Source organism: Vulpes vulpes, chromosome 6 (assembly GCF_048418805.1).
Source record: "Vulpes vulpes isolate BD-2025 chromosome 6, VulVul3, whole genome shotgun sequence".
Classification (NCBI taxonomy): domain Eukaryota; kingdom Metazoa; phylum Chordata; class Mammalia; order Carnivora; family Canidae; genus Vulpes; species Vulpes vulpes.
In genome coordinates this window covers 15,457,216-15,529,304 of record NC_132785.1, presented here as the reverse complement: position 1 = coordinate 15,529,304, position 72,089 = coordinate 15,457,216, and the positions used below count along the sequence as shown (strand labels likewise).

General features: G+C 39.3%; 1 long non-coding RNA gene across 1 annotated transcript; it reads right to left on the bottom strand.

The window, feature by feature from the left end:
* Positions 1 to 32,750: 32,750 nt before the first annotated feature.
* LOC140599212 (uncharacterized) lies at positions 32,751 to 41,004 on the bottom strand. The gene is made up of 2 exons (XR_012001899.1): positions 40,818 to 41,004; positions 32,751 to 36,011 (listed from the first exon to the last, which is right to left on the bottom strand). It is a non-coding gene; the product is annotated as an uncharacterized lncRNA (long non-coding RNA).
* Positions 41,005 to 72,089: the final 31,085 nt, after the last annotated feature.

Genomic DNA, 72,089 nt, shown 5'->3' with positions numbered 1-72,089 from the left:
AAAATCATTTCAAAGATTATTTAAGAACAAGGAGAAATGCTCAGAATAGAAAGTGATTACAAAAGTCAGGATGTAGAATTCTCTGTATTGCCTGACTCCCATATCAAAATAATAGTTGTTAATATATTTGGATAGTGGATTGAAGTGAATTTATTTATTTCATTATTTTTGCAATTCACGATATCAGATTTTTCTCATGTGTTACTTTTGTCATCTTTAAAAAAAATAAGTTTTCCAATCTTTTCTTCATATCTACTTTTTCAGAGAGACTTTTATCTTGATTATAGATATTATTATCTCTTGGTGAGTAAAACGATTACAATTTGATTATTTTACTGTCCAATTTCCAGATGAATTGATAACATTTTTCTCAAGGCCTCAACTTCCCACAATTTATATGTTTAGAAGTCTCCAGGATACCTTTTCCTCTGGGACATTTTGCTGCTTCACACCACTCTCTAGATAAATAAGAGGTGGTAGGGTCATGGAAAGGTCTTCAAAATTATGCATTGCTAACACAAATACACTTTTTCAGTCATCTGCTCTTACGCATGTGCCTTGGCACAACTATGTATGAAAAACATTCACATTTCACCGGTATTAAATGTTATAAATTACATTCTCAAAAGTCCCTGAGGTACACTTAAGAGTCACACTAATACTTTAAAACAGCATGACCAAAGCAGGAAGATGCATCCCTAAATAAGACAAGAGGTTGTGCTTAAAGTCTCACCATGAGACATTTCATTTTTATTTTGAACCTGTGTGCAATGATTTGTTCATTTTTAGGTTTTCAGATTTCAAGCAAGTCTTCTAAATTATAGAGGTAAGAGTAGTAATGTTTTTGTCTAGGTTGTTACTTTTCACAGCTCGAGTGAGAAGTATATCTATAGTCAATTAACTTAAATGTCATGTTGGTTCTTCTTGTTCTCCTCTTCCTCCTCCTCCTTCTCCTTCACTTTCTCTTCTTCTTCCTCCTCCTCCTCCTTTTCAGAGTCTATTGCCCTTTAATGCAAATCCAAGCTTCTTTCCATGTTCTTCAAGGTTCTGTGTTTCAAACTGTAAAGGTAATGTGAGAGGAATGAGCAGGGTGAGTGAGGGTCTTGGTGAGATGGCCAGAGATGGCTTCTTCCATGTGAAAGATAGGAATAATGTGGTAGTGCTTGGCTGGCTCAGTCAGTAGAGCATGAGACTCTCAATCTCAGGGTCATGAGTTCAAGTCCCACTTTGAGTGTGGAGCCTACTGAAAAAAAATAGTGTGGTGAAGAACAAGGGAGCTATGATGTGGTGGAGCTTGGCTTTTCAAGGAAAGGAGAGAAAACCACCGTGGCTGAAGCACAGGTAGTAAGGGAATGAATGGAGAATCATTCAGCCTGTGACTAGAGAGGTTGTAGCTTTTCCACATAACCAAGATCTCTGACTTGGACGTTATTTACTCCTATGTAAAGTGTCAATCCATGCCCTGTGTTCCTAAGAGCCAATGCCACATGCCTCCTCCTGCCAGCTTTGTTCCCAGTAAGTCTGCGCTGAGGCAGGTGAGCAAGAGACACTGGGGTATACTCTGGTTCCAGGACAGAGCTCCCTGTAAAAACCTTATCTGCTGGCTGAAGACAACTTTTGACTCAGAGCTACTTCTAACAAGCCTACAGGATCACCTGCTCCAGACTCTGACAAGGAGAAATTTGGAGATAACTAGAAAAAACCCTTAAGACTCATTTGGTAACTATGCAATCCAATTTGTGAGAAATTCGTGTACTTCACAACACAGGGATAGGATGAATGAGTGTAAGACACGGGGAAAGAAAATTTTAATGTCCATATCATCCACTTAACTGTAAATTCCATTAAGGAAAGGACGATGGCAAGATTTGCTTATCACTATATCAGTGAAGCCTAGAAGAGTTCCTGGTACATGGCAGATACTAAAATAATGTTTGCGAGATGAATGAATAAATAGCTCATTGCAGGGCCGAGAAGGCGCAAGATGAGTCTGGATCATCCTGCTATGCTGGAAAGTAAGGAAGTGATCTGAAAATGCATGGGCATAGTAAAAGCATACAGAAGCCAGCTTGAAGAGGCTTTTGCTGGCCAAATCGCAGACAATTTTAAGCATCAAAATAAGTAAGGTCAGTAACCCAGTGAGTAAAATAGGAACCTATGATTCTATATTGATAATAATTAGATAGTAAAAAAAATTGAGGAAAGGGAGGGTTCTTCCTTAAAGCATAATTCAGACAGATAAATGTGGGTGGAGCAGTAGAATTGGAAATTCACCATTTTTAAATTGTCGTAACAAAGATTGATTTGGGCGAGAATCATCAATGGATGCTAATTAGGGGAAGAGTGTGATGAAGACCAGGATACTTATATGTTCTTAACACGACTACCTTCAGAATGCTTATTAGTTGCAATGATAAGTGCCAACTAATGACATGACTTAGATTAAATGTAATCTAAATTCGATGTGTGATCTTAGACTGGATTCTGCACCGGAGGTAAAAAAAAAAAAAAAAAAAAAAAAGTTTAATTTAAAGGACTTGATTAGCACAATTGACAAAATTGGAATATGAACTGCTTAGATAAAAAGTATAGTGTCAGTGTTAAATTTCCTGAAGTTGATTACTATTCCATGTTTCCATAAAATAATAGCTTTATTCTTAAGAAATACATGCTGAAATGTTAACGGATAAAAGAACATGATAGATGTAACCAACCTATCCTAGGGAAGTTCAGAAGGGAAATATTATACATAAACACATGCATATAGAGAAAGAGATAACAACAAATATGGCAAATGTTAAAATTTGTGTATCCAAGTGAGGGTATTATGCTCTGCATTATTTTTGCAACTTTTCTGTGAGTTTGAAATTATTTCCAAATGAAAGGTTAAGTAATATAGCAAATGCATAATGCAAAACAAAATAATGTCAGAAAGGGTACAAGTCAAGTATTACTGCTGGTCAAATAATGGGAGAAATTTTGACCAGAGGAAATGAGAGAATGAGGAGGTCTTAAAGTCAGGAACAAACAAACAATCAAAAACTCCAAAAACTTCAGAGCAAAGGTAAGGAGAAGGGATAATAAAGGTATAAGGGAGAAAAGAGTCCTGTTTAGCTAAAGGGTATGAAATTATAGAGATAAATCAACAATAGTAATTTGGAGATATTTTGTGAGAGGATATCTTTATCCAAGTGCCTATTATCAACTCAAATTCATGCAATGATATTATTAATAATGCATCCCATCTTAATGTATGACAAATTTCAATAAGAGCCATACAGTAATTTCTGCTAATAAGATTTCAGAGAAGAAAAGATTATTTCTAGCTCTTTCTAAATCAAAATAAACAATAAAATAAAGAAGTCCAAACTGCTGTTTGTGTATTTAGCTATGAAACTAAAACCGAAATAAGCCGCTCAGAAAATAAACCACAACAACAACAACACAGAGACAAAGTATCACAGTGAGTTTGGAATTCAAATTCCCTCCAAAATTTCATTTTCTACAACAGTTTGTTAAATTACTGAAGAATTATTTGGAAGAAGGTCTGCATTTGCTGATCATCGACATCTCTTTTCTTTCCTCAAGTTACTTCAGCCTGCACAATCAATCCTTTATTCGGCTTTTAAATGAAAAATTAATTCTCATCTCAAGCCTCCCCTCTTTTCGCTGAAAGCTCCTTTGCAGCCTGCAAAATACTCTGGGTAGCCAGCTGCATGCTGACTCCTCCACATTCTAGGCAAGGAACACATTCAGCCTGGCCCTTGTGGGAGTTACCAATTGACCCAAGGAGAGAGTGTTTCACAAGATCAAAGGCAGCTGTGAGGTCGAGGGGGCTGAGGCTAGCACAGAGGCCGGGAGGCTTAGCCCCTCAGGAGGACGTAATTGGTAGCTTTGTGTTTCAATGGAGTGAAGTGGGTAAAAGCCGGATTAGAGAAGGTCAAAGAGAGAATTGAAGGAAAGAAACTTGGGGGAACAGGTGTGAACTTTTGCCTAAGAAGAACCACTTAACCAAAAGAACAAGGTTAAGGGGAGAAGTAATCAAAGCCCGCGGAGTCGACAGGGGATATTGTGCTCTCCCAGGATGGAGCTCAGAGTCTGGGCAAGACGAATGTAAGGGAAATGTGGTCCAACCAGATGAGGGGGTTGAAAATGAGGGCTACAGGAAAAGCTACTGATTATGAAACGGAGTTGGGAGAATCAGACCTGGGGAACTTGGACCCCACAGAGTGTAATAAGAAGGGCATTTAAATCCATATGTCAGAGTGGTTAATGGATTAGAAGCTGTGAAAAGTACAAGTGGGACAAGGATAAAAGAGGAAAGAGTGTTACTAAAGAAAAAGGAACAGAGGCTTCCAAGAGGAAATACTTTATGTTAAAAACAGTGGCTAAGCCAAAAAAGGGAGCTCAGCACAGTGTTTAGGTGCCTGGAAGATTTGTTATTCAAAAAAGTGTTAATCATAGAATGTTGGCTTCGTAAAAAGACAACGTTTAACATACATATAAAAACGTAAGGTGTGTGCCCATAAACCTACCCCCTACCTAAGAACTAGAACATTATCAACACCAATGTGAAAGGAAAGCCTAAGCTCTTTCTCCTGACTCCTTGCATGAAGGTAATGCAAATTCATACATATGGGGCTTAACCATTCCCCCCCCTTTTTTAAAGATTTTATTTATTTATTTGAGATAGAGAGCACGAGCAGGGGCAGAGGGAGAGGAAGATGAAGATTCCCACTGAGCCGGGAGCCTGATGGCAGGGGTTGATCCCAGGACTCTGAGGTTATGACCTGAGTTGAAGGCAGACGTTTAGCTGACAGAGCTACCCAGGCGCCCCTAACCATTCCTTTTAAAAATATTTTTTTTCATATATATATACATCTCTCCACATGATAGTGTTTAGTTTTCCTTCTTTTTAAGCTTTATAAGTATGATACTGAAGTAGCACTGTTTGTAGTTTTGTATACTTTATTGCTGATGTTTATGTTTTGTATTAGTCAAGGTTCTCCACGAGGCAGACCCAGTAGGAGATATTATACATATAGATACATAAAATTTAAGGTAAAAACACATTTTTATACATATTTATATTATGTTATATTTATATCAATTGATGTTAATATTAAGAAATAGATACGTTTTAAGGAATTAACTCGTATGACAGTGGGGACTGGCAAGTCGAAAATTTGTAGGCCAGGCTGGAAGGTTGGAAATGGAAACTCAGGCAGGGTTCCTACGTTGCAGTCTTGAGGCAGAATTCTTTCTTTGAGAAACCTCAATCTTTGCTCTTAAGGCCTTCTACTGATTAGATAGGGCTCACCCACATTATAGAGGGTAATCTGCTTACCTTAAAGTCTACTGATTATACATTTTCATCACATCTAAAAGGAACTTCACAGCAACATCTAGACTAGTGTTTACACCAAATAATTGGGCATAGCCCATAGCTTAGCCAAGTTGACATGGAAAATTTACCATCACACATTTCTAAAATTCACCCTTACTGTGCGTAGCATTAGTTCGTGTCCACTCAGTCACTACTTTATCATTTCCACATTCCCTTGTCAATATACCTTGGGTATTTCCATTTCTCTGGTGTTATAAAGAAAGCTGCAATAGACATTTGCATGCACGTCTCTTTGGGCACATATGCAAGAGTTCCTCAAGACTCTAGGAATGCGATTGCTGGATTGTAGGCATAGTACGTAAATTCAACCTCAAAAGACAGTGTTCAAATGTTTGATTGTATCAACCTACATTTCTCTTAATACATCTAAGTAGGCGGAGTTGTGGTTTTCAATATTCAAGTTCCAAGAATGGGTTTTGATACATGAAAATAGTCAAATTCACTTGACAATTTGATCTGTATCCACTTTCTCTGCCCCCCCCTTATACATCCATACTTACCCCTAGACTATTTAGAAGCTGGTGAGGCAAGCTTTATGAGAAGATTTAATGAAGACATTGTAAGCCACTCCTTCCCGCACCAGGTATTTAGTGAGTATATGCTATGTACCCAGCACTGTGCTAGGCATTGGGCAGAGCATATAATAGGTGCCCCATCTATGGCTTCAAAACTAAAAGTCTGGAAGGTAAATGAATGTATTAATAGGCAATTATAACAGTGCGAAGAAGGAGTAATACACAGTAGGGGTTCTTTCTTATGGTCTTGAGGATTGAAGGACATTTTGTAGGATAATTTAACCACTTATGGCAACTTTAATGTACAGGCACGGGTAGATGTGGGTAGTTGGCGGCATTATATCTAATAAATATTGGAATTGCTACATGTGTCCACTGGGGTTTGTACTAAGCCGACTTCCCTTAGATTGTACATTATATAATTTCATACACATACAGAGAAGTTCAGCAAAGCAGCATTTCAGTTATTCACAGTAAGAAATCACTACTGTCAGGGTGAGAGTGATTAGAAATAGAGACCTCAAATGCCCCAGGTTATGCCAGAGCCATGTCAAAACATGCTTTCTGGATGCTTCCCCTTAACTCTTTGAGCAAAGTACCAAGAAAGCTGTGGAAATGAGTTTCACCTTGATCCTGACATAAGCCTAACTTGAACCAAGAGTCCAGAAAGAAGGCAGAAAGAACTTTCTTTGTTCCCTCCTAGTGATGGCACAAGGTAAAGCCCTCATGGGCTAAACACCTTTCATCTGCTCTAGTTGTAGGATGTCATTCACATGCGTTTGCCAAATGATACAGTTTATTTCTAAATGAACCGCTCCTTAGAATAATAAGCATTGATTTCTAGCATAGTGGTTCTCAGCCTGTTGTTTCTTTGCTGCATATTTGTTAACAACTATATTTATTAAGAATGCAAGATCTTTCCTTTGCATAATTTATTTTCTGCAGCTACTCTTCATAATCAGGTCTTTGCAGTCTGTAATAAGCATCTTTATAGGAATGCATGACTATAAAAATAGGCTAAAATTCAATACACAGAAACAGTGAGCTTTAGACCAGCTACCAGGAAGATTTATTTTAGCAATATAGCTCTATGTGAGGCTGCTGCCTGGTACTTTTTATCCAGCTTACAACATTTTATCTCCTTATGTTGGCCAGAGTTAGTCCTGAGAGTAGGATTCATCTTTAGAAAACCTTAAGTGTCAATAAACTACACTGGTCTTACAGAGACTCCAGGCCCACACATTTTGAGGAGTATGGCACACTGTCCCAGTAACATAACAGTTTCTTCAGGCTCTACACTTGACTGTCAATTTGTCTGTCTCCTTTTTGTAGTAACACGAGGTATCATAGGACTTGCAATGGCACCACAGAAGGTAGGAGGAGTGAGTGGGTAGGCCACAGAGCTGAAAGCAGGGCCATTAAAATGCACTAATCTTTGAATCTTCAGAAGGCTTCCCCTGCCCTACTATTCCAGAATACTGATAGCCAGTTGTATGATGTCTTTTCACCAAATACCCTTGCACTCACCAGAGGATTAGACAATTTTTTGAGAAACATAATCCTTCCAGGGAAGAGATCTCATAATGATAGCATTTATTTCTCACCAAAAGCCTTGTTTACTTCACAGCTAAAAATCTTCCAGTTTAGATAATAGGTGGACAAGTCATGCGCATGTGCATCATCCTTCCAACGGTGGGCAAGTCACACTCATGAACGCTGAGCTTCTAATCAGCAGCTTTGGAATTGCCAGCCTTAAATGTAAATGTTCAGCTAAGGATCACTATATTTTTGAGGAACACATCCAACATTAAAGAGAAAAACAAACAAACAAATAAAAAAAAAAAGGACCCATAAAAAAACAGAGGCAATGCAGAAGAAAACAAACAAAAATCTATATTTAATATCTTCAGAGCAATAAAAGATACTACCTCTATAAAACAAACACAAGGAGCTATAAAAAAAAAAATCAAGGCATTAGAAAGAGCCCTTAACATTAGAAATATGGTAGTAGAATAAACAATTCGATAAAAGGATTGGTGGAAGAAATTGAGGAATGCTCAGAAAACAGAACAAAAAGAGACCGTAAATGGAAGAGACTGAAGGAAATTAGAAAATCAACGCAGAACATCTAACATCAAACTAATAAAAGAAAATTAAAAAGGTGAGGAAATTACCTTAAATTATTATGAGAAGTAAGAAATGATTTTCCAGATATCCAGTTAAAAAAAATTCTTTTTTTTCCGTTCTTGGGAGGCTGCTGGAAGATACACTCAAGCAAAATAGGGAATAAACAAAGAAAGAGGAAGATGAAGAAAAAGGAGTGTGTATCAAACATGAGAGAAGCAGGCAAGGGGAGCCCTAGGAAGTTCTTTGAGGAGGAGTTAAACATCTGGAAACTCAGGAGAGTTATATAAAAAAGAAGCAGCAATGATTAACTCTAGGGAATATACTGTACATGAAAGGGAATGTAATAATAGCTCAGTTTTTGACTCAATCTAGTACTTGCATAGTTATACAAATAGAGAATAAAGATTGTGATATGACAAGACTGGAGGAAGAGGGGACAGGAAGTAGGGATGAGTGGGAATGATGACGCAGGAGAGTTGAAGTTTCAGCCACCATAGTAAGATCAACATACATCTAAAACTGATGAACCAAGAAGTAGCAGGATAAGCATAGTATGGAAAAAAGGGGGCACCTGGGTGGCTCAGCCGGTTAAAGCATCTGCCTTCAGCTCAGGTCATGATCCCAGGTCCTCGTATCAAGGCCAGATTCAGGCTCCCTGGTTGGTGGGGAGTCTGCTTCTCCTTCTCCCTTTGTCCCCACCTTGTGCATGTGTGTACATGCACTCTCTCTCTCTAGTGCTCTCTTGCGTGCATGTTCTCTCTCAAATAAAAAAAATAAAATCTTTTTTTAAAAAAGAGAAAAATATGGAGTAACGCATCAGAAGAAACAGATCTAGAGGTGGAATCTGAGGAATGGGCTTAGGGAGATGGGAAATGTTGGAGCGGGGCCTGCTGTATTCACCATAAGCCTTATGACCTACTTCATGTTTAAACTGTGTGCATGTATTCCATTGATAAAAATAAAAATGAATTTTGAAAATAACGTGATAGTTCTTTTATATAAATTGCTTGGCACAGCTGTAATTTTTTTCACAGAAATGGAATTACTGGGTCAAAGGATTTGATCATTTTTGAGACTTTTTATATATATTAATCAGTTTTCTCCACTGCTCACTGGCAATGCAGACTATCCATTTCCTTACATCCCCCTCCATGTGGGGTACCCCCACTCAAAAAATGTATCCCCCCATTGAGTAAAACCATTTAAAAATTATTTTAGGATAAATATATATAGGGAGGTGGATGGGCAGAGGGAGAGGGAGAGAGAGAATTTCAAGCAGGCTCTACGCTTACCATGGAGCCCAACTCAGGGATCAACCTCATGACCCTGAGATCATGACCTGAGCCGAAACCAAGAGTGGGACGCTCAACCGACTGAGCCACCCAGGCGCCTCTAAACTTAATATTTCATTTTGTTTTATTTTAATTATTGGTAGTGCCTTAGACAAACGTAATACATCTGTGATAAATGATTCAAGCCTAACATAGTATGCAGAGTGAAACAAGATGATGACCTTTTTCTATTCTCTATTCCCTTGCCCAGGAGTGAACAGAGTTAACATATTTCAGTTCTTTTCTTAGGTTTTATACACACACACACACACACACACACACACACACATACATATATACAAATTGTGTTTATGTATATAAACATATGCAATACTTATTTTTGTATAAATGGAATCATACAATTCATGCTGTTTTGCAAATTGCTTTGTAAGCTTGACTGTATCTTGGAAATCCCCTCAGGTCAAGTTTTTCAAACACTTGCTCTTATGCATTTTAAACAATGTGCTGTGGTCAAATCATGGAGGTACCATCATGGATACCTCATATTAGGTTGTGATAATTTCACACATGCACCAAGAGGGCGTGGAAGTTTACTGTACACACATTAAGGGTCTCTGGGAGAGAACAAGACAGGCTCCCAAGCTGGTCTGACAATGGCTTGAGAAGGCAAAGAAGTGAGATTTTATGGTGGTCGTGGGGCGTGGCTGGACTAAGGTTTCCCACGCCCAGACTGTGGCTTGTATGGTTTGAATTTGCTGCTGGTGCCAAAAGATGGAGCACTGGGCTTTCGTATTAGCTTGCTCAGCCATGGGGCAGGGAGGAGGGGAGTGGTGGGCCTTGAAAACTGTCAGCAAACATCAAAAATGGAGTTAGACTCTTTATTACACAATGTTTGCTATTCCTCGAGAGCTTAGTTACACAGATCTTCTTTACTCTTGGAAAATGATCTTTACGATTTCAAAAAAGTAACTGGAGCTAAGTGACAGACTAAGGTAATGAATTTGTGTTTTTTGTTGGCTTAGTAACCTTCCATGCATGACGGCCGTGCTCCCGATGGCAAATGAATGGCAGTGATGAGCCACCGTCAAGCCGGCATGCTCAGCAGCATACAGCACCACCGAGAGTCTCCATCTGGAGAGGCCGATGCCCTTGTGCTCCTCTGGCTCTGGTCTCATTTTATTGCTTGTGCAAACCAACCCACCTCATCCCTGAGAGTCCATGTCGCCAGCCTGGTTGTGCCCAGCTTCCTAATGTGGCCAGTGTTGCTTCAAACCTGTTCTCTGTCTCTTTTATGGAAGTGAGTTATACCCTGCTTTGGTCCCAGGAGGAGGACTCATCTTTGGTCTTCCCCCCTCCGAGTTCTGTAGGCAGAGATTAAAGGTGGAAGGAGGCCTTCTATTTTTCCAATCTCAGAACCACAGGACTGACTATTGTCTACTTAGCAAGTGTGAAGGGCTAAGTGAGAGTATCCAGAAGCCATGCCGACTGAGGCCTAATCACTGAATTTTGGGTAAAAGCTTGAAAATGGCCTGTTGATAGTACATAATAGCCAGAACAATTATTCTCTCCCTTGCAAAGAATTGTAATTAACATGGAAACGTAAAAGAAAAGGCTGAGTTATGAACAGAAGGGCTAAGGCATCAAGAGCTTGGCTTTCCTAGCCCCACTAAGAGCCCTAGGAAGTGTTTAGGCCCAATTTGACATTTCAGATCAAGCAGATTAAAGCCCATGGTTTTGTCCACCTGGCATAATCCTAGCCTGTGGAAGCCACAGTTAATAATTATTTCCCTGAGCCTAGAGAGAGTTCCACAATAGAATCTCTTTTATCTTGGCAAACCGAGGATGTATTGTGGCCAGCGCTTTCAAAGCTGGCAGACAAAGGTTGGGCCTGCTCCGGGTGAAAATGTCTTCAGCATGACAAGTGCTGTTGTTCTCTTGTCCTCTACCACTGGCTGACCACCTTTGCATCACTAATCTCTCAGTTCCATTGTGCTCTTTGCACTTTAGGGTGACTTTGTGCTTGGAGGAACCTGTGGCCCTGTGGAGAAGTAAGGAGTTTTATGGCTGAATATGTTTAGGATGTATTGGCCACAGGTCCACGTTTAGCCATGTTTAAACCAAGTGTTTTGGGGACTTGAAGTGCTCATAAACTGAAGGGCAAGCATTTGACCAATCACTAATGACAACAATGCAGGGTCACTCCCCAGTCAAGAAGTTATGATCCAAGCCGACTGACAAATGAACAGAGGGCACCTGCCCTGTCCAGGGTGCTGAGCCAGGTATGAAGGGACATTCAAAGCAAAACTGACAAGATGGCAGATGATGTTCTTAGAGTAAGAAGCTCTAAGACAGAGTTTCTGCGATTGACTCACTCTTATCACACCACAGGCACTGGCTTGGCTTTGTCATCCTTTAATGATAAATCTTTGCTCAGTTATTTTTCCTAGAAGAAAGTCTTTGAAGATAGATACTAATCCACTGATTATTGCAGTTTCTTCCTGGAGTTGCAAAAAAGGTCACAAATACCACCAAAAAAGATAGCGTGTATAAAGCACACACTGTGCTGGGCACACAGTGCTTAGTTAATTGTTGTTATCATTTACTTAAAGATACCTGTCCTATCCCTTCTATTTTATCCATTTACATCTTTCTTTCCCACTCAAGTCTCTTGTTCATTTCCTTCCTCTCCCCTTTCCTCTCATTGACAGATCTTAATCTTAGTGTTGGCTATTACACAGATGCTCTCTCACCTTTACTGAGTCATAAGCTCCTGAGGATAAGGCCTGTGTTCCTTCTCTCTACTCGAATCACCTAGGACACTAGTCTCACTGGTGATTTGATTTAGACACACCAGAAAGTGACCCCAAAAAGGCTTGCCTCTCAGTGGGAAGTGCCTACCCCTTATATTTTTAACCAGTTTAAAGTGGGGCTGGATACTGAGCCCAGAGTCCCTAAGTGTCACCACCTTGCTCCACCCAGCATGTGTAAGATACGGAGATGGAGAAGGGAGGAGGCAGGCCGAGGTGTTCCTAGGCAATCGCTACCACTCTTTTCCTGTATTTTATGGACTTCGAAACTGATCACAGCCTTCTCAAAGAAGCTTGTAGCAAATGGATGGGAGGAGGATGGTTTATTTGGGAGCTTTCTCTCTGCTGCCTGAACTCAGAAAAAGATTTTCTAAAATCATGGACTTTCTGGCTAAAGGATTGACCACCTGCAGATAATACATGCCCAGAGAAAAATCTTGGGCAGGAGTGCTTAAGAAAGATGCAGAAATGTGCTTCCTTTTTCTGAATAAGAAAGAGATGAAAAAGAAAAATGCTGCGTGGATATAGAATTTTCCTTTGGAAAAGAAAATACCAGTCATTGGTCACTATTCCTGGGTTCTGGTATGTGGGTTATCAGTCACTCACTCTACTGCTCTTTTATCAAAGCCTCTTTCCCTCCATTTCCCAACCTATTAGAAACTGCTGCCTCTCTGAAGCTTGTTTCCTATCTAGACCTTCAGATTCCAGGTACCCACCATGGTCCCCCACCGTATCCAATGTCTCTTCCCTCATGCTATCGCATCAGTTACCTCTGTCAAACATTATCTGTCTCTTGTGCCATTTGTTCAGGCCCCGATTGCTGACTTGAAATTCATGCAAAGGATTCCTTGGGCCATTTCAAGGGATAGCCTCTGTAGTATATAATGCATTATTTCTATTTTAACAAGTTTCTCCACAACTCAATGGTTTAAATACAAAAAAACAACATAAAGCCAGACTAGTGGGGGTGGTCTATCTGGGTGGGGAAGGAGACAAGACTTGAGCCTTCAGTGTTCCATTTCTCAGGTTGGGGCAAAGCTTCAGGCTTTACTTTGTACCACTCAGCTACAGTTACTGAGATGTGCTGTAGTGTATGCTGAAAATGATTTCCTAGCTTGAGCATCAGGAAACCTGAGTTCCAGTTCCAGTCTGTCTCTGGAAAGCTGTGATATTAGGAAAGTCTGGGTCTGAGCTTCTCATCTCCAAAATGACTGTGAGAGATTAGGTAATCTGCAAAGTTCCTTTCAGCTATGATTCTATGACTTTCTGATATGGAGCTTCATAGGATTTGATTTAAACATGGCAGTAGGAGATAATCAAATGGTACTTAGAGAGGAAGGATGAGTGAATATGAAATGCCACTGTAAATCTGGTAGTTTTGTCGGCTCTGTGAAAGGCAACTGCGGAGGCAGTCCTTCCCTCAGCAGCTCTAATTTGTATGGAACTTCTGTTGCTGAAGTAGAAGAACTCAGTGCGAGCACTTTCAATTAAGTTAAATGACTTCATGTTCTGTTAAGTTCAGGCTGGCTAGGAATTTCATGACTTTTCCCTGACTTTATTACAATAATGCTTAGCACTAGGTCCACATGGGTGATGTCTACGCAACAGTATTCTCGTAATTGTACAGCTATCATCAAATTATGTTGATTCATGGCTGAATGAAAAATGACAGTGAATAGCATAATTGTGAAATTTCACAAGGCACTGACACTTGTGTTTAAAACACAGAAAATTTAGCAAGAATGACTACTACAATGGAAGTGCAATTGTGAAAACTTCATGGAAAAGTTCACGGATTCAAATGTAATTAAGCATGAATTAAACATGATGAGCTACAGGGCTAATTCCTGCACGGTGAAGCTACATTATGGAAATCTGCTTCAGAAATATGACCAGCTCTTTTTTTTAACATATGTCAGATGCCTAACATATGGTCTCCTAAGGCCTCCAGCATACCTTGGGTGATCCAGGGCAGCCAGCGTATGCTTGGCACTGTTGAAGGTCTAGCTTATTGAGCCAAGAAACTAGGGAACATAATGGGAAACCAACCCATGCTTGTCAGAATCTCTCTTCTCCTTTAGAACAAGTATTATAAATTCAAAGAGAAATTTGAGCCTTTGCAGGATATAGTGCTTTCTTCTGACTTTTCATGCTGGTGAAATAAACAACAAATCATGAATGTAGACTAATGCCTACTTATGATTAATTGTGAGATGATGACGAAGCAAAGGGGTACATTTCCTAAGCCACACCCATAAACAATATAAAGTGTTTGACAGCAATATACTTTGCATAGGCTGAGGAATTCAGACAGCCAGAAAAACAGCTTCCTACACTATCTCTCATTCTCTGACTTTTATTATGTCACAGTCCTGCAACCTCCCCTGCACCGTTCCTTCAACTCCAAAGAGAAAGGGTGAGAAGGTAGGAGTCTGAAAGGCAGAATGGCAGGCTCAAGTCTTTCATTGATGGCTGTGATCTGCTTCTTTTGGTGTCAGTTTCCTTATATATAGCATTAGGATAATTCTATTACCTTTCTTGACAGACAGGGCTCCTTAGTGAATGTGATGTGATGAATGCAGAAGTCTTTCATCTATATCCATCTATCCTTCTATCTCTATCTCTACCCACATCTATTACCTGAATAGAAGATATACATGTGGTTGGCTCTGCTTTCTGGTCATATCCCCAGTGGACTAAGGGAGATGATGATCAGAATAATGAAAATAACAACATCAATGATGACCATTTATTACATTTACTCTGTGCCAGTCACTATACTAAACACCTCATATTTGCTTTGTATGTTTATGTAGAGAGTTTAATTATATGATACGATTCCTCCTGAATCCTAGAAGAGTCAAGAGTCAGAAGATTAAACATGTCTAAAATCTAATATCTCAATCTTCTTTTTATAATAATACTTTTCTGGCCATAATTACTAAAGTAAAATATGTTTCCTGTTATCAGCAGTGGTTTGTGGTCCTTGTGTTAAAAGTTGTGGCTGTATCCTGCCCCAGTGAAAGATCTGGGTAAATAATAAGTCTTTTGTTGTCAGATCTCCTACTACAAAGGAAGTTTCCCCATTCAGCCCCTTTAGGTTTCTCCTCAAACCCAAGTACACCAGAATGACCCCTTTCAATTTGAAAGAGAGAAGTTTGGAGCTTGAGAAGCTCACTACTCACAAATGGTGAAGGAGACTAATAACATAAACAGCTTGTAGGCCTAGTTTAGATAAATAATAATGACAGATCATTAATGGAAGTTCAGGCATGTCTTGGAGGTTAATGTGAATGAGCACAGAGATGTCCTTTTGCAGCATAAATTTCAGTGCCTCTGACAGAGATGGGATCTGCCACCTGTGACCCTGCACAACAACTGTATTTTTAAGTAAAATCTTCCTTAAGGTTATAAGGATTATATGCTTCTTTTGGCAGCTTTATGAAATAGAGGTGGGTGGGAGAGGGGGGTTCTGTTAATTAGTGTCTTCACAGTCATCATTTGAGTGTGTTGTTATCATCATGTGTCCAGAGAACATCAGTTAGAACTTGAGTTTCCACTGTATGCAGTGTAGTTCTTATCATGTATGTGTCTAGGCCCAGAGATTTCAAATAGGTGAAAAAGAAAAAAAAAATGGAGACAAATAATTTCCAATAGAAATAAACATAAGAAATAAAGAAAATAAAGAAGAGATGTTGGATGTTGTAATGTGCTTTTTAATCTCAAATTGTCTTTTGATCCTTATGTGGGTTGCAAAAACCAGAAATAAAGTTTTGAACCAGCGAGGGCCTTAACCTGGCATCATGTTAGCAGTTTTTCCCTATTAGCCTTGAATCTGAAGCCAATTGTGCCCATACTTAGCTTTCTGTGTGCCTGCATAGCACTAGGATACAAATCATGAAATCCTCTGCAGATCATCTCAGTTATCATTTATTTATTGAACATTATTAAGTTCTTGCTAGAATATTATCTAATTTTTCTGAGCATTCTCTTTGTATGAGACACTCTTCTAAGCATTTTATATGTATTAACTCATGTATGCCTCACAAAAATCTTATGAAGTAGGTATTATTAATATCCAAATACTATATTAGAAGAAGCAACTGTGTTCTTGAGATTGTAAATCACTTGTATGGCATACTAGGAAGTTTTACTGTTTTCTTTACAGTATAAATTTTAAGGAATAAAAGCAGAGAAGAGCTCTGGAGGATATATTTAGGAAGGAGAGACAATGAGATAGGAGTCCAGTGCTACATTTCAGGGGAGTAATGATGAGAACATGACCGTAGCGATACAAGTGGAGACAGACAAGAGTAGAGCTGTTAAGTATTTAAGAGGCAGAATCAATAGTGTTTGGGGACCAATTGGGTGTGAAGGGCAAAGGATAGCCAGTTAACTAGGTGGATTCTCAGGCTCCTGCCTTGGGTGACTAGGGGTGACCCAAGGAATGGTCAGGGACAGGTTTATCAAAGTAAGCATTTTTGTGAGGAAGCACATTCATTCAATTTGGGATGGGATGAGTTTGAGATAGTTCTGGGAAATCCAAATAGAAATGTTTACTAGATTCTTGTGCAGAGTGGCCTGGAACTAAAGGAGATCAAGGTTGCTATTCGAAAGTTCTATGTGTATAAATGGTCTGTGCTAGCTGGTGTGGGTGAGATTTTGTAAGTAATAGGTGTACCGTGAGAAGAGAAAGGGGACAGAAGGACAGATGTCAGCAAAGGAGACCACAAGGAAATAAGACTAGGAGAGATTGGTTTCACGGAAGCCAAGAGAAGAGAAAGTGGCTAACATTTTCAATTGCAGTGAGTTAAATAAAGAGAGAAAAGTGTCCATTGGGTTTGATCACAAGCAGGTTGTTGTTGATCTGGTGAGAGCTGGTTCAGTTGTGCCAAGTGAACAGGAGATGACAAAGTAGAAAGCTTTGAATACAGTCATACCTCAATTTATTTATTTATTTATTTTAAAGTTTGACTTTTTTTTAAACTATTTTTTTTTTAAATTTTTTTTTTTATTTATTTATGATAGTCACACAGAGAGAGAGAGAGAGGCAGAGACACAGGCAGAGGGAGAAGCAGGCTCCATGCACCAGGAGCCTGATGTGGGATTCGATCCCGGGTCTCCAGGATCGCGCCCTGGGCCAAAGGCAGGCGCCAAACCGCTGCGCCACCCAGGGATCCCCCTCAATTTATTTTTGCCATACTTTGCCAATACTGCATTTTTTACAAATTGTAGGCTATGGTGACCCTGTACCAAGCAAGTATATGGGCACCATTTTTTCAACAGCATTTGTTCACTTTATGTCTCTGTGTCACACTTTTGTAGTGTTCACAATATTTCAAGGTATTTCATTATTATTATATTTGCTATAGTGATCTGTGATCAGTGATCTTTGATATTACTATTGTAATTGTTTTGGGGCACCACAAACGGCACCCATATAAGATGGTAAACTTAATCGATAAATGTTATGTGTGCCCTGACTACTCCATCCACCAGTCACTCTGCCATCTTTCTCCTTCTCCTCAGACTTTTCTACTCCCTAAGACACAATAATATTGAAATTAGGCCAAATAATAACCCAAATAATAACCCTACAATAATCCAAATAATTGAAATGGCCTCTAAGTGTTCAAGTGAAAGGAAAATTCATGTCTCTCACTTTAAATCAAAGGCTAGATATTATTAAACTTAGTGAGGTAGACATGTTGAAATCCAGAACAGGCCAAACCTAGGCCTTTTGCACCAAACAGCCAAGTTGTGACTGGAAAAAAAGAAAGTTCATGAAGGAAATTGAAAGGACTACTCCAGTGAACACATGAATGGTAGGTGAAACAGCCTTTTTGCTGATATGGAGAAGGTTTGAGTGATCTGGATAGAAGATCAAACCAACCACAATATTCCCTTGAGCCAAAGGCTAATCCAGAGCTGGGCCTCAAATCTCTTCAATTCTAGGAAGGCAGAAAGAGGTGAGGAAGCTGTAAGTGAAAATTTGAAGCTAGCAGGTGTTGGTTTATGAGGTTTAAGGAAAGAATCAATCTCCATAACATAAAAGTGCAAGGTGAAACAGCAAATGTTAAAATAAAAGCTGCAGCAAGTTATCCAGAAGATCTGGCTAAGATAATTAATGAAGGTGGCTACACTAAACAATGGATTTTCAATGTAGACAAAACACCCTTCTATTGTAAGAAGATGCCATCTAGAACTTTCATAGCTAGAAAGGAGAAGTCAATGCCTGGCTTCAAAGGTTCAAGGGACAGGCTGACTCATGTTAGGGGACCAATGCAGCTGGTGATTTAAATTGAAGCTATTATTCATTGACCATTCCAAAAATCTTAGGGCCTTTAAGAATTATGCTAAATCCACTCTGTCTGTGCTCTATAAATGGAACAACAAAGCCTGGATGATAGCACATCTGTTTACAACATGTTTTACTGAACATTTTAAACATGCTGTTGAGACCTACTTTCAGAAAAAAAAAATGGCTTTCAAAATATTACTGCCTCTTGACAATGCACAGATCACCCAAGAAATCTGATGGAGATGCACATAAAATTTATGTTGTTTTCATACCAGTTAATACAACATCCATTCTGCAGCCCATAAACCAAGAAGTAAGTTAGACTTTAGAATCTTTATTTAAGAAATATATTTCATAAAGCTATAGCTGCCACAGATTCCTCTGATGGGTCTGGGCAAAGTAAATTGAAAACCTGGAAAGGATTCACCACCCTAGGTGCCATTAGGAACATTCATGATTCATGGGAGGAGGTCAAAATATTCACAGGAATGTGGAAGAAGTTGATTGCAACCCTCATGGATGACTTTGAGGGGGTTAAGACTTTAGTGGAAGAAGGAATGGCAGATGTGGTACAAATAGCAAGAAAACTAGAATTAGAAGGCGAGTCTGAAGATGTGACCGAATTGCTGCAATCTCATGATAAGACTTTAATAGATGAGAAGTTTCCTCTCATGGAAGAGTAAAGATGGAATCTACTCCTGGTGAAGATGCTGTGAAGATTGTTGAAATACCAGCAGAGGGTTTAGAGTATTACACAAATTTGGTTGATAAATCAGTGGCAGGGTTTGAGAGGATTAACTCCAATTTTGAAGGGAGTTCTTTGGTGGATAAAATGCTATCAAACAGCATTGTGCACTACAGAGAAATCATTTGTGAAAGGAAGAGTCAACTGGTGTGCTAAAGTCACTTGTCTCATTTTAAAAAATTGCCATAGTCACACTACCCTTCAGCAACCATCCCTCTGACCATTCAGCAGTTATCAACATCAAGGCAAGACCCTTCCCCAGCAAAAGCATTGCAATTGCTGAAAGCTCAGATGATGGTTAGCACTTTTTAGCAATAAAGTATTTTTAAATTAAGGTATGTATGTTGTTATTTTAAGACATACTGCTATTGCACACCTATAGTGTAAGCATAACTTTTGTATGCCTAGGAAACCAAAAAATCACTTGATTCACTTTATTGCGATATTTTCTTTATTGCGGCTGTCTAGGACTGAACCTGCAATATCTTCAAGGTGTGCCTGCATAAAAGAGCCTTTTAAGTCACCTGGGAAAGTGGGGAATAAAAAGTTAAAGGGATAACTTAATTCTTTTAAATAGGGAGAGACTTATTTGCTAAGAGTATGTAGTAAGAAAGAAGTTGAAGATAGAGAAAAGGAAGGGAAAACCTTTGATGGAGCAAATTCTCTGAGGACTTGGAAAGAGTGTGATCCTGCCTGCATGTGGGGGGCTTAGCTTTAAGCAGTAGAAGAGCTGCCTCTTCTAAAGTAGAAAAAAGAAAGTAAAGATCTAGGCACCTTTTCAGGTCAAGTTGTAGGGGCAAGAGTTTGAGGTATTTCTTGCTCTATGGCTTTTATTTTCTCCATAAAATAGAAGGTGCAGTTAGCTGAGAGTCGGGGTGAGAATGGGGCCTGATGGGAGCAGAGATGGTTTAAAAGAGTCTACTTAGATATGAACATTTTTGAGTGGGATCTTGAGAAAGATGACTGTGTATACTGGGAGCTCAGATGAGAGGGAGGTCATTAACTAGTAATGGTACCATCTTGCATAGTTAGGAGAATTCTCTCTTGAGGTACATGATCACCAGGCTAGCTATATAAATGGAAAGGTAAAATAAATAAATAAATAAATAAATAAATAAATAAATAAATGGAAAGGTAGGTGGCTGCAATGATCTAATGCTGGGGGTTTTCCCAGTAGTTTCACTGGAGGATCAAAGAACAGAAAATGACCCATTAAGAGCCTGAAATCTTACAGAACCTCAGTAAGATTCAAGGACAAGTGACAAGGAGGGGGAGAGTCTGCCTTGCTGACATTCTAAACTCTGTTTCTCATTCTCCCCTTCCCGCCATTCACAAACATTTGCTTGGCTATGGACCTTGATCCCATTTGCTTAGTTCCTACTATGCTTTGCTTCAACCTTGAATTCTGCTTCTGGCATCTTTCATAGTCCACACCTCAGGAACCACCTGATACACAGACAGAACTTCTACCACTGGGAAATCTCTTGTGATGCTCAGTCAGCTCCCTGGGAACAAATCCCTACATATTGACTCCATTCCAAACCGGGCAAGCATTTACTACACACCCTGTGCGCGGTGTTTGGCCTATTGGATCCTTCCTGGAGGTGGTGTGTCTCCTCTCCAAGGGGGTCATTCTCCTGCCATCCATAGTCCACATGGTCAGGATATGATATTTTCATAGGAACTAGAAAAGAGAGGATCAGAAAGCATTATCCTCATTTTTATCTCACTAAATATGTCATGTGGAAATGGCAGAAAGAAGAAAAATTACTGTTGAAACGTGTAGTCTCCTGCTTTTTGGGATTGAAAAGATTACAGCAAATTATCAGGTAATACTGAGTGGCTGACAAATGGTCATATATTCAAATATTGGTCATATATTCAAATTTTCTGGAATAATTCCAGGAAATTAGCCCATTCCTTCTCTGCATCTTTACCATGTTTTACTGGACCTGAGAGGGTCAAAGCCAGAGCTAGCCTTGTATTTTATGGATGTCAACAGGCTGCTGGCTCTCTGCCTGGAGTGTTCTGCTCTCTGCTTTGTATGCAGGTCATATCTGAGAGCCATTCTGTGAGGATGCTGCAGGGTTTCCATCTGTCTTGAGCTCAGCAGAACTTCAGGGATCGCAATAGGAGATTCACGTGCACTGACAGGATTTTTATTCCACCTGCTGTTGATGGTTGATAAAGAAGACAAAAGTGAAAATTCCATATAGTTAGACTATTCTTTTTCTATTCAGTATTTGGTCAATAAATATTTATTGATCACCTACTAAGTGCCAGGTACTTACTCTCCTTGGTGCTAAGAATGCTATAGAGAACCCAAATAGACATAATTCTTTACAGTCGCTAGAAGGACAAACATTAAACAATTTTTCTAAATAAATGCAGAATTTCAACTATAATGAATGCTATGAAGAAAATGTCCATTGTGCTTTGAGAATATGTGAGAGATAACCTGCCTTATTATGTGGAAGTTAGGGATGATTTCTTAGAGGAGGTGACAGTAGAGTTGAGATATAAATGATCAGTAGGAGCTAACCAGATGCAGCAAAGTGGGAGGGATGGGCAAAGGACCTGAGCAGAAGGAAGCCTTCCAGAAACTGAAGGATGGTTGTGGGTTTGAGTTCAGAGAGTGAGGTGAAGTGTCTCTGGTGACTCATCTTACATAGTCTCTCATCCACAAGGAAAGAGGAGGCATTTAACATTCTTAAAAAAAAAAAAGGAATAAAATGATCAGCTTATATTTGTGAAATATCAGCCACTTGGCCTCAGTACAAAGGATGGATGGATTCAAGGTAGGAAAAATGAATATTGGGGAAAAGGGCAAGGGGCAACTGCAGTGGTCCAGCTAATTAATGATAGTAGGCTGGATAAGGGTTGTGTCAGTAAAGATGAACTCATGCTACATTTTGGAGATAGAACAAATAGGATTTATTGATTGATTAAGGTGCCCCAGGGCAGAGGGAAAGTGAGAAGTAACGGGTGATTTCTAGGCTCTGGCTTGGGTGACTATGTAGATGTTAGTGGCAGTTAGCTAGTTAGTGTTCAATCAGAAGACTAGGGGAGAAGCAACTTTGATTAGTTAGATCCTAAAATTAATAAAATATAGGGTCACCTGGGTGGCTCAGTGGTTGAATGTTTGCCTTTGGCTCAGGTCGTGATCCGGGGTCCTGGCATCGCATCCCACATCAGGCTCCCTATGGGAAGCCTGCTTCTCCCTCTGCCTATGTTTTTGCCTCTTTCTCTGTGTCTCTCATGGATAAATTAATAATTAAAATCTTTAAAAAAATAATAAAATAAAATACAATAATGTGGACCCCCCATTTTGTGTAAAATTCAGAATTCATAAATTATTACTATTAATTTTTAGAATTGGAAAAAAGTTATTTGTGAAAAGTACACTTGTGGGTCATTTGACATCATCTTTGGAAATACTTGTAGTCAGAGACAAAATAACTCCATTTACTGCAAGAGACAATATTTATATGGAAATGGGTAAAAAAAAAAAAAAAGGAAGTGGGAATTTAAGGCTTGCATGAAGGAAGGGTGTGTGTGTGTGAGTTTTTTTTTTCTTCCTGTGTGTAGGGGTCTATGTGGGCAGATTATAGTCAATAGATGAGCTTATTTCTTTAGCTACTACATCCATAAATTTACTATAGTCTTCCCCCACCTTAGTGTGTCATAAATATAGTAGACCTTATCCTCCTGTGTAATGATAAATTGAGACAGATTTTCTCCTTATTGGTTTTATGGATATTTCTTCTCCCTAAAATCTGGAATAATGTTTTTTCTTTAAGTTACTGTAAATAACCATTCAACTTCAATGCTGAGTATTTTGGCTCTTCTTTTTTTCCCTCTAGTTCATTGCTATTGCTATTTCATGTTAGATGGGGCACTGGGTCCAATTATAGCTTTGCATTTAATTACAAACTTTGCATATGTATGCATTAATTAGAAGATTTTATTGCTTTGTATTTTATGGCTGGAGGTTGTGAACTATAGCAATCCAATATACCACTTAAGGGGATAATACAAATTTAGAATAATAAAAAGAAATTTATAATGATCGTCTCAGACATCCAAACTATTGTATAGAAAAATAATAAAGCATAAATACAATATACACAGAAGTCAAGCCCATTCTCCTTCTTTAATTAAGAGGTTTTATCTTGTAAAGAAGACATTTAAAAATTTGGCACAATATATATTTGACACTTACTTAGGCTAAGGATCTTAGCCTAAAAGTGGGACCTTAAAAGTGTGTTTAAATGTGTCTGCCTTTTAGAAAAAAAGGGATCATGATGTTAAAACCCAAAGCTCTACATACATTTGCATAGGATAAAATGGGTCACAGGACTATGAGGAGGACTGCTGGTTGCTTGAAAAAGACTTCAGAGTCAAGAATCCTACTGGTAGCAAAGAATAAAGCTAAGTAACTTTGGAAGACTTTGGAAGACGATGTTTTGACCAAATACTATAAAACTAAATACAAAAAATAACTGTATACAAATGCTGTAATCTAGTTAATAAATGTGTTTCTCACAGGGGAATGGGTTAGAAATTCTAAAGTACTTTACATCTCCTACAGTTGAACAAATGAGATCATAAACTTACTTATATAATAAATAATAAGGCAGATAATAACCCAAGTTGTTCGCTATTGGGGAAAGACATTACAGATAAGAAAAGGGGGAAGGCTAAAATAAAACCTGTAGTGTTGGGCTGGAATTAGAGCTATTTGTTTAATCTCCTAGAGTTTTATATATATATGTATATATATATATATAATTATTATTTGATATATATTATATGTATAATATATATATCAAACTGTCATGTCAGTTACATTGTGTTAGGGGTTTGGAAATTTTATTTACCTAAAACATTGCCTGGCACATACTAAGTTTCTCTCTCTATTTTTAACTAAATGAATAAGTGATATCCCTTGGGCTATATTATATATATTACAAAAATACAAATATGTATGAATGTATGGATTAATATGCACACAGGTACTTCATAGCTCTGTCTGTTATGAGGGCCCAGGAGCAATGATACTACAGTAGCAGTAAGTATGCCTGATGTCCAGGTCTTGGTTCGAAAAAACCATTCTCTGAGAAGAGCAATCAGGGCTTCATAAAGAAATGATTAATTCCTGAGATGGGGCAGGAAAATACAAAATTAATCTGGATTATCTTGTGTTATAGAAAAGTGCTGAAAAAAGGAAGGGCACCTATTGTAAAGACACCAGAGTTGACCTGAAGGAACCCTTATTGACCAAAGCTGAAATAATTTGAGCAAAAAAAAAAAAAAAAAAAAAAAAGTAATGAAAACATTGTATTATAAGTAGGTGTCCTCAGAGAATGCCTAAAAAATGTCAGGCTTCATTGAGAGAAGCTGATTCTAGAGACCATAGGGAATTCCAAAAGAGAGCTTGGGATTCAGGGAAGGAGCTTGGGCAGAAGTTTTCTGTGGTTGCCTGGGAAAAAGGGGACAGAAACAGTCCCTGAAAAGCAGAATCGGAAAGGGACAATGATGACAATGGCTAAATGGGGGAAGAGACTCTTGAAATCTGAGGAAAGCCAGAATTATATAGGCAGAATGGGTTCAAATGGAAGACTCTGGGTTATGTTGGGTCATAGTGGTTGTGGCAAGACTGTCCCCCTCTCAGGATTTGGAATGGGTAGGCCAAATGGTCCCCTTGCATCTTCCCAAGGATAAAGAAGACAAGTTCTTTGGAAGGAGAGTGGGAAGGGGTTTTGGAGACTGGTGTAAACTGGGTGCCTGATCTGTACCTCTCCATGATGAAGGTATTGACTCCTCTCTGAGGGCAGGGCCTCCAGAAAGAGGCCTGAGAGATCTGATGGTCCCCTACCTTGAAGCTCCCAAGAACTCTGAGGGCAGAACATGAGGAGGAATATTATGAATTATGCTAGAGAAGTCTGATGTTAATCAGAGGAATATGGCCACCTGCTGTCTTTCTTCAAGCTCTACTCAGGTTTCCCCAGGTGGGGTAGTTTGAATAGCCAAACATCAGACTAATGGCTTTCCTTAGTTCCTTTTATTGCTTCAACTAATTGCTTTAGATTATCCTGATTATTTCCAGGAAAAAAAAAAAAAAAAAAAGAAACACCTCTTCTTATTACTATGTCAACTTTAGGTAAATTACCTCTTCAGAATTATAAGAGTAACTTATATAAAAATATTATAAATCTCAGAAGAACAAAGGATTAAATAAAGCCATTGGACTTGATAGCATTGGTAACCTCTCTAGATGCCAAATGATGATAGGATGGTTGGATGAATGGATCTGTGATGACAAATTTCTAGAAGCCTGGTTCTTGGATCAAGATTCTTAGCAAGAAGACCTGAGACCAGTAATCCCCTCTAAGACTCCGTATGACCTAGTCTCTGTCTTTTCAAAGTTACCCCAGGCCAATATTAGCGACAGTGGTGGTGGGTAAGGAGGGTTGAGTGAGGATGTTGGTTGCCTATTTAGCATTCACTTCCAAGCCCCCCATTTACTTTTAACATAAACTCAGTTTTGTTCATTAACTGCAGCCATACGGGCAAGTGGATCTTACCTGTAGCTCCAAGGGCTTCATTGGTTCAAGGGGTGTCACTTAGTCACTTACTCAAAAATATTGAGAGAAACTTATTATGTGCCAGGCATTGTTTTAGATAAACAAAAAAGATCCAAATCCCTAATACAATGCAGTTGACATTATAGTGTGTGTGTAAAGAAAATGTACAAATAAAGCAAAGCATATGGCAATAAAAGCTAAGGAGGAAAACAAGGCCTTGGTGAATTCAGAAGACAATGCTGTGCTGGAAGACAAGCATTGGGGAGTGGTTGTGATTTTAAAAGAGTGATCAAGGAAGGGCTTGATGAAGTGACATGTTTTCTTTTCTTGCCTTGCTTTAAAATTAGGTCAATTCTGCTGATGAAACAAGGAGGGAAGCCTACCAGGGAACCTATCGGAAAATGTTTCCTCAAAGATAGAGGCACAGGAAGAGACAATCTCTCTTCTTCCTCCAGATGTAGTTATAATTGGATAACGACGCCAGGAAGAACTGCAGACACCTTGCTACCAGCTTGATGACAACAAGAAAGGCAGGGGAGAGAGAGAGAGAGAGAATGAAATTGGGACCTTGATTATTTTTCTGAGCCACAGAATTAATTAGTCTTGAAGTCTGATCTCTGTGCTCCTTGTGATGTAAAATAGTAATTTTTCATACTGTGTATGCCTGTTTAAATCAGGATTTCTTTTACTTGCAGCTGAAGGCATTCTAACTGATATAGTTAGGAAGGGTGTTGGTAGCTTTAATCAACTACAGTACACTAGTTTGAGAAATTCTAAGTAGATAGGGGTAGGAACTTGTGACATTGATTGTAACACAATTTTTCCTATATTAAGCTGAGCCACCTCAAGCTTAAAGCAGTTGGGCTGAAAAAATGATGACTCATTAGAGCTCATTTGCCTAAGATACTGACAAAAATCTCATGTTGAGGGAATCATGGCCCACGGACCCTAATTTACAACTAAGTATGGAGAAGAGCTGTGAGTTAAAGGGGTACACAGATGTAGGCAGAGACCACTCTGCCAGAAGTAAGACTGGTGATCCCAGATGATTCAGAAGCACCAGGGTGGGTCATGTTGGTTGTGGTGGGAAGTAGCCACATTGAGAGTCGGCATTTAGCTTTTTTAAAATAATTCTCAGTGTAACTGAGAGACACTAGGAACTAATTTTATTGCCAAGTATAGTAGACAGAATAACTGGCCTCCTCCTCACAAGATGTCTATACCCCAAGCCCTGAAACCCATGAATAGACAATGGTATGTGGCAAAATGGACTTTGCAGACATTGTAAAGGTTATGGACCTTGGATGGGGAGATTATCCTAGATTATCAGAGTGAGCCCAATCTAATCACATGAACCCTTAAAGGCAAGAAACTTTTCCTGACTGGAGTCAGAGAAATGTGATAAATGAAGATAAAGGAGAGATTCTAAGTGTGGAAGGGACTTGGCCCACCTTTGCTGGCCTTGAAGATGGAGATAGGGAACCATGAGGCAAGACACATGGGTGCCTCTAAAAGTCGGCAATAGCCCTTTGCTGACAGCCAGCAAGGAAACAGGGATATCAGTCCTTTGGCAACAAGAAACTAAATTCTACTAACCACGTGGATGATCAAGGAAACAAATTATACCCTAGAGGCACTAATAAAGGAACACAGGGCTACTAGCATCTTGATCTGCCCTGGAGACATGTGCCAAACTTCTGATCTACACACTTTTTTAATAGACGTGTCTGTGTGTTGTTGTTGTTGTTGTTTTAATTTTAAGGATTGTATTTATTTATCCATGAGAGACACAGAGAGAGGCAGAGACATAGGCAGAGGGAGAAGCAGGCTCCCTGAAAGGAGCCTGATGTGGCACTTGATCCCGGACCCCAGGATCATGCCCTGAGCTGAAGGCAGATGCTCAGCCACTGAGCCACCCAGGCATCCAAAGTGTGGGTTGTTGTAAGCCACTAAGTTTGCAGTAATTTGTCATCACAGTGTTAGAAAATGAATACACCCACGTAGCAGAGAGTTGTGTTCAGGGTGAATGAAGTGCCTGGTTGAATTACTGGATGGTGTGGAGGGAAGAAAGGCTGGAAAAATGAAACACATCTTCAAAGCAGAAGATGGGGAAACAAAGAGGTTAGTCTGAGTGTTGAGGTGGAGAAGGCATGTAAGTGGTTAGGACACGTATCTGTCGTAAATAACAAACTACCCCAAACTCAGTAGCTTAAAATAACAATTTTCTTGACTCAACAACTTGGACTGTCTCAGCTCTTTGGTCGTTCTGCTGAACTCATTTGGGCCCTTGTGCAATTGTGGTCAGCTGCCAGTCAACTAGGCAGCCAATGCTGGGGTTCACCTCGACAGGTGCAGTGATGAGCTGACTGCTCCTGTGTTTCTTACTATCCAGCAGATGAGTCCGGATTTGTTCACCAGAGGGCTCAAGAGCAGCAAGAGATACTTTTCAAGTTGCTGCTTGTGTCATAATTGCTATTGCCCCATTGGCCAAAGCAAGTTGCATGTTTGGCCCAGAGTCACTGTAAGAGCTTGGTAGGGCCACCATAACAGGATACGACAGTCTGAGTGGCTTAAAGAACAGAAATTTATTTTCTGGGGCCCCTGGGTGGCTCAGTCAGTTAAACATCTGCCTTCCACTCATGTCATGACCCTGGAGTCCTAGGATCAAGCCCTGCATTGGGCTCCCTGCTCAGTGGAGAGCCTGCTTCTCCCTCTCCTTCTGCCCCTCCCCCAGCTCATGCTCCCTCCCACTCTTGCTCACACTCTCTTTCTCTCAAATAAATAAATGAAATCTTTAAAAAGAAAAAAGAAATTTATTTCCTCACAGTTCTGGAGGCTGGAAGTTCAAGATCAAGGAGATGGCAGGCTTGGTTTCTCCTGAAGCCTCGTCTCCTGGGCCTGTAGAGGGCCTCCCTCTTGCTGCCTCTTCATTTGGCCTTTTCTATATGTGCATCCTTGGTGTCTCTTGCTCTTCTTATAAAGACAGCAGTCATAGATGATTAGGGCTTCACCCTAAAGGTCTTATTTTTCTGTAATCACCTCTTTACAGGCCTTATCTCCAAATACAGATATACATTCTGAGGTTAATTGGGACATTAACATATGAATTTTAGAGGGACACAATTCAGTCCCTAGCAGTCCTTATGGGAGGAGACTACCCAAAGCTATTGACAGTGAAAGGCATGAAGGGTGGGGGGAGCATGACTAAGGATGGACCACTGAAGATTATCAAAATATGGAAAAGGAACAGAAAATTCACAGTATTTGCCAGGATTAATTTTGCTTAAGACACAACATCTTACAGAAGGAATCTGCATCTATGGCATTGGACTACATCTGGCCCCCAACCTATTTTTGTAAATAAAGTTTTATTAGAACTCAGATTCCCCACTCAGTTACGCACAGTTTGTGGCTGGCTTCCTACTCTGAGGGCACAGTTAAGGAGTTGTGGCAGAGGCTATATGATCTGCAAACTTTTAGCCTCTTCACTAATCACAGGAAAAAAAAAAAGTGCTGACCCAGCGTTAGAGAATTCTAAGAAGGGCATGCATCCGGGAGAAAAAGAATAAGTAATCAGATAAGCAACAGCAGAAAACATACGGTCCAGGGGAGGGAAGGAAGGTAGCAGGTGCAATTTTCCTTGCTTACTTCAGGTAAACAAATTACCAGATAGACAACAGCTCTGGAATTGTGACAAGGCTGGGTCCTCCAGCACCACTTAGGAAGTGCACTGAAACTCATGGAGCATTGTTTTGCACAAGCCTTGGCCACCCACCCATCTGCTGCCCACACGTCCTCGTCCTTTCAAGTATTATCTAGAGATATCCAATTGTCGTCCGCAGAGAACAAAGCAAGAGTCTCGGCTTTGATAAGGGATTCCCCCTCCTATGCTATTTCCTACTAAGCCTCATTCACACCCAGTACGAGGGCAGCGCTGCTTTTAAAACCCATTTCACATTTTAAAGCCAATTCTGTTAAGCATGACTTCAGCTGTCACTTCTTGTTATTTTTGGAGAAGCTTGACGCTCATAGGTTTGAAACATCCCATCCATTTGTTCAATGGGCTTCTGATAACTATCCCTGCCCATTGGGTATGAAGTCGACACCAATTATGCAGCTGACTGCCTTAACGATAGAGCATTTTAGAGCAGCCAGTGTCTTGTAGCTCTTACCGTGTCTGGGTGCGTGGTGCTTAAAGGCCTCCCAAACCCGTGCAGTTTTACTGGTGCTGCAAGCACAAGGTGCAGGAGACCTGGGGAGTGAATGAAAGTTGATAGTGGGCTCGGGGCTGTCTGCACGGCAGATGTGGTCTATGACCCCACCGGCATCAAGCGAAGCAAGCTTTTCAAACCCTTGCTGCATAAGCCTTGTTATCACTGAAACACCACTTGAGCTGGAAGTACAGACAGATTGCTGCTGCTGACAGCTCACTAGGACCCAGCTCTCTAGGCAGGTGCACTGACATGCATATTCACCTTACTGGAAAAAAAAAAAAAAGTCATCTCCCCTTCTACCCTGGGACACTCCTTCCGTAGGCTCTGGATCTGCTGTCTTACACTCACCTGCTGGTACCATATAAGCAGCCCGCAATAGGCATCAAGCTCTGAAAAGCTCCGAGGAGCACTAGTGCAGTGTGAATTGCTTCCTGGCTCTGTACTGTTCGGTGATTGTAAGATGGATTGCCAGAGTAGCACAGGCACACGGTGTTTGTGTAAGGAGCAGGGAGGGTGATTTTTCGCTGCTTCTCCTACCAGCTATTTCTTACCAGTCTCATCGCTTCCTATAAAAAGCAAGATATTTGTTAGGATCATTTCTTAAGTGGAAATCCAAAGGACAGGACAATGGACTCAACCCCAGAGTGAAACTACTCTGTTTCTTTCTGCCCTCATACTGCCAAATAAGAGCTTCCGAGGCTTCCTGGCTGAACAGGCCACCGGCCTATGCAACTGCTGGCTCGTGGAAGCTTCCAGAAGAGCAATTTGCTGTCCTCTGATGTTCTATATCATGGACTAAATCAACATAGCCACCCTTCCCGAATGCAGAAAGTTGTTTCCGAACACAAAAACAAGTTGATGAAACAGAACTCCAGGCAGCCTGGAGGCTGCCTCCTTCTTCGGAAGACTTCTGCAGTCTGTGTGGGTAATCTATGTTAACATCTTGTCTTTAAGACGTTGACCTCACTTTGATTCAGATATTCTAGAAAAGGATTCATTTCTTCTCCATTTCAAAGCTGTTTATCTGGCTCAGAAAATAGCTGCTTTAAACAGAAGCCTTTACACTTGTCTGGGTAAATTCTGTTCCAATTTTTGTTTTGGCCACAAGTCAAAGATAACAGCTGTGCGCTTGTGGGTTCACTGAACTCTACGTGCTTGTTGGCTGCATCACCAACCAGAGGGAATAACCAATAATTAGAACATTTCGGGTCATCTTGGGAAGAACAGAGTTTTCTCATGTTTGGAAAGGTGATGCGACCTCCCTCTGATTTTCCCAAATGTGAATCTGTCAGTGAGTATGTGTGGCGCTGAATAGACGAACTCGGACTCGTGGCCACCATGTCCCTCTACCCGCAAAATATCACCTGATAAATGGAGTTTTAAAACTATATTTAATGTTTTCCACTTCTCTCTGGCTCTGCAACAGGCCTAAACCATGATAACAAGCCAAAGTACTTGTGTATTCGTAGCACTTCAGCATTTCTGATCATAATGATTTGTGACTCAGACCTTGAAAGCTGTGGGGTTTCTTCCTAGTTGAATCAATACAAGTTTACATAAATATATGTTTCTGTTTTCCTTTTGTTCTTGCTTCAGCATTTATGTTTACTTGCTGGCAACGACAGACTATGGGAGGGTGGGGGAAAAGAGAAATGGTGCAGATAGGGAGATGATTCAGAAGAAATTACTTGGGTGGGTCCTATTTTTTTTTTCCCTGATTATGACTTTTTTTTGTTTGTTACGTTGGAATTTTCATTTTGAAGATATAAATTTTATCCTATGTATTTAAAGAATATAACCATTCATATATTAAATTTGGTTATCAACTAAAGCCATTCCTATAAAGTATAACAAATATTACCACCCATATGTTACATTTGATTATAAACTATAGTCATTCCTACACAAACTGCTCATGTATCAGGGTATTTGGTGTGCTAGAGCTTTTCGTATCAGTGACAGGTATTCTAAAGCATTATTAATCCAACAGCAAAGTAGAGGCTAGTTTGCTGCTGATGCAACGAGCCAAGTGAGCATTCCTTCTGCATTTAAAATCTCTCCCAGTCAAGGAGACAAGATTGGCAGGAGATATGGTGATTATTTTTTGCTTGATTTTATGCCATGGATGGGAAAACCTTTCACTTCTGCTTGAATAACCACAAGGATAAGACAGAGACCACATTTTTAAAGATTTGCCTGTAGGACAATCCCTATTATGAAGCAACAGCCCACTACTGATTTCCTCATTCATTCTGCTATGGAATGTGCCCTGAGCACATGGAGGGCTTTCCGTGGCTGTGCTGTTTGTGAAGCATACAGCACCTGGCTGAGGTCACAGGTGAGGTCTGAAATTCAGACCCTCCCCACTGCTCAACAAACTGGGTCCACAGGGCTGCATCTGCTTAGGGTTGAAGTGAGGACACGTCCACATTTTCTTTTTTCTTTTTTAAAGATTTTATTTATTTATTCATGAGACACACACACACACACACACACACACACACACACACACAGAGGCAGAGACACAGGCAGAGGGAGAAGCAGGCTCCATGCAGGGAGCCTGATGTGGGACTCGATCCTGGGTCTCCAGGATCAGGCCCTGGGCCGAAAGGGCAGGCACTAAACCGCTGAGCCACCCAGGGATCCCCCACATTTTCTTTTGACTAATGGCATCTCCGAGCATGTTTGTGCTTTCAGGCGTCAGTTTGAACCCAAGACCCTCCCCTGACTTGCCTAGCTTGATTTTTTAATTCAATTTTATTTTATGTTTATTTCACTAGCCTTAAATTCTATCCCAATAAGAAAGCAAATGAATGACTGTCATTATTGCCTAACATAGATATCTTTTCTATGTCTGGGTTCATTTAGGTAAAGTCCAGCTACATATAGATATTTGGGTAGAGTATCCACATATTTCCCATTTATTTAAGAATATTTTCAATGACACATTATACTCCGGGGAAAAATTAGACCTAACTTGAAGGCTACGTGCAAATACTGTACTCACTCTGTGCACCAGCATGTGATCATTGAGATAGATTCTTGAAGTGTGACCTAGACCAGGGCTGATAGTCCTGGTTGGTAACAAGGAATCATGCCTAAAAAGCCATGATAAGAAAATAGCAGTAGCATATCCTGATCCTTGAAGATATATATTCAGAGCACAGAGCATTCCACCAAGCAGTTTATTGTCTTTGTGTCTCTGAGGGCTGTTTCCTAAAGTGGTCTTGAGAACAAAGGGCCAGGACTGTTCAAAACTTCCCTCAGAGATGGAATGTGTGAGTTCAACAGCACGAGACTGAGAAACACTCATCTTCCTGAAACAAGACACAAATGTGCTACCACACTTCTGGGTCACATTTCCTGTCTGCTTGGAGCATCCCTCTAGGATTGAAGGAACAAAGGGAGGTGGTAGGGAAAATTTATCGAATCCCAGAGATGCCTGTGCTTGCAAATTACTTCTGTACAAAGATTTAGAATCTCAGGAAAGACAGGAAAGTGTGCAGCGGGGATTTTTTCCCTCCTCAGCATTTCTAGCAACAGACTGATTGGTGTGAGAAATTAGCTGTCTTGCTGAGGGTTAGGTGTAGCATCACAAACAGTACTTCAAGTAAGCCTTTGTTTCTAGCATTTTGGTCTTGAAATGGCAGGTCCTCTCTAGTGGCTTCCCTCAGTATCTCTGTCATGTTGCTACACATGGGATATAATAAACAGATTGTGGGTCTCTCTCTACTAACATGCTTCATCTGATTAATTTTTACGCCAGTGCCTTTTCTCTTTTATTCCTCAAAGCGCCTTTATTTCTTTCACTTCTGGTAACACCACATAGGTGCTCATTTAATGATGAAAAAGGCCCTCCAGAACGTCTCCTTCTGTTGTGTGAGCTTAAATGAATTTAATGACTATGGCAGAGCACATCTCTTCCTAACACGTAGGAATAAATGATGATTTAGTTTTCTAGGGACCAAAAGAGAAAAATATAGATATATCCATTAAAGAAACAGAAGCCAATTTTCTTATATATCTAAAATTAGATATTATTGATGATCATTACTATTATTATCCTCATTTTATTCCTACGTTGAAGGCATTCTTTCATACATTATGAAAAACAAGCATTTGAGGAAGGAATAAATCAGTAGATATGGTATAGGCAGCAGTGTCTTAAGGATAGAACCCATTCCCTGCTTCTCATGGGGTCTTTTACCTTAAATCATTAGTCCCTTAACAGTGTTTAATAAGTGCTATATTTAGCTTAAGGAAAGAAACAAGGAAATATTTTTTTTTTTTATGATTTACTACATCTCAGGCACTGTGCTGGGTGATTTTTATTTGTTAATCTCATTTAATACTCAATGATCCTGTGAGGTGGGTCATGTTTTTATTTTACGCATGTGGGAACTGAGCAAAATAGAAGTGGGGATAGAAGAAAGGGGACCTGGGGTTTTAATTGTTAATCATTTGGGTTCTGCCTTTAACAGACTTTGTGATGCTGGATTTACCGGTACTCATGTGGCGTTTGGAAATGGCAGAAAAGGGTTTTGTAGCAAAGTCAAGACCTGTTCCCACTAGGAAATCACAAGTAAATTGTTGGATCCTTCCAGAATGAATTATTTCTGAGCCTTAACAGGAGGATCTGCTGGTGCAAGCACAGATGTGGGTGCAGGCGTGCACAGACTTCCACTTCGGGTGTATGATAACATAGCTCGACCCAACTCAAGAGCTCTCAAATACTGTATAAATAATAACTAAGTACATCCTCTGGGCCAGATACTGTTCTGATGGCTTAACAGGTATCAGTTCATTTAACTCTCAGAGCCCTATAAGGTAGATACTAACATTATTCCCATTTTACAGAAGAGATATCTGAGGTTGGAGTTGAGAAGCATAGATGTTAAGACACTTTTCAAAGGTCATAAAACTAGGAAGTAGTAGAATTGGGGCTTGATCCAAGGCAAACTGGCTTCAGAGTCACAGTTGTTTCACTTTGGTTGATTGTCTTTCACCCAGGCCCTTTAGAGTTGTCCTTTGGGAAGCTGACTTTTAGAGATGAGGTTCCTGTCCCCATGACCCTTTTCGTATTCACCTCCTCTTCCAAGTCACTTCCTTCTGGCTGACTTTCACTCTGAGGGACTCCTACCTCCCCCCTTAGAGGGACTTCAACTGTCTTAAAACCCCATTTTCCTTTTCTTACAGAGCATATGGCCTATTCTTGGGCTCGGCACCCTTAGCACTCAAATTGTTAGCAACTGATAAGCTGGTTTCCCTTTCTTAGAGGGCAGGGAGGTCTCAATCCTCGAATTACCTAAGAGGTGAGTAAAAATATTTGCATTCCATCCTTTTAATGTACAGAGAAAGAGGGGGCTAACAAAATAGTTGAATTTAGACAAGGCACTACATGACCCACTACAGAGATAATCAAAGAGTAGTCCCCACCACTTTAGTAAAAACTTAGGTTCTGGTATCGGCCTGGATTTACATATCCACTCCTCTACATAACTAGCTGGCTGAGTATATAACCATTCTTAATTCTGGGCTCATCAACTATAGAACAAGTTTAATTTTTAGCTCATTGTGTGGTTGTGAGAATCAATAGATATAGTGTGTATAAAGTGCCCATCACAACGCCTGGCAGGGGTGAGCTTTAAATAAAAGACATTTTCATTAATTATGATTGTTAAAGTCCCGGATGACTAAAGACATGGTTAGGGCTTTTGTATTTTACCTCTACAGATGCCTTGAACACACACACTGTGATTTGGAATATCTGAAGTTGGTACTTCCCAAGCTCTGACAGCCCCTCTCATAGTGAACACTTGGCTGCATGGGAAGCACTGGGCAGAGCGGTGCTTTCCACACACCTTCTAATCTTTGTGAACTTCCTATGGGGCATGTGCCTCTCTAGCTGCATTTCATTCAGTGGTTAAATACTTCTTCCAAAGTGCCACAGCTGGGAAGGAGCAGAGGTGAAATTTGAATCCAGCCTTCAGATCTTGACCATGTATTTCACTTAAGGCTAGAAAAGAGAAACAAGATGGCTCAGTTACTGGAACCCAGGTTTCTTGATGTAGACAGTTTAGATTCCAATTCCTGATAGCTAAGTGAGCTTAACTCCTCTGAACCTTCTGAGTCTCAGTTTCTTCAATGATAAAAAGACAGTAAGATGACCAATCCTGTAGGGCTTTTTTCAAGCAACAAATGAAGTAACAGAGTCAGGCATGGATGTTCAATGGGCCTCGTGTAGAACAAAATTCGTTTCCCAGACTACAAGGCACTTGAAGCTGGAATAGGTTGGGGTATTTTCTGTCGTCCTGCATCAGGGGAACTGAGCAGTGAGTTTACCTGAAAGCTACTAAGAAGTTATCTGCTTGCAAAATAGTAGGGCAGGTAGTATATTTCCACAAAACCCCCTTTTTAATTTACGGAAGATGACTAAGAGACTATTCTAAATACGGCAGACAACCATCAATGACCAATTATCTTCTTGAGGGTAAACCTGATTCTTTTATGATGTGAAACTGTTAATTACTTCTAATTCAGCATATAGAATAATGTGGTCATGAAACTAAGGACAGGCTAGATCCTGAAGGCGTGAGTCTAGGGTTAAAAGATGTCAGTTTAGGGCAAGTGAGAACTTGGATAAATGTATAAAATATTGCCCAAAGAGCCTGCATTTTCTACTTGTTCAGCCTTTCGATGCCATTAAATGCATCATTTTGACAACAGACATAAAAGGGTGAGTTGAGTAGGTGAAAATTTTGCTTCCTCGCAAGGAATTTTACTGGTTTGATTTCAAATATGTAGGGAAGGCTTATTCATACAATATTTAAAATTTTAAAATGTGACTAAGGTAGTAACTGAAAAAAAATCACAATTCTTTAAATGTCGCTTCATTCAGCAGCACACATTGTCTGTGTTTCTCTTCAGCAAGTGGGGAAATGGAAAATGTCATGTACACGCAAGGTTGACAAATTGATTTTTCTTTGTGAGTACACATCTTTGCGTTAAGAATCAGAAAAAAAATTATTTGTACTTTGTAGGTTTAAATGCTGAGTTTATACCATTTGGCCCACTTAAAAATTGCTAAGAAGAGCTTAGAGGTAAAACATCAATATTTCTGTGATGTTTTGATATTTACTGGTGATGCTTTCTTAAGTATCACCTGCTCCACTGAAGCTGAATTCAGAGGGTACATCATAATTTTCAGGTATTATTATTTATTTTCAGTGTTTCTAGATAGAAAATATAAAATGTTAAGAATACTTCAAAAATGACTTGATATGTAATTTTTTGCTCTTTCAAAAATGGCCTGCTATGTAATTTTTGTTCTTCTTCACTCAGAATTCCTAGATCCACATATGATTTTTGCTCTAACCCTGCTCCTGTGAAAGCCCAACAGCCCTCAGGATAAACATAAAATAAATAATTTTCCCCTGAGGCCATCCGTACCATGATTTCCCAAAAGAACAAACAAATTGCTTTTAAACAAAGGATAAACACGGAGTTTGGGAAAGTCTGATTCAACTTCTTTGGAAGTTTTAAGCCAAGGCAAAAGGGGACAAGTGAGACTGTAATAGAATTCATCTTGCCAGCAGCATCATATAGCATTTGCTCTCCTGAACGCTAACTTCAGCTGTGATTTATTAGGGGACCAAGTTCATGTCACTGCACCTGATCTTCAGAGACCTGGCTTCAAATCCTGATTTTACTCACAATTGAAAATGAGGCTGGTGGTCAGGTCCTAGCCCCTTTTGACATGATTGTCAGCCTGCACTCGGGAGAATGGCCCTCTGGAAGAACGGGGAGTGTTAACTTGCAGGTCAGGGACTCTAGAGCCTATCAGTGGAGTGTTCATCTGCTGTGAGGCTGGGAGGGGCTGTGGCTCCTGACCCTCTCTGTGGGACATTTATTAAGCTGCCCGACAAAGGAGTGTAACACAATCCTATTGTCCTCCTAGGAAGCTTCTTTCAGTCTAAGAACGTGACTAATTATTAAAATTTTGAAAAAGAAATAGCTCTGGGACTTGGAATGTCTGCGTAAAATCTTAAAGGCAGCCAATTTTGCTTCCTGGCATTTACTTGCCCTGTGCAGCTTATAAATAGTTTCCCTGTGGCTGCTGCTTCGGTACAGACCTCTGATAAGAGGATGGGGAAATTAGTTTTGTCGAAGTCTGTCAGTCCAGGGGTAATGTGTATGCCTAAGTGTAATTTTTATTTTTATTTTTTAATAAATCGCCTAGAGAAGGAAGGTTGTTTGCTACCATTTGTGGAGAACAATATAAGGAAAGCAAAAGATTTATAAAATACTAGTTTTATGATTGGAGATACGACAAAGCCAATCAATGTAATTAAATTCAATATTGAATTTAAGAGAACGTATAAAACGATATGTCTAGACAATCCGAGAAAGACAATTATTATATGGTTTAACTCATATGTGGAATTTAAGAAACAGAACAGAGGATCACAGGGGAAGGGAGGGAAAAAGAAAATAATATGAAATCTTCTTAGCATAAGAGACTCTTAACTAAAAGAAGATTTTATCTTCTTTTAGCTCTTGGAGGCTTATTAGGAAACAAACTGAGGGTTACTGGAGGGGGAGGGGTGGAAGGATGGGGTAACTGGGTGATGGACATTAAGGAGGGCATGCGATATAAAGAGCACTGGATGTTATATGCAACTGATGAATCACTGAAATCTACATCTGAAACTAATGATACACTATATGTTAACTAATTGAATTTAAATAAATAAAGTTTTTTTTTTTTTAAAGGATATGACGAGAGTTTCATGCTAATTTGTGATCAGACCTTGAGATCTCTATAGCCTTAGTATGGGACTGCCGCTTACTCCTGGTTGAATTTTAAAGAAGAGGGGAGATCATGAGACCCACCATAGCAAGAGTCTCTTGGGAAAAATGTATCCCATTCATTATGCCCTAACTGGGAGAAAGGGGACCAAAGAGCCATTTTATTTGAATATAATATGAGTAGAACTCTTTTGATAGAGAGGGAGGCTGCTTGGAACAGATGGTCCATTTCCCTCATAGAAAGGTCATCTCATCCACAGAAAAAGCAGATGCTATCTGGAGCAAATTATGGTTCAGCTACTCTATCTTGATAGGCATTAAATGGGGGTCATGATATTGACTTTTATTTAACATAACCCCTTCAAAGTACTTTCTAAGGGCCGAGCGCTATCTTAACTCATTTACTCTTCATAACATCAACTCATTCATTCTTCATAACAACCCTATGAAGTAGGTAGTGTTTTTTACCATCCCCATTTCCCAGATGAGGAAACTAGCACAGGGAGGATGGGCTAAGGTCAAATATCTAGTTAACAAGAGAACCAGGATCTAGACCCAGGCAGTCCAAGCTCTGGAGTCTTGCTCATTCTAAGCTGCTTGGTGGTGATGCACCCCTAACTAGCTTTTCCAACTAACCCAGCCACAGACTGCCTGGCACATACTTGCTACATGAGAACTTTCTCCAGTGCTTCAGGGGTCACCCTGACTATAGATTTTAACCCTTTCTGAATTTGGCATGTGATACTGGGATAACTCATCTTCTATATGACCATGACTCTAAACTCTTTAGGTCAAGCTGTCAGAGCTGGTTAACCCTGCCTGAGCATCTACACTACCAAAAACCTCCAGCGGAATGGATTTCAAAGAACAGTTAACTTTTGGAGGGATTTTTTTTTCCCTCCTATAGGTCAGGAAAAGCTGCCCCAAAGCTTTTTATACTGATAAACGTATATTACATATATTTTACATATATTATATTAAACATATACATATTAAATATATTACATATATTTTTTATACTGATAAACATATATTACAATACCCTTTCCTTGATTTTCTTTCTCAAAATATGTAAGTTGTGTGAGACAGGTTTCATGCCTTGTTTGTTTTCTTATAGCCTCTGCCTAGCAAAACCCCTGATCTGTAGTAGGTACCCTTGGAGGCTTATTGACTCCATCAGACCAGTTGAACTTTGCTGCCTGGTTTCTGTGCACTTCCAGGCTGTGCCAATGAACAAAGACGGTCTCGTCTCCACCTCAAGGGATAGAGTTTGTGACTGATTTTTACAAAGTTAGGAAGTAAATTTAACTTGTGGCATTCCTTGCCAGACAAAGTTTAATAATTATTAGAGATCTCGAAGTAGACATGGGGCAAATGGAATTTTTATTTGGGGAAACACCACAAAAGCTATTAAATACCAATTTCACAGAATTAACTAGAGGGACACTTAATTGCCTCTGGACACATTTTTCCAACTCTAAGGTGACTTAAGAAATTAAAATAGTACCAAATGCGAGGTTATCGTGAAAGTAGAAGTCATTTAAGAAGAGAAAAGCTTCCCTCATATCTGTGCTATTTGTGATTTGTGATGTCTAAATTATAGGACGTGGCATAGTAACAAACCTCCCTTGACCTAATGTCCAACATTTCCCAAATAATCTAAGTACTCTAACCTCTTAGCCCTCACCCGACGTGCCTACTCACTCTAATCATCTCTGCTCTCTGCAGTCTTCCAAGTCCTGTCTCCTTTACTGTCATCTGAGGTAATTTTCAATTTTTATGTGGTTGCCCGGCTCCCTCCTACATGACTGACTGTGGGCGCATGCGCGGGCACACACACACACACACACACACTCACAAACACACACACACACACACACAGGAGAAAGAGAGAGATTTTATCTTCTTTTAGCTCTTTCCTCTCCACAGTTTCATAGTAAAGATCAGAAGATAGCAGGGCTGTTTTGTGGATGTGGAGGGAGGAGATAATTGAGGATTAAAATTGGCTACTCACCTTCTGGATGTGTGGCATTTTCTTATCTGCTTGTAGGAGATGGTTAAGGTTTACTCAGCTAGTAAGGAGTTATTTTCGGGAGGCCAGAGGATTTTCCAACAGGAGTGGGTTGGACTGTTTGCTGAAGCAGTGGAGATTACAAGCAACCCAGGGAGGGCATTTGTAGAGCTGACCTCCAAGAAGGGATGCTCATGGTAGCTATGGCCTTGCTCTAAGCTTTCTAAAGCTAAGCTATTTCTACATCTGGTGAGTACATCACTGTTTAAAAAATAAGCTAAAAATTTGAGAATAACCACATCCTTGACAAGATATATCCTTTTCTAAGGAGAAATGCTGCAGCTGTCTAACAAAGAATTGCAACACTCCACAGCTGTCTGGGCAGGAAATGAAGAAAATGATCCTGGCTATCTCAAAATGGGTGTTTGGGGGATGGAGGAGAGTATAAGAGTTGCCATAGACTATTCTGGAATTAGGGCTCTGAGCCTGCCTGATTAATTTTATCTCATATTACAGGATCCTTGGCTATCAGATTTCAAGTAGCATTAAAAAATTTGAACCATCTAAAATCAAGCAGCAGCATGATTACATAGATTCCAGATAAAGAATTAAAGTGAAAAAGAAATCTTTTTTTTTTTTCAAGCAACAACCAGGTTTACCTTCCTCATCTTCCCATCTAATGAATAAGTTACATTAAAAAACTAATATCTGAGTTACTTCAAAGTCATGAAGCTCTGACTACAGAAATATCATTTAATAATCATCATTTTAGAAGACACCTGTTCATCTTTTTGCAAAGAATGTGGTCATTGGGATGCCTGGGTGGCTCAGCAGTTGAGCGTCTGCCTTTGGCTCAGGCTGTGATCCTGGAGTCCCGGGTTCGAGTCCCACATTGGGCTCCCAGCATGGAGCCTACTTCTCTCTCTGCCTACGTCTCTGCCTTTCTCTTTGTGTCTCTCATGAATAAATAAATAAAATCTTAAAAAAAAAATGTGATCATTGAAAACTGTTTATTGAATGGCCCTTTTGTGTGCCCCTCATGCTGCTTTACAGAAGTGCATTTCCCAATCACAGCTAAGGTCAGATTACTCCTCTCCCCTAGAAATCTTCAGTGGCTCCCCATTGTCTTTGGTGGTCTTTCTCAAAACATAACACACTTATGAATCACATAGCGACCAGGTAAAGATGCAGATTGTGATCCTGTTGGCCTAGGGCGAGGTCTGGGCTTTTGCTTGTCTAACAAGTTTCCAGGTGTTCCTGAGGCTGCTTTTCCTTTGACCACAGTCTGAGTAGCACAGGTCTGCAGGATGGGCCTGCCAATGGCAGCAATGCTCGCTTAGCTTCCAGCCATCTTCCCAGGGTGACTGCTCTGTGTTCTCTTGACTTTTCACAGCCTCTCTACTCTCTGGCCTCCTTGGGTCATTATTGTTTTTCCAGATATACACATCTTCTTCTGTGTTTTTGAGATGTTAGTCCTATCAATGTGTTACTTGCCTTTACTAATCCAAAGGTGCTAGCTTCGGCAGCCCATACACTAAAATTGGAATGATACCAATCCAAAGAGCCCACATTTTCCACAAGCCCTTTTCAGACTATCCCTGTGTACTCTTTCGCTATCCTGCTTTCCTCCTGCATTTTATTTATTTTTTAATTTTTTTCCTCCTGCATTTTAGTTGAAAACTGATTTTGCAACATACTACTGTCTGCCAGATTATGGGTAGGGGGTGTGTATCTGTCTCTCTCAATGAACTATGAACCTATGGTGGACATCCTATACATCTTTGCCTCTTCTGCAGTATTTTGCACAATTCCTGCACAGACCAGGTGTCAATAAAAGTTTGGTGGCATGGAAAAAAATTCACATATTGTGTAAAATCACTTCTCTAGAAGGTTTTCTCTTGAATAGCTGAACCTCACTGGCATTCAGACAAACCTCTTCAGTGTTCTTTCCTGAGAGGCTATGTCTTACTCCTTGGTAGTTAGGGACCACTCCTGGGTGTTTTTTGAAAAGGTTTTGATTTAGAGGATCTATGAATGTGACTATGTGGGCTAAGCTTCTTAAAGGGGCAACCCAGCTGAGACTCACAATAGAACGCCAAGGCTGCTTCCTTTGTCGACCATACAAGCTGGATTTTTATTACTGCTAATGAGAGGCACTTGTGTTGACAGTCTAACAGGGAGTATCTTAATCCTTTCTCATTACACTTCTAAAATTAGCCTTATTTTGCCCTGCCTGAAGAATCATGAGATGTGTCACCTTTCTAGTTTTAGTTGGGATGACTGGAGATTTGCCTATGGTCTGGGAGGACATTACTAGCTGGGCATATCAATGTATAAGCTGTCAGAGTGATCTGGGCTCTAATTTTTGTACTGCAGTGTGTTAACATTGTTATCTTGAACACATTATTTAGCCAATTTGAGCCTGAGTTTTCTCAACTCATAATGGGGTAAGTCATTCCACCTGAAGAACTGTTATCAAATGGAAGAATGTGGATCAATTGCTATGTATGTGAGTGTGCAATAAATAGTGGTGGGTGGGTGTTATTATAATTAGCTTTCTGACATCATCAGTGCTTAGGTCCTTCATCCACGTTTACCAAACATATCTCAACTATTAAAAGTTGGGGATGAGACGGGGGTTCCTGACTTAAGCATTCAAATTCTTCTCTTTATAAATCTGTGGACACTGTGTTGTGCCCTATCACTGGCCCTTTCTCATGGCAGAAGCAATATGTCACTGGTGACTTGATTACATTCCAAGTCCATTGAAATTGGGACTTTTTAATCTCCTCTGGATCATGGATTCATTTCAAAATCTCATGAAAGCTATTAACCTTCTCCTAAGGGAAAAAAAATGCATGTATTCATGCAATTTTGCTTTTATCTTCTGGGGGTTGATGAGTTCCAGGATAAAAACCACTGGTTGCTATATCTGCTTATAAACTTCTGGTTTCTCATGAGGCAAAAAGCCAAGAATAACAAAATGAAGTTGAATTGGCACAAGAGAAGACCAGGAAGCTTAGGGAAAAATAACCTAACCATCCCTCAATTCATTTTCCCCGCTCAGGAAAACCTAGAACAAAGATGGCTACTTGAAGTGGGGAAGGGGGTGGTCTGATAACCTTTTTATTATGTCTTGTGTTGAGAATCATCATTAAACATATCTGGGTTTCTGATATAAAAAGGTTTATGATGTAATGATCTCAATAAGGTTTGCAATGAAAGTGAACAATATCCCAAGTTAGAAAATATCTTCTGTTTTAGATGTGGAAGGGAAGTTGCCCAAGCAGCAAGGTATGCTGTTCACCATTTATCTTGGTCCAGGTGGTAGATCTGTGTGCAGGCTGACTTGCATTAATAAACATTAACACAGTGGATGTGGAAACATGTCCAGGCTTTGCTCATCAGTTCCCATTTTCATACTTCCTGAGTAGGTTGGGAAACGTGGAAGGACAGCATGAATTCAATTTAACAGTCCAGTAAGTGCCAAAGAAATGATCACATCTCTGAAACTAAGTGTTTCAAACAAGATTTTTCAGATGGTAAAGAAAAGACAAATCCCTTGTTTAGTAAACAGCAAACACTTTATACATTAATCATCCACCAGACATTAAGTATAATCAAAGGTTCCGTTTTAGTTCAAATACAACTTATGTTCCCTAATTAATTACTTACAGGACTATGTAGTTTGCATTTTTAAGTGAATTTTCTGCTTCCCAGATGTCTTCTTACAGGGATGCTGTGACCCTTCAATAGAGAGGCTGCCTCTCTTATCACAGTGTTTTCAAGGCCTCTTGGGGTGTAAAAAATACAGTTTAAGTACCACCTGCCATGTTGGACCCAATAAGGAATTTGTGAAGTTGGAATGCAGTTCCTACACTTAAGTAGGTTATATTCTTGGCAAAGAGGCTGTGAGTTGAGATGATGTAATTCAAATTTGATTTTTCCAGAGAAAGATTATAATGGAGTTATCTTCCTGACCAAGTGTCAAGTCTTAGTGGATTCACAGAAATGAGGATCATACTAAGAAGGAATCTCAAAGATGATCTAGGTCAGTCCTCTTTCTTAAGTCAGAAAAGGGTTATTCTCACTCTTCAGATGAGACAAGTGAAATTTATTTAGAAGCTCAGTGTTCTGTTGATACGCCAACTAGGGGGTGCGGCTTTGGAGGGTGAGGGGAAGCTCTAGTAGGGTACTATCCAATGGCACTTTCTGCGATCATCAAAATGATCTGTATCTGCATGGCTCAATTCAGCAGCCACCAGCCACATGTGGCTATTGAGTTCTTGAAATGTAGCTAGTATGACCAGGAAAGTGAATTTCAATTTTATAAAATATTAATTAACTTAAATGTGAATATAAGTAACATGTGTGGAAAGCACAGGTAAATTAAACTGAATTTCAGGTCTTTTGAAAGGCAAGGGCTAGGTAGCAAAGTGAAAAGTATAACCAAGAGAATAAAACCTGAGGAGATAACTACCTCTCTGACTGAATTGGTTATTTTATAATGAAGTTTAAGGATCATCAATCTGCTGGTCAATACCAAGGAATTTTAGTAGTTTATAGCATGATAAAGTCTCAGAGCCATTTAACAAATTTTATAGTACAGGGAAGAAAAGATACACGACGAATCCTCAGGGCATGGCCAAGTACCAAATCAAACATTTAGACTTAGGACAAGAAACAAATGCTGTATCTCATGATAGAGTTAAGAGCACTTTAAAGACAAATTTCCTAAGGATAATGGAGGAAGTTACCAAGAAAAATTGTGGAATATATTTTGAAAAGCAAACCCAAAAAATGGTTTTGACTCTGGACATCCATAAGTCCAGAAGCAAAAACTATGCTTCTTGTAATTCTTTCCACTAATCTGATTTTGCTTTCAATTGAACATTATCTACTTTCAAAAAAAACTGTGGTAAAAAGCATGAGACTGATCTTGTGAATTTGTAAATGTACATTACAATATTGGTAACTATAAGTACAAAGGTCACTAGAATTTTTTCATTTATATGATAAACTTTATACCCATTCAATAGCGACTCCCCATTTCCCTCTCCTGCCCCTGGCAGTCACCATTCTACTTTCTGCTTTGAGAGTTTGACTATTTTCATACCCCCTATAAATGCAGTATTTATCCTTTTGGAGCTTGCTTATTTTAATTCACATAATGTCAAGGCTCATTCATGTTGTAGTATATGACAATATTTCCTTACTTTTTAGAGCCTGAATAATATTCCATTGTATGTATAAATCACATCATTCATCAGTTGATACACACTGAGGTTGCTTCCACCTCTTGGCTATGGCAAACAGAGTTGTAATAAGCGTGGGAGAGCATATATCTCTTGGAGATCCTGATTTCAATTTTTCTGATAAATACTTAGAGGTGGGATCACTGGATCATGTAGCAGTTCTATTTTTAATTTTTTAAAGAAACTCCAAACCATTCTCCAGAGTGGCTGTGCCATTACTCCTGCTAACAAAGTTAGGGTTCTAATCTCTCCACATCCTCATCAACACTTGTTATTTTGTGTTTTGTTTATTTATTTTTATATGGCTATTCTCATAGGTATAAGGCGATAGCTCATTGTGGGTTTGATTTGCATTTCTTTTATGATTAGTGATGTTGACCTTCTTTTCATGTAACTGTTGGCCATCTGTAGGTCTTCTTTGGAGAAATGTCCATTTCCATCTTTTGCCCATTTTTAAGTTAGTTTATTTGTTTTCTACTATTGAGTTGTGGAAGTTCTTTGAATATTTTCGATATTAAACCCTTATGATATTTATACACTTTGCAAATATTTTCTCCCATTCTATAAGTTGCCTTTTAACTCTGTCAGGTTTTTTTTCCTCATTGTATACAGAGATTTCTGATTTGATATAGTCCTATCTCCTTAATTTTTGCTTATGTTGCCTATGATTTCGGTGTCATATCTAATAAATCATTGCAAGATCAATGTCATAAAGTTTTCCCCTTACGTTTTCTTCTAGGAGTTTTGCAATTTCAGGACTTGCATTTAAGTCTTTAATCCATTTTTAGTTGTTTTTTGTGTATGGTAAAAGGGTCCAATTTCATTCTTTTGCATGTGGATATAAAATTTCCCTCAACACATTTGTTGACAAGATTATGCATTCTCTATTGTGGTTTCTTGGCACTCTTGCTGAAGACCAGTTAACCATATAGGTAGGGGTTTGTTTCTGGGCTTTTTATTCTGTTCCATCAGTCTATATATCTGTCTTTATGCTATTGCCATACTATTTTAATTAATTTTACTGTAGGTTTGTAGTATGTTGAGAAATGAGGAAGTGTGGGATTCTTTCTCAAGATTGTATTGGCTAGGGCAGCCCTGGTGGCGCAGCGGTTTACCGCCGCCTGCAGCCCAGGGTGTGATCCTGGAGACCCAGGATTGAGTCCCACATCAGGCTCCTTGCATGGAGCCTGCGTCTCGTCTCTCTCTGTGTGTCTCTCATGAATAAATAAATAAAATCTTAAGAAAAAAAAGATTGTATTGGCTATTTGGAGGCCTTTGTTGTTCCATGTAAATTTTAGGATTGCTTTTGTTATTTTATTTCTGCAAAAAAAAAAAATACCACTGGGATTTTGACAGATATTGCATTGAATCTGTAGATCACTCTAGGTAATTATGGACATTTTAACAATATTTTCAATCTAAAAATACGAATATCTTCACATTGATTCGCATCCTACTTAATTTCTTTCAGCAATGTTTGTAGATTTTAGCACACAGGTCTTTCACCTGTTTTCTTAAGTTTAATCCCAAATATTTCTTCCTTTGATGCTATTGTAAATAGCCTTCTTAACTTCCTTTTGGATTATTCACCATTACTGTATAATAGACAACTGATTTTTATTTGTTAATTTTGTAGCCTACAACTTTACTGAAGGCATTTATTAGTTCTACCTTTCTGGGTGTCGAATCTTTAGGGTTTTTTTGTTTGTTTTTGCTTTTTACCTATAGGATCATGTCACCTACAAACAGAGATAATTTTACTTCTTTCTGATTTGCATGACATTTGTTTTCTTGCCTCATTGCTCTGGCTAGAACTTTCAGTATTTTGAATTAAGACAGTGAGAGTGGGCATCCTTATCTTATTCCTGATTTCAGAGGAAAAGCTTTCAGTTTTTCACTGTTGGGTAGGATGTTAGCTGTGCACTTTTCATATATGTTGAGGTACATTCCTGCCATTGTTTTTATGATCAAAGGATGCTAAATTTTAACAGATGTTTTTTCTATATGTAGTGGATTTCCATTCTTTGATTTTGTGTGATTTCTGTTCTTTGTTTTCTTAATACGATGTATCACATTAATTGATTTTTGTATGTTGAACTATACTTGCATCCCAGGTATAAATCTTACTTAGTCATGGTGTATGACTTCATTTTTTTAGGTGTGTTGAATTTGGTTTGTTAGTATTTTGTTAAATATATATATATATATATATATATATATATATATATATATATATTTAACTTGTATTCATCAGGGATATTGGCCTGTCGTTTTCTTAATAGTGTCTTTTTCTGGCTTTGTGATCAAGGTAATTTTGGCCTTATAAAATACGTTCTCAATTTTTTGGAAGAGTTTGAGAAGAACTAGCATTAATTCTTTAACTGTTTGGTAAAATCTTTCTGTGAAGTCATCTGGTCTTGGGCTTTTCTTTTTTGGGAGGATTTTGATTACTGATTCAATCTCCTTACTAGTTATGGGTATGTTTAGATTTTCTATTTCTGCCTGAGTCAGTCTTGGTAAGTTGTATGTTTCTAGGAATTTATCCATTTTTTCAAAGTTATACAATTTGTTGATTTATAATTGGTTATAGTTGTCTCATAATCCTTTTTATTTCTGTGGCATCAGTTATCAATATCTTTTGTCTTATTTCTTTTTTATTTGAATCTTTTCTCTTTTTCTCAAAGGTTTGTCAATTTTGTTGATATTTTTTAAAAGAACAACTCTTAGTTTTGTTGAATTTTTAAATTATTTTTCTGTTCTCTATTTCTGCTCTAATCTTAAGTATTACCTTCCTTCTACTAACTTTGGTTTCCTTTTTTAAATTCTTTGAGTTGTAAAGTTAGGCTACTTACTTGAGATCTTTTCTTCTTTTTTAATGTAGGCCTTTGTTACTATAAACATATTTTTGAGTACTGCTTTTGCTGTATCCCATACATGTTGGTATGCTGTATTTTTGTTTTCATTTGTCTCAGGATTTGTTCTAACTTCCCTTTTGATTTCTTCTTTGTCTTATTGGTTGTGCAAGAGTGTGTTGTTTAATTTCCACATATTGTGAATTTTTCAGTTTTCTTTTTGTTATTAATTTTTAGTTTCATTCCACTGTGGCTGGAAAATATGGTTGGTATGATTTCAATCTCCTTAAATTTGTTAAGACTTATTTTTTGTGTTGTGATCTACAATGTGACCTGTCCTGGAAATGTTCCATGTACGCTTAAAGAATGTATATTCTGTTGCTGTTGGTTGAAATATCCTTTATATGTCCATGAGGTCCATTTAGTTTTTCGTGTTGTCCAAGTCCTCTGTTTCCTTTTTGATCTTCTAATTGGATATTTTATACATTATTGAAAGTGGAGTATTGACATCTCCTACAATTATTGTGTTACTGTTTATTTCTCTTCAGTTCTGTTAGTATTTGTTTTTTTTTTTTTGTATTTATTTATTTATTTATTTATTTATTTATTTATTTATTTTTTATTTATGATAGTCACACAGAGAGAGAGAGAGAGGCAGAGACACAGGCAGAGGGAGAAGCAGGCTCCATGCACTGGGAGCCCGAGGTGGGATTCGATCCCGGGTCTCCAGGATCGCGCCCCGGGCCAAAGGCAGGCACCAAACCGCTGCGCCACCCAGGGATCCCTAGTATTTGTTTTATGTATTTAGTTATATATACCTCTGATGTTGGGTGTATATATAATTGTTATATATTCTTGTGAACTGACCCTTTTTATTATTATATAATGTTATGTCTTTGTCTCTTTTGACAGTTATTGTCAAAAATAAGATGGAAAAGTTCTTTTTCCCCCTGGATATGAGTATGGCCACTCTTGCTCTCCTTGGTTACCATTCACATAAAATATGTTTTCTACCCTTTCATTATCAGCCTATGTGTGTCCTTAAATCTAGAATGAGCTGTAGTAGATACCACATAATTAGATTTTTTAAAAAATCCATTCAGCCACTCTATGTCTTTTAAGGAATTTAATCCTTTTATATTTAAAGTAATTGTTGATATGGAAAGACTTACTATTGCCATTGTTTTCATTGTTTTCTGTTTATTTTGTAGTGGTTTTTTTGTCCCTTAGTTTGTTAAGGCTGTTACAACAAAATATCACAGACTGGGTGGCTTATAAACAACATAAATTTATTTCTCATAGTTTTTTAAGCAGCCGTTTTGATTACAAAATTAGTAGGGTAGGTTGGAAGGCTGGAAACTCAGGCAGGGTTTCTATCTCATAGTCTTGAGGCAAAATTACTTTTTGTCTACGGAACTACAGTTATTCTTTTAAGGTCTTCAACTGCATGAATAAAACCCACTCACATTATTGAGGATAATCTACTTAAAGTCAACTCATTGTTAGTATTAATCACATCTAAAAGATATCTTCACTGTATAATCTAGTTTTAACCAAACAATTGGACATCATGGCCTAGCTAAGTTGACACATAAAATTGACCATCACGATAATCTACATTACATAAATTGATCAACCTAAGGTCACAGAGAATAAAAGATTGTCAGAGCAGAAAAGGACATGGGAAACCACATGCTAAAGTCTTCATTTCATAGATGACGAAACTAAGGAATAATAAGTTGGAGTGACAAATTGGAGGCAATATGAATTAGTAGATAGAGGACTTCGGAGTCAGAAAGATATTAGTAGATAGAGGACTTTGGAGTCAGAAAGATATAAATATGAGGCTCAGGTTCATCTTTTATCAGTTGTGTATCTTTTGGCAAGATATTAACCTCTCTCTGTCTCAGTTTTAACATCTGTAAGATGGGAATTATCTACAATTCTTAACAATAACATTTTGTAAAAACAGTCTGTGGTAGAGAGTAATTACTCAATAATTAGAAATTAATTATTATCATTATTGACAACATCATGGGGATTTAATATGTAGCTTTTAACTTGCTTACAAACTCATCTAGGAAGTGAGAAACATAATCACCATCCTAGTTCTTTGTTCCTTATCACAATGGTGCTTTCAGTAATAATGTGAAATTATACTACATGTGATAGATGACCCAATCAGCTACATATACTTTAAAACCCATATATTCCTCACTTATATATACTGAAATAAAATCCTGCAATGTTCTGTCAGTTGCAAATTCCTATCAGGGTTGGGAGATTCAGGAAAGTATTCCCAGGCAGATTTTGAAAAGTATGTTAAGACTGTTCTGGCAGAGAAGCCTGAGTCCATGTTGGATAAATTTCTGAGATGTTGATCCAGGGCTGTGTGTTTTGTGACTCTCATTTTCTCATCGTGAATGCACCTTTGTAAGCATGGGCCTTAGAGATCATGCATGGTACTGTCCTGTTTGCTTAGAATCAGAATGTCTGCTTTTGCTACCTTGAGCCATTGGCTTACCAACTTACGAGCTTCCCCATGCCTGTGGATGTTGTGTAGAGGAAACCTGTGTTGGCAGAGGCTAACCTAGCTCTTACTTGTGGAGAATTCTCCATCCTTTGATCCTTTACCATGTTGTTGCTTTACAATGTCAAGAGCCTAAAAGCTTTGGTTTGAATGGTGGCCAAGCGCATAGACATTCAGGACTGAGTTTGATCCCTAATCCACAAAATCAAAGATTCCTCTCTCAGCCACAGGTCTTGCTTGTTGCCTCATAAAATTGGATTACTACTGTCAGTAGAGCACTGCCTTTTCCTTTTATCAGTCATTCTAAAAGCTTGACTATAGGTGTGCCAATAAAATAATGAGACAGCCCCACTTCTCACAAACATAGCAGAAAATGTGCCAACTGAATTTGTCTTTGAAAGTCATTTTTCTTCAAACATTTTTGAAACTCGCTGTTTAGAACTATTTTTAAAATGTCTTATAGTGACAGTTCTAACAAAAGGAAAAAAATTAGTGTTGTTATGTTGTAGTCATAGGACATTCTTCTAGGCTCTACTGTATTTCTTCCCTTTCATTTTTTTCCTCTCTTTCTTCCATTTCTTCTTGGAGCATGGGAAGTGGAAGAAAGAATGGGAGTCAAGGCTAAGGAGTCAAAGAGAAGTTGGGGGACCTGGATGGGGAGCATTTAGCAGGACTACATAGAGTAATTCTTCTCAAACTTTAATGCGCATTGAAATCTTTGGGGAATCATGTCAAAATTTGGATCCTGATTCAGTAGGCTAGGATGCAGATTGAGGGTCTACATTTCTAACATGATTCTGAGTGATGTCACTGCACTGCTGCTGGTCCATGCTTAGTATTCTGAGTAAAGGACACAGGGAGAAAGGGAAGCCACAGTATAAGGACCACTCTCAATGAGGCATCTTACATGTTCACTCAGGTATTCCTTACAACATCCCTGCAAAGTTACTTTTTCCTTGTTACAAATAAGGTTGCAGACTCAGAGAGGTTAAGTAATGAACCAAGCTGGATACAAATGTGGCTTTTGGTGATGTCAAGGATCCCACTTGGCCTCTCAGTGCTGCCTCTCAGTGGTGTGCTGCCCTCCTTGCTACTGATGTTCAGTCCCCAGCAGGGTGCCTACATAGATTTCTCACAGCATTTTCCATCCTCCTCACTTATCCAGGGGGTTTAGTTTGGCTGCAGCCCCCTTCCCTGTCCCCATTCTCTTTCTGCTCCAAATACCTTACATGGTACTGCCAGAGTGATTTTTATTTATTTATTTTTCTTCTTCTTCTTCTTCTTTTTTTTTTTTTTTTTTTTTAGAGATTTATTTCTTTATCTTGAAGGGGGAAGGGGAGGGACAGTGGGAGAAGGAGAGAGAATCCCAAGCAGACTCTTAGATCTGAGCATGGAGCCTGAAGTGGAGCTCAGTTTCACGACCCTGAGATCACAACTTGAGCCAAAACCGAGAGTCATACTCTTAACTGACTATGCCACCCAGATGCCCCCAGGGTGCATTTTAACATGCAACTTTCATCAAGTTCCCCCTTATTCAAAAATCTTCTGCATATATGACATTCTTTGGCTTGACATTCAAGCCTTTCCATGATATCATCTCTGCTTCTCAGGTCTCTCCTGGTATATCTGCTGGGTTTAACTAAATGGGCTGCTCTCGTTTGATTGAACAGACCCTGAACTTCCCTGCCTCCCAACCTTTGCTTATTGGATCTTTCTCCTGTAATCCTCAACACTCCATATCAACACGTGAGGATCCCTTCCATGTCTTATCTATCTGCCTCAGTCAGATACCAGTGCTCCCTTCTTTGGAAATTCCCAGAGCCATTTCCTGACAAGATGTCTCTTATTCTACCTCAGGTAGTATCAACCCCATTCTAAAGCAGGATGTGTGGCAGTCTTCTTGGACATTGCCATCATTTAGTACTTGTGTAATCCCCTCTCCTGGGTACCAGGGGCCCAGAGACCTGAGCAAGCTCTAAGGAATACTTTGTGAATTAAGTTGTACGATACTGTAAATTGAGAATCATGAATAGGATTAGATGGTGAGTAAATTATAAGCTAAGTACTCTCAGAATATTAGCTCTTTGGTTTTTATGTGTTTTTTTTTTTTTTGCTTTTTTTTTTTTGAGTCTTTAATGAGCTAACTAAAGCTCAGAATAAAACCTATACATTAAAACAATATGTAATGTGTCCAGTGCTTATTCTCATCATCACATGTAAAATGCAGCAAAGAAATCCACTGTTCCCAAGATGGCAGGGGGATTCTCTGAATGTGCAGCCATAGAACAACTAGAACAGTGCCTGGCACGTAGGAGAGGCTCACCAAATGTTGCTTTCCATCATTTTGCTCTCTAACTTAATTGTATAGGACTGTTGAAGGGATTTCTTTGATCTAGAAAGCTTGCACAGCAGTGAGAAGGAAGCATTTGGTTTTTAGCTTTTTTTTTTTTTAACTGCCAGGTGTAGAAATATCTTGTGAAATGGAAAGTGGGAAGCCACATCTCCCTGGAAACCTTTTGATATTCTTAGACAAATCAGAAGAGCAATGAACAGTCACTGGTAATAACAATAACTCACTAGGCACCATGTTCCTTTGTCTTGGCAGAATGTTTTGGAATGATTGCCAGTCTTTGTAGTTCTTCCATAAAGCAATCCTCCTGCTATGATTCAGTGTAAGGGAAGACTACCACTTCTTCACCCATAGTGGAAGCTAAAGAAGGGAGATGAAATGCAGTTAGATGGCAACTTAATAAGATAATTATTCAAATCACCAGCCTCTGTGTTACTAGAACTGACCTTCATGTCACTAGTGTTGATGTTAAGAGAGAAAAGATTGTTTCCTCTGTGTATTGACAATAGAAATGTGCATAAGACTCATCTGGGAAGCTAGTTAAAAATGTAAATCTCTGAGAAATTCTGGCTCAGTAGTTACAGAATAGGACTTCCTAAGATTGTAATGTAAGTGGTTCTTGGACTACTTTCCAATTTTCATATAGAGTTGAGGAAATTGAGGATCAGATTATTAACCAGGAAAATAAAAATAGAAATGCCAAGCGATTTTCCAAAGTTCACATGGATAGGAATATAGGGGAACCAGGAATCCAGCCTAGGCTTTTCAATGCCAATCTACGGTCATTTCCTCTAACTCAAAATTGCCTCCAAATATCTAGGAATGTGTGTCTCAAAATTAATGTACATACACATCAGCTGGAAAACTTGTCAAAATGTAGATTCAGATATAGTAGGTCTGAGGAGGGGCCAGAGATTCAGCATTTCCAACAGGCTTCTGGGTGCTGCTACTGCTGTTGCTATTCTGTGGACCGAACTTTGAGTTGCCAGAATGTAGGACATCACTGGGTCTGGATTGAAACATTTAAGGAGCTGAGACCCAGCCATGAGCTAAAATAAATTGACCTTTTTTGACTCTGTAGCCTCTACTGTAGATTACACGGGACTAAGAAAATAGAAGTCTACTAGATTAATAATAATACAATTTAGTTGCTGAAAGGCCCTGGGGAATCAGGTGGTGGCCCTGAGTAAATCTTGCTTTGCCTTTTTCCCCCCTTTGGTGTAGTTTTCATGGTGATCCGTTTCCCTGGGAAGCTATTGAGCGAATCTGATGAAAGCAGATGATTGTTCCTAGAAATATGAGTGAAGTTGCAGGAAATGAAGAAGATGCATGAGAAGAAATAGAACAGGAAGCATGGTTGGCGTTAATGTGAAATTTTTTAGATTATGAAATGACCTAAAAACAAAAATGAAATGAAAAAATTTATGTATGTTCATAAGGATAGTTAACAGGGTTTCAAAAAATACCATAAAATTAGGTTATGGAGTTGAGATTATTAACCAGGAAAATAAAAATGAACACATAAAATTACCTGCTTCTTTTTCTAAGGACTTCGAGACTGGTTATTTTATACCTTTTCAGAAAAGGAAAAAGAAATAAAAATTGAAGTAGAATTACTTCTGCATTGAAGGAGAAGTATTTCATTTGGCATAACAGAGAAATTCAGAGTCTCTAAAGTCTGAAAATAGTATATTGGGGGAGGATATAGACACAACATTTTTAGAAATTTTTAGAAAGCGATGTTTCTTCTCTGAAGAACTTTAATCAATTAAGATTTGAGTTCCCATTATGTGCCAGACACTAGGCTGGGTACAGGAATACTGCAATGATAAGATACGGTACCTCCCATGAGACAGGAAACAGATGTGCAAATAGATAGCTATAATGCAGTGGAATGACTGCAGTTGTGAAATTGTAATCCAAAGGCAGAAAGTCAAAAAAAGAGCTCATTTTGTTCAGGTGAGTTAGGGGAGTCTTCAAAGAAGACATAATATTTTACTATAAGCCTTTAGGGACAGTTAAGAGATGGCCTGTAGAAGTTTGTTAATATTCACTTCAGCAAGTATTATTTATATTACATAAAATGGGCAATAAAAGACTCCTTAAGAAAGCTGACAGCCCTGAGTTCAAATTCCAGCCCCACTGCTTCATGATTGCATAGCCTTAGGTATATTATGGAATCTCCTTGAACCAAGATTTTCTCTTTTGAATAACAGTATGGTATGTCCCATGAGGAAGTAAGTGAGATAAATGGGAAGATAATAAGTGCATGACTTCCAGTCTTCCAGATATACCTGTATCCCAGTGTCAAGAAATTTAGGCCCTAACTAAATTCCTGAAAACATAATTCTTTGGAATGAGGCTGTTCCTTTTATAAGTGCCATACTTGTTGGTTAAATTCTCTGTTCTAAAATTTCCATTCATTTCCTGATCTAGATTTTCCTCATGACACTTGTACTGGTTCTAATAGTGTTTCCTACAAAATTCATATTCGCTCAGAACCTCAGAAAGTGACTTTATTTAGAAACAAAGGTCTTTGCAGACATAGTTACATTACAGTGAGGTCATACTGAATTAGGATGGGCCCTAAATCCAGTACGACGTGCCCCTATGAGAAGAGGAAAAGGCGCACAGAAGCAGAAGGGAGAAGTCCATGCAAAGACAAGGGTAGACATTGGAGTCATGCTGCCACAAACCAAGGGACACTGAGGATTAGTAGCATCCACCAGAAACCAGAAGAGGCCACGGAGGATTCTTACCTAGGCTCTGAAGGGCCTTTGGAGGAAGTGTGGCCCTGACAATACTTTGATTTTGGATTTCTAGCCTCTAGTATTAGAAGAGAACATATTTCTGTGTTTTAAGCTACGCAGTTTGTGACACTTTGTTACTGCAGCTCTAAGAAACTAACACAAACCTATATGTCATCTGCCTTCCACTTAGAGTCATGAGGTTAGTTCTAAAGGCACTTGGTGGCTTTGCAACATGTTAACTTGACTAGGCTGGGCTGCATTCCCTAGAATTCTCTTCCTTATATGCTTTTGGTTAAGGTGGGCCATAAGAGACATTTTTGCACAAGCTTTGAGGGTCACAACTGTAACAACAGTAGCCATACTCTTCCTTGTTCAGAAAGTCAGGCCGGGGTCACCTGGTGCTTTTGTAACTCATACATACTGATGTGGGGCAGCAGCCAGGCCCACAGCTTCTCTACCTTCTTCCCTTGGACACTCTCAGCTTTCCTGACTTCTAGGCCAAGTATGTTTATCCCTGTGAGGAAGGATCCATTTTCTCCTGTAGGAGACTATGAGTGACTCTACATGGGTTCTAGCTTGTCCTCTCTCTCCCCACGTCACGTCCTTCTTCCTTCAGAGCTTCGTGGTCTGCAGACATCAAGCTCCTGTATTAGATGCAAAGACAGTAGCCTTGCAGAAACTATTTCCCAGCAACGTCAACTTTGTAAGGTCAAATCACTATAATAAATCACTATTTTGATTGGGTCCTCACATCCTCACAGGTATAGGCACTCAGTGCCCCAAAGTTTAGTCCAAAGGTTTCAGGTCACATAATCTCTCCTATCCACAGATGAGATGGCTCTATTTATAAAATCTGTGCACCTGAGGCTCTTGAACATTTCAGGTGAAATGCCAGTGTTTTATGTGAACTTACCTTTTGGAATTTTCAGCCTCCAGGAATTTTAGTGGTTCAGAATAAAGATCTCCCATTTCCTCTCCCTCATGTTTGAGGGAGCCTTTTTTTTTCTCCTTGCTTTGCTACCAGAGAAAAAGAAACGTATAGTCAGCTCCTACTGTTCCCTGCTTCTACTCTTGCTGGGAGCAGTAGGCTCCAGGGTTCATACCGTTTTATAATGGCTTTTTCAGCCATCATTTGGGAAGACCTTGGCTCAACTGTCAGCATGGAGCACGGCTGTCTACAGCCGGAGCCTCAGAGGAGAGCCTCTGAGTCTGTAGTGACAATCCCTTCCCCTCAACCTTGTCCTAGATCTCTTCCCTGAGAGCCAGACAATGTAATCAGAGGATCCTGATGCTGATGGGAAGAGGATGAATCATGATAATGGGTGTTGTATTTTTTTTTTAAAGTTTCCATTCACTTTGTGCATAAAAGCTGGCCATGACATTTGCAGCTGGCTCTACCAGGCAGTTCTTCTTGTGCCAGCACTGAGTATACTCTCATAATATGGCCCACAATGAAAGCTTCATGCAATTATAATGAAGATCTTGTAGCCAGAATGAATGACTCCATTCACTGCAAACATAGAACTCGCTATGGATGTTCAATTACATTTGATGCCTCCTGGATAGAGTAGAAGGGGAGGTGAATGGTGATGTCATCTTGGGAGAAAATGGGTTAGAATAAGCAAAAGGAGCCTTGCTGATCTCAATTCTAATCAGCATGCCAGTAGAATGATGTCTGCAACTTGGCACTCTGCACTTAATAAGTTATTGATAACATTCTTCGCTCTTTTTTTTTTTTTTTTAAAGAGAATCCTTCCGTAGCTCCCCTTTGCCCACAGAGCTAAGCCTCAATTCATTAACTTAGCATAAAGGGTCCTTCCCAACCTAGCCTCAACTTAGTGTTTCTAAACCATTGACCATTTCTTTAGAATATCACTTGTCTGAATATTTCTGTGCTTTAATTTGCCTTGATTTTTCTGTAGGGATTTTTCTTGCCTCTCTTCTACCTTGAGAACTCTTACTTAGGTTTTAAGAACTAGCTCAAACATTAGTACCTTTGACATCCTCAGACAAAATTAAGAATTCTTTCTACTGAGTTCCCCGCAGCATATTTTATAAACTTCTATTATAATCCACAGTACAAATCATGTAATTATTGATTTATATGTCTAACTTTTTAATTTTGTGGGTTTTTTTGGTGTGTGTGTGTGGAATTGATGGATTCATTAGAACTAGAATAGTTCCTGGAACTAGTGTGGAATTAATAGCTTTTCTTTTTGAAGAGCATTGAGCAGCATTGGGAAGAGAGCAAATACCTTTAAATTACAAATTTGGTCACCTGGGTTCCAATCTCAATTGTTCATCTCCATATGACCTTAAAATATCTTTAATAGCTGGTCAGAGCAGAGTGACACTGACAAATATGAAAGGTCTCAATTTTTTCTTGCCTTGATTTCTTCATTTGCTAATTGGTGAACGTGATATCTACTGGTATTACCTCATAGGTACGTCTTGTGAAACAAATGAAATACAAAATATAAAAATGACAACACTTCACTACCCTTAGAGCAATGCAGGTTATTTTCAATAATGCTTTCTTTGTATCTTGAGATTTCAGTAACTCTCTGACACTAGGCTGTTAGGACAGGCTGACCCAGACTGAGGGTTTGTTCCTCTGACACCCATGACTGGAGGGAGGAAGTCCAATGAAGGCCAGTGGCTTCTGAAACTTAGGAGAATGAACTTTGGCATGTGGTTGTTTCGTGGCAGGCTTTTCCTATTCATTCCCCAGGCAGGCTTATGCCACATATTTGTTCAAACTAGTGTTGATCAAGAGGAAGACATGAGTTTGAAATTCCAAGTCAGTTAATGGTCTGCACTCCCTATGGATAGTTGTGTAATCAATAAACATTTCTTGGGAGGTTCTGGAGATTGCTGAGGGATAGTGTGGTTCTTCCAGGGTCTTTATGGGGGAAGAGATTCTTATTGGTCCAGGATGGCCCAACACTCTTCTTAGTTGAGGTTGGCTATTTCTATTTCCCTCTCAGATGTGAGGTGGCATAACCATGTTCTTTGGCAATTAGGTTCACAACCCAGGCAAAACTTTTAAAAAGCAGATGAAAATGGTCTCTGGTGTCTTTACAACCCTTTTAAGTACTTTCTTCAACATTCCTATAGTCTTTTATCCTTACTTGTAGCATGCAGGGGCCTCATTTTACCCCTTAGCTGTCCAAATATCACTCCTTCCCTTTCGTCTTTCCCCAAACAGTAGAAAAAGAATCAGTAGCTTATTGTTCTAATTGTAAAAGCTGATCACTGCTTTATAGATTAAGGTGCCTTTATTTTCTGGGTCTCTAGGATTTTATTGGGGTAATATAGCAATAATTTCAAAGCAGGCTATAGTGATATAAACCACAGAAGAATGTTTTTCTCTGATAATTTCAATACCTTTGCTCATTAATATTTGTGGACATCTGCACATTAGATTATGATGTGTATTGTCAGAGTTTTGGTGATTTCTCTTGTGTCTATAGAGAAAAGGTGAACTTCAAACACTCTCAAAATGGAGATTCTTAAAATCAGGAAACAGTTCATGCCTCCTGGGCAAGTCAAAATAAGATGATTACTGGATTGAGGGGGGGCAGTGGTAGACATAAGATAAAAGCAACAGATTTTGTTTTTCTTTTGTATTAATAACCCAGATGGTCACACTACTGAAGACAATCACATCTTAATAAATTATAGTTACCCTGGTAGTCATGAAGAAACTGAAACTGAAAACAAAGAGAAGGCATCATGCTTTCTCATGAAGTTTAGTAATAGGAGTTGCCATTAACATGATGTGTTTTCAACTGGTCAGGAAAAAATAAAATTTGCTAATGAGATATGACAGCCTTAAATAAGGCACATGGAGAGAATTCATATATTAGGTACAGAAAAAAAAAAAGAATCTTCAAGTTATAAACACAAGATATTTGTATCTCATCAGCAAAACTAAGCTTACCAATAGGTGATAGCCTTGTTATATCAGTGACATCAAGAGTGTCTTAATTCTGTAGAAGCGCTTTCTATGTATGTTAGCAAAATAGACTAAAAATATCTTCATGTGAAAATGAATGATTTATTGCTATTCTCTAAGGGATGGTTTGTTTTAAAGTAGTAATAAACACCTGGCATTTGCTCATCTCTGTTTTTTATTTTGGTCCAGTTTCTCTCTCCATTTCATAGGTTCTTGGTTGCAAAGGAATAGTAAAAGAGTCACCTTGTTCATCCATTCATTGAATGCTTGGATCCTTTCCAAAGAAGAACAAACAGAAGGGCTTGAACTACTCTGACAAGTGACCTTTTGAGGTCACTCATTCTGCCTTGGAATGCCCCTGAATACCTGGGGTCTCTACTGAACCTCCTTCCACTGGCCCTGGCTCTGCTCACTGGCACTTCAAAGGATAGTGCCAAACCCTCATGAAGACAACAGCCCTTCGAGTATATCCATCAGGTGATGTGGAGCCTTTTTCTCCTACTCAGACTAAACATTTAGTGTCCTTCTATCATTCCTCTTATGACAAAGTTCAGAGTCTTTTCACCCCACAGTCCACATGCTTCTTAAATGTGGTATCAAAACAGGAATGCACCACCCTGGACGTGATCTAACAAAGCAGAACAGGACTATAATTTTCCTTAATCTATTTTAAAAGAACATATATTAATGCTGTTTGAACTCAAAGAAACCCTTTTAAGGTCATATGAGACTTCACTGATCAGTGATTTTTTTTTTTAAATCATATAGCTGCTAAGCAATGTCTTCATTCCATCCTGTTCTCATATAGTTGTTCATACGGATCCACACATCAGATCTTTCATTTATTTCTAATAAGATTAATTTTAGGTTTGATTCGTTATTCTCACCTATCACATTTAAAAAGAAATATTTTAAGACAATGAGAAACCTAGTGTAATCCCAGCTGAAGAGGTAAAGTTGTTGACCCCAAGAAGTGACAATGTCAGAGCCCCTGACATTTTATATGCATCCTCTTCCATTTCATGGTCCTTCATTTCCTGTAACAATCTCTGTACTCTCAGCAATATTGCCTTTCCCTTTTGGGTTGTTGAATGATTGATTTTAAAAGCCCACTAACTTTAGCTTGGACAACAACGATAGAGCATTATTATGAAAGATGCTTTCTCTTTTCCTTTATAGAAGAAGTCTTGAAATGACATCCATTCCCTAAGATCTAGTCTGCTCTTGACCTTTTGGGAGACGAAGTTAATAATCATGCTGATTAGTCACTACCACTTACCTCAAAATGTAGTTGCCTTTATAATAATTATAATAGTAATTATTATAGTGTTGAGATTCAAGAAATATTAGTTCTAACCCTGGGAGCATCTCCTTGGACAAGTGAGATAATCTCTTGTCAGTGCTTTGGCTGTTTATAGAAATTCCATAGCTTTCTTATTAGGGAAACATGCTTAAAATCTCACCATTAAGAATTGTATTCTCTATGCTAAGCAAGAGTCCTCCATTCAAAACCAAATACTCCATGAGAGAGTTAGTACATCTAGATCAGTGGCTAATGCTTTAGAGTACAGCTTTTTGGAAGGTTGCCAATTAAATAGCTGAAGAAGCTTTGAACTGGATGAGAGTCATAGTAGGAAAGTATAGGTAGGAGATAGCAGAGGAGTCCCACACTTGGGAATTACCTGGAATCAGAAAGTGTAATATGCTATATGGGGGTATCTCACCAGCTAGAGATGGACTTGGAAGCTGTGAGCCCCAGTATGGACGGGATGTTGACAAATTATTGTAGGGACTGGAAGGGAATTAGGAAAGCAGCCAATTCAATCCCCTCATTTTACGGATGAGGAGACTGAGCCATAAGTGTCTTGCCCAAGGTCATACAGCTGGTTAGCGGTGGGGTCAGGTCCCTGATTCCTGCACAGTGCCTTTCCTCTATATCATGAAGACAAACTACACAATTTTGCTTAAAATGGCACTGCTCTCAGGTTCCAGCACCATGCAAAGTGAGCGAGATTGATGAGGTGGTTGAAGCAGTCTATTTGGGAGTAGAAAATACCTCTCCCTGAGGCCGCACAGCCATTCTGTCAGTAATGTTTGGGTAAATGCATCAGTGTGGTCTGTCTGTAGAGATTGGCAGAGAACACACAATATCCACACTCTTATATTATTCTTCAGTGGAAACAGATCTTGCTGATTAATTGGACTCCCAAGTCCTGGTTGAGGACATTCACAGAATGATTTTGCTGCCAAACGTAGTCCCTTCATGTAGATGAAGACAAATATCACCAGTCAAATGGATCCTAGATGAGTAGAGAACATCCGTGGGATGGTGTGTGGAAGCCTTTACCTGTGGAGTCTTTGGGGAGGTGACCAGCCACATCATCTTTGCTCTCTCCTAGGGCAGATGCTGAGTACCTTTGGCATTGGCATTTTTAGAATTTATTTCTGAAGGATTGCCTTTTTAGAATTTCTCTTGAAGCATCAAGCTTGCTCATTATGGCTGAATAATCATTGGTTGTCTCCTTTCTACCTGCCTTACTATCATTTTAACTTTCAAGGACAACCCTCACACAGACCTAGCTCTGTGGAACTTGGAGCCAAGGATGGTCTTGTGTCTTGAGCAGCCATCTAGAGAGGTCTTCTCAAATATGAAGGGTCATATGAACCACCTGGGCATCTTGTTATGACGTAGATTCTAATTCAGTACGTCTGAGATGGGGCTCAAGATTCCGCCTTTAAGACATGCTCCCCAGAAGATGCCAAAGCTGCTGATTTGCAGACCATATTTTGAGTAGCAAGGTTGCGGCTTAGCCTCGGCCTGACTTGGGGAGACGCCTCTGAGGTCTGCTTAGGCAGGCCTTTCCCCACTCCATTTCTAGAAGAGTGTTTAACCAGGACCTTCCTGGGCCCAGGGGGAAAATTATTGAGCCTATTATACACTAGCCGTGAACATGGATCTTTGCACCTAAGCCTTCTTAATCAAATCTGCAATATTTGTGGGTGGGACTGTTTGCTTGCACAAACACCCTACACTTGCCCACAGTAATTAGGTAATTGAATTGCAAACAGTAATTAGCTGCCTAACTGCCTGCTTGTTCATGCAGGTATCCAATTTGCTTTTGAAATGTGGGCTTATACTGGTGAGCATGGAGGCTGCCGTTAAAGACTGCAGACACAATTAAGAAGGCCCATTGAAAACCTGGCTCTGAGTGAGCCGGCTGTGGCATACTTTTCCCTTATTATTATTATTATTTTTGCTCCCTATTTCAGTTACTCTGATTACATTTTTTTTCTCTGTGACTTGGAGAATCTCAGTTCCATTGTGTTACTTAAGAAAAATGAGAGGTGGTATTGGATGCCTGTTTTCATGTCTTCGGGATAAAATTAAAAACTAAGTGTTGTGTAATAGAGTGACAGCTGGTCTGCTGCTTTCTTAGTGAACTGACAAGCTTGTTTACTTCCTGAGAGCTTGTCTCTCTGCATAGCCCATCGTGAGAACAGGTGAGGGCTCCTGATGCTGTCTCTCCCACACAAGTAGGATGCGTGCTCCAGAACGTGGCCCCCCAAAACGCAGTTCTCTTTTAACCCATGTTCATTTTCATAACAAAGAAGAAACAACTCGAAATCAAAAACATCTGCCTCTCTGATGAAGCGAATTCGTGTCCAGCCTTCCCAAGAAGCCTCAGGGAGAATGATAGGTGACTTCCCTCCAGCCATTTGGAACTGTTAATTCTTTTAAAACATGCTTCACAATCCACTATCCACTTACCTCTAACGTCTGAGATTCAGACTCTCGGGTGTCCTGAGCTGTGGGTCCCTAAGCATCAGCCGGCCTGGCTCTGCTGAGGGCAGTGGTTATCTAATTCACATCACACCCTGGGGCTCTTCTGAAATGGCTTGAGAAGTGTGACCTTGAACCTGCTGACCCACAAAACCATGTTCACCTGAGCTGGCCCATCCCTTCTAACATGTGAAAATCTTTGGAACACACAATTATTCCTAACGTAGAACAATGGAGAGTTTTAGGTAGCATGGCGCAATCTTTGCAAATTATATTATGATAGTATTCATTTACTAATACCACATGCTGCATCATGGGTCTTTTTGGTTCTTTCATGTAACAACAGTTTTGACTCCACTGGAGCACAGAGGCTAAGTTTTGAGAAAAAAATATCTTGCAAAATCTCCCCTTCCCTTTCTTTTTTTTAAAAGTAATTGGCACGAAGACCATTGTGTGGTCCCCAGCTTTAAAAAATGTCTATAAAAGAGGACTTAGAAACATTTAAACTAGATTGTTGAAATCCATTTAGTTTTAATTTCTTTATGAAGTGTACTAAAGGGCCAGTGGTCAAGGCTGTTACTGGAGCTTTCAGAGGTGGAAATCTGAGGCGTCATTAGGAAAAAAATTAAAAGGAACAAAAATCAAGGACATTTTTATATTCAGTGCAAAAGAAAACACTCGGATATGGAAAACTATGACCACTCAAAATAATATGGAGGCAACTTAGATGTGAAACTGAGAAATTAGAGTATCATGAGGGTTGTTCCCATTAGAAAAAGAAAGAAGTAATGTGTGTAATTTTAAGACCCCTCCTCCCTTCTTACAATAATCTGCAACAAACACACTAAAAGTCTCCTTAATATAGCTTTTTATATATTAGGACAGCAAAGAGACACCTGGGTGGCTCAACGGTTGAGCGTTTGCTCTAGGGTCAAGTCGTTATCCTGGGGTCCTGGAATCAAGTCCCACATCAGGCTCCCTGAATGGAGCCTGCTTCTCCCTCTGCCTATGTCTCTGCCTCTCTCTGTGTGTCTTTCATGAATAAATAAATAAAATATTTTTTTTTTAGAAAAAGCGTGGCAAAAATCCTGAGGATTCCTCAGAGAGTTTCCTTTTGAATTGATTTTTTGAAGTGCAGGGAGGAAGCTTTCCTGGTGTCTAAATCTGACCACAAAAGTGCAAAAGTGAACCCGTTCCTTCCTCTTCACCCCTCCTTGGGGTGGCCTTCGTTTGGCCTCCAGCATTTTTCTGCTGGACCGTGATGATCTCACCGTATTAGCCATCCCCTCATCTTTTTTTCTCTTCTCACTTACGTTGTCCACACTGTCACCAGAATTATTTCTTTAAACAAAAATCAGCAAGTTACTCCAACTGTTTCCTGATGCTCAGAGAGAAAATCCTGACTGTAGCATGGAAGGCCTTTCACAGCCTGGCCCCTATCTCTAGGCAGCTCTCTCTCAGCAGGGCCCTACCCAGCCACGCACCCAGCACCCCTATCAAATCAAACCTCTCAATACTCCCTGAATGTCATGTGTCCTTGTTATACTCTGCCACTTGGCCCAGTGGTCAGGGAATCAGACTGGGATAAAAACAGGGACGAGTTGTAGGGTATGGTCAGAACTCATAGGAAGGGGAGAACTTATGGGCAGATAATTGGGAGTGATTGTACTTTAATCCTTTCAAAGGTTTATTGAGTAGAAAGAACACTTGTCTAAATAAGCTCAGTGCATAGCAGTTACCCATATCACATTGCTTTATAACCAACATTCAAGGAATTATATTAGCCTCTTGGCTACAGAGCATATGGAAGTCCAGATGGGTGTAGGTTTTTTTCCCTTTTCATTTTGTTTAACTTGTGCTGACGGTATCAGATTTTCCATCTCCAGAGTCATAGCTTATACTTGTAAACATAGTGAGTTCAGTGGAAGAGGAGAGGGAAAGGCAAAAAATGTGTTTTATGAGGAGAGGACAGCATTTACCTTCCTTCTTAATGACTAGTGATGCACAGGTACCCGTGAAGATCAGCTCCTCTCTAGCAGGAAAAATTCAAGGTTTGGTGCTCTTTAGGAAAGAGACAGTTTATAACATCTGCAGCTTCATAGAGCTGAACGAATGTTTTGATTGAGCTAAATTTTTCTTTTAGACAATCTATAATCTGGGAACGAGAGTGAAACTTTTGGAAACAGCATCCAATCTTTTCATTTTGCTGCTTGCTCCGCCTTCTCTTCCCTGCTACCCTGCAGGTCGGGGGCCCTTGGTCTCCTAGCAAAGGGCAATGACCTTCATTTCCGGGAAGCTGGAGAAGAGAGAAAGTCAAGGATCAGTGCTGATACTGGGATCCTTCTTGTAGTTGGGAGATGTCTCTAACACCTGTTCCGTGCTTCTTTCCTGGGAATCTAGGCAAACAAGGGAAGTAGAGGCGTCCTTCCACTAGGAAATGGGTCCTCGCATGTGCACAGACTTTACATTTGCGTAGACGACAGTAAAAACGCGCATGGACACAGTCTCATCAAGGTCTCACAGTGTAAGTGAGCACATGATCACCCACCAATTAGGAGGGTACTTTGGGTCACTTTTCCTGAGAAATTTATCAAAATGGGTAATGTCAGATGTTTAATTAGAAGAAATAAAAATTACCTGTACCATGTAAAATATAAAAAACACACGTACCCTTACTGCCAGCTGCCCTCTAATGAGGGCCTTCCTGTGATTGGGATTCAGATTACTCAAAACAAGCAAATTAACTCAATAGAGTCAATCGTGTTTAGAGTTGTCTCCTTTATCTAGCTAAGAGTGTGGCAACTAGACTGTGAGGAGCAATGGGAGAAAAAGTGAAATATCTGTGATTTCTCACAAAATCAAACTGCCTTTCTTCCAGCTAGAATGGGCAGAAAGTCTGAATCCAATTACTCAGAAAAGCCAAAGGCAGTAATTTGGGAAGCACATAACTTGCCTCACCTACACCTGTGCTAGCTCTAGAGCAGCCCTAAAGGAGAGGGAATGTTCACTCATTTGGCAGGTTCTACCTAGGTTGTAACTAGGTGATTGCTATGTATCTATGACCATGCCAGGAGCTGGGAAAATCTAGTGCATTTGCTAAATCTCTGTTCTTATAGGCTGTCACTGTCTGGTGAGAGATATAAACAAGGAGGAGTGTGATGGTGGCCAGTCTGCTTAAAGATACGCTACTCAGGTCGCTCCTAACTGTACCAAGCACTGTGCCAGTCAGGGCTTTGAAATCCAACGGTAGATCCCATATTCTAGTTTGAGATTTCTAAAGTTTTGACTCCCATAACCCCCACTGTGTTGATATATATAGTCATCCCATCTTTATTTCAAGAGCAGAAGAGGGATGCTGGCAACCTTCAGGTACTGAAGAAGGTAACATGGCCTTTGCAGTCTGTGTTTTGCTAATTCCTCCTTCATTCAGGCAGATCATAGTGTTGTAGCTTGGACAGTTGAATAAGATGCCATCTACAGTCATCCTTCAAGCAGGAAGAATCTGAAAACTTAATAAACAGGGGAGCCATGATCCCTGGGACTAACAAATGATTCCCACCTTGCTTGCTGTTACAGCAGAATTACTCCCCGCGCCATCATAATTCATATGGCGAAATCTTAACTCCCAGTACCTCAGATTGTGACTATATTTGGAGAAAGAGCCTTTAAAGAGGTAATTAAGATAAAATGAGGGTGTTAGAGTGTGCCCTGTTCAATCCAACTGGTGTCCTTGTAAAACAAAGAGATTAGGCCACACACACACAGAGGGAGAGAGACAGTGGGGGGTGAGTGCACCAAAGACCATGTGAGGACACGGTGGGAAGGTGGCCATCTGCAAGCCAAGGGGAGATGCTTGGAACAGATTGTTCTCTTACAGCCCTCAGAGGAAACCAACCCTGCTGGCACCGTGATCTTGGACTTCCAGCCTCCAGAACCATAAGAAAATAAGTTTTTCTTGTTTAAGCCACTCAGCCTGCGGTATTTTGGTATGGCAGTTCTAGCAAGCCAATATACTTCCCCTCATATCTTTTGAATATTCTGTGGTTCAGTAACCTGATGGACTAACCCTTCAAAAGAAAAGAACCATACCTCTCCTTAGTTCCCATTCTGACAAGGAGAGGTGCTTAAATTATTCTAATATCTCTCATGGTCACTAAACTGGACACATCACGAACGCTATATTTACTATTTGGCAATCTCCCAAACCCAGGGGGCACTATTAACTTTGTCTCACATGGATTGAGTTCTTTAAGAGTAGAACCTGCAAAGTCTCCCAATATTTGATATTTTAATATTGACATGCTTGAAGAGAGGGCTCAGAAATAAATGACCACTTCAGATGTGTTCTGGCTCAGTGATCCACAAGTATATATACCTTGAAAGGACTTTGATCTTCTCCAAGCCTTTATATAAATTCAAAGTAGTTAGTATTTTTAAAATATCATCTGCCATTAAAATTATTTTTTTCTATTGGATGTGGTTGAAAATCACATAGATAATATTTAATAATCGAGAGATTGACATGTAAATCACCATTGTTTGAAAAAGCTCACTGATGCAAAGATGTAATTTTCTCTCTTCTCCCCAAACCAGTAAGAAAGCAAATAACAACCTTCTCGTAGTCCTGTGGTTAATAGATTGAAGATTTGTGTTGGGGGAGGGGGTGTAAAAATGCTTTTTTTCTGGTGCTTTCTGGTTGATAAAGTGTTAGATAACCCAAGCTTTTCACTGAAATTCATTTCCTCTGCTTAATGACTAATTGCGGCAAAATAGACATGGCTTCAAAATCATGTCTTTTCTATTTGCATTTTTTCCTTCTGATTCTTAGATTTAAAATTCCAGTTGTGCTAGAAATCATGATATGTCTAACACTTTTTGAAAATTATATAGATCAAAAGAGAAAGCATGTTCATAAAAAGCTTTGATAGTCTCCTTCTAATAACCCCCCCCCTTAGACATTTTTAATTTATACGGAAAAGCAATGTTCAGTTGGGAAACGCTCAGATATTGTGCTTTAAAGCCTTAATTTATGTGATCAGCTTGATCCACATGGTGCACATTATCCCTAACTTGTTGGCAGAGGGAAAAATTTAGCTTGATAATATTTTCTACCCTTTGTGAAAAGAGAATATGCTTATTAAGGAACCGGGGAGGCAATGTCGGGCTGCTACCAGCACAGGGATTAAGCCCAATGTGTGCAGAGTTGCTGTGGGGGTGCTGAGGAGACCTTTGCCTGTCCAATTTCCTGCTGCTCTGGTCCCTGAGAGATCTCTAATTCCTTTCTTATGCTATAGCCAAATCCAATAACAACGAAGACAACATCTATGTTCGATAGGTATATTTTTGCCAGCTTACATTAAATAATTCATTAGAAATGTTTGAAGAGCTGAAATTAGCCTTTATTAAATATAGAAGTAGGCATCATCAGCATTCCCTGATGAAATTGATCAACCCCTTTAAAGATTCCTCCCTCCAAGTGGTGTTGTCAGGACTTTTAATTTTAATTTTTTAGAGCATTTCTTATGGGTTATAGGTTATGAATCATATCCCCCACCGAAAAAGGTTTTGAAGTTCTAAACCCCAGTACCTATAAATGTGATCTTATTGGGAAATAGGAATTTTATAATGATCAAGTTAAGATGAGGCTGCTTAAGGGGACCCTAATCCAATATGACTGGTGCCATTCTAGAAAGGGGGAAATTTGGACATAGAGACAGACATGCACAGAGGTAAGATGGCATGAAGACACAGGGAGAATGCTACCAACAAGCCAAAGAAGTCCTGAGGCTACCAGAAGCAAGGCGAGAGGCACAGAACAAGCTCTCATAGCTGTTAGGGGGAATCAACCCTGTAGACACCTTGATTTCAGATTTCCCAGCCTCCGGAGGTGTGAGCCAATGCATTTCTGTTTTTAAAGGCACCTGGTTTGTGGCACTTTATTATAGCAGCCCCAAGAAATGAAAACACCAACGAACTAAGTCTACTCTACCAGGGTGAGGATATTTCCACACATTTGAAGTCTTTGCATGGATCCCATGTGCTCCCACATTAAATAATCACTTCATTTAAAATGGCACCACCAGACATTTCTTTTCTCTAATTTTTCTCCTCCGCATTTACTGTTAAATACTCAATATATATTATTAATTTACCCTTTTTTTGTCATCTTTCCTCTTACTAGAATATGAGTTCTACAAGGGGAGTCAGTGCTGATGATTTTGCTTCACAGTTTGCCCAGAGTGTACAACGCTGACACTCAGGTAGTTATGAAATGAGTAATTGAAACAAATAACTGCCTCCTCACCTCACTCCATTCCAAGTAAACTTCAACACCTATCTTACTCTGAACACAACCACTCTACAAAGACCACTGCAAGGGAAAAACAAAAAAGAAGGAATGAAAGAGTGTTGCCTGTCTTCATGGATGATTTTTGGGTTTGATTTGTATGTATTTTGTCAGCAAAGCATCAGGTTCAATAAATGAGATTATTTTTGCAAGATTAAAAAAAAAGAAAGAAAAGGTATTGCATAGGAGTTGCTGAGAAATCTGCCTAATCTAAGATGTGGGTCATTTGAAGTTACAAGTAGTAGGAGAGTAAGACAGATCTTTTCATCTTTCTTTTCCATTCATCCCCATACCTTGGTGTCGGCGCATTTCAAGTCTATGAGATTTCAGTAATTTTTGAATAAGTAACATTTCCTAAAGGATGGCACAGCAATTGTAAATGTTCTTGTTTTATCTGAAATCTCTGGTTTTTGATGAACTGTGCATAGGGAAAAGTCATGGGTTTGTAATCTGCTTATGTTCAGATTTTCATCCAGTACACTTAGGCACTATGTGTGAGTAGATGAGTGATTGTTTTTCATGCCTGTGAGCCTACAGTCTCATGGAAGAGTGAGCAATGCTCCATGATACTGGTCCCTGGGGGCAGGCTCTTCTATTATTTGGATAAGGTTATGGTGTCCCAGGCTGAACCCCTTCTTCAATCTCTCCTCACCTAGAAGAGCATGGTCGGGGCTGCCCAAGGGTTTTGTTTAGTTTCTCCCAGAGCTGGTTCCATATAGTTATACCTAACTGATCATCATATTTTTATGTTGCTTAAAATATAATTTTATAATTTTTAATTCAATTTAAAATATAATTTTTAAGTTTTATTTCTAACCCTAGAACAGAGAAGAGCAGTGGTCTGGGAGCAGAAAGTCTTATCACTTGTACATATGGCCTTGGGCAAATTATCTAGTCTTTTGAAGCCTATGAAAAAGAATAAAAATTGTTAACCCTACAGGATTATTATTTAGAGAAAAAAATGTATATAAAGTTCTGGAACATGGTAGGTGGTCAGCAAATAACAGAGATTGCTATTTTCCCTGTAGGCTGGCAAATTCAATGATGTATTTACTTAGCCTACAGGCTCTAGGTTGCTCAGATTTCAGCAGAAATATTAACAGTGGAGCCCTTCCTCATAGGTTCAGGCAGTGAGGTTATGCCTCTGATCCAATTTGACTCTTCCATATTACAGATATGGATGTGATTCTATGCAGGAAATTTGGGTTGCAGGTGCCAAGAGAAGAAAGTATATGTGCAAATGCTCAGAAAGAGGCTTAAGAACTCTGATACAGAGTCTTCCATAAAATCCCACTTGGGCAACATCCCAGTGACCAAAACACAAACAAACAAATGAAACAAACCAAAACCACCCCAAAACCTTTGATAATCGCTAAGGTTGTCCCAAACCCACAGTGGATTTGTGAATCCTTGGCTGTATTGCTTGGGCAGGAACAGTTAGTATGTCCTTGAG